The 72,089-nt window shown below is 45.3% G+C and overlaps 1 protein-coding gene across 2 annotated transcripts; it reads right to left on the bottom strand.

Moving 5' to 3' along the window:
• Positions 1-34,251: 34,251 nt before the first annotated feature.
• On the bottom strand, positions 34,252-71,272 carry plpp3 (phospholipid phosphatase 3). Of its 2 annotated transcripts, none has more exons than XM_084328114.1 (6): positions 70,887-71,272; positions 65,569-65,723; positions 60,167-60,447; positions 54,918-54,975; positions 54,361-54,537; positions 34,252-36,819 (listed from the first exon to the last, which is right to left on the bottom strand). In XM_084328114.1, the coding sequence occupies exons 1-6, from the start codon at positions 71,026-71,028 to the stop codon at positions 36,691-36,693; spliced, it is 942 nt and encodes a 313-aa protein (XP_084184240.1). In that variant the 5' UTR covers positions 71,029-71,272; the 3' UTR covers positions 34,252-36,690. The 2 variants fall into 2 exon arrangements, with proteins under 2 accessions (XP_084184240.1, XP_084184241.1); XM_084328115.1 differs by lacking the exon at positions 65,569-65,723 and adding an exon at positions 64,519-64,676.
• Between the last annotated feature and the right edge of the window lie 817 nt (positions 71,273-72,089).

The following is a 72,089-nucleotide window of genomic DNA, read 5'->3' as shown; positions in this document are numbered from 1 at the left end:
AAAAACACCATGAAGTCCAAATTTTTTTTAATAAATAAAATAAATGAATACAACACTCCCAGACATACCCCATGCGAAGGTAAGGAAAAACTCACTAAAACCTAGCAATAGGAAAAAATGCACCACAGGCAATGTGGAGGAGAGAAACCTTAGAAGGGCCGTTCAAGGGGGGATTCCCTTCTTAGATGTCGGTGATAGTATAGTGTTGCAATAAAACAGGCAAAACAGTTGGTAAGCATGCACACATACGTGTAATGAAACACAGATAAGTGCATGCAATAGCAACTGAACATTTTGAAAGATTGAAAATAGAGCTGATGTTCAGAGTTCCCATGTTTGTAGTGGGTGGAGATGGAGCAATAAATACATGTAGTGAGCATATGCATACATGGTGAGAGTAGAATCAAAGTATATAAGAAAATTGTGAAATTGAGTAATAGATAGAACTAAGAACTACTGCAAGCCTAGGCTATGTATACAGGATGAGATACAAGACAATGGCTAAGGGCCATATGCCCCGGGGGGGCAGGAGAAACCACTCAGAATTGGTCAGGGCAGGCCCGGACTGGCCATCGGGAGCACCGGGAGTTTTCCCGGTGGCCTGGCCTGCACAGATAAAAAGAAAAAATTATATAAAAAAAAAAAAAATTATAATTTTTTTTTTATTATAATTTAATTTTTTTGCCAGGCCATTGTTTCTAGTTGTGGCGGCGGCGCGGCGCGATCGTTTTTAGATAACCAAGTTATCAAAAAAATAAGAATCTGATCAGACACAAGGGTTAAGTTGTTGTTCCCTTTCTAATTTCCTCAAAAACATCTAGTCTAGTTAATGTGATCAATATTATTTGACAATTGATGCTTTTTGTTGGAAATTTCAGTCAGTGAGCTCATACTTTGAGCTAATTTTATAGTTAAAATGATTGAGACAACGCAATCTTCTGTCTTCGTCGTGCATGCATGCGTGTGCTCACCACACGTGATACATGTGTCACTATTCTGGCAGTGGCTACTGTTATTATAGTATTGTAATGAAAGGTCTGTTATTTAATGTTTGTGTAAAGGGCTATTTTAACTGTTGGTGGGTAGTGCATCAGTAAAGTGAATATGGTATTGTGCTCTTGCCTTGTTTGAATAGGTGGAGAGAGTGGTTAACTGTATTATAATAGTAAATAGAAAAATATGTTGTGCTCTTGCTTTTTTCTTTTTGAAGGTGGAGAGAGTACCATTGCTAGTGCCACAACAGTTTTATTTGAGGTTCATAACAGTACATTGTACTAAGCAATTGTTGGCTCATTAGTTTGTGATTCACATGCACTAAAATTCACCAGAATGCAGGAAATTAAGTCTTTGTAACTAAAATTAAATAAAAAGACCCCCAGACCCCCCACTTAAAAAGTGGCCTGATTGGGGCTATATTTCGCGCTATATCTCCCGGTATGAATTATTTCCCCAGTCCGGCCCTGGGTCAGGGCATATATTATTGAAATTATTTTTCTCTAACGAACGCATCTATTTCTAATATATTTCCTATCATTTTTCGATCTACTCCAGTGCACTCCGCAGATTCGGCTGTCAGACAGACATGTGCTGCTCGCGCGTAACGGAGGATAGAGAGAGGCGCTTGTAGAGAGAGCTAGTTCACAAGGTTGCATTGGCGACAGACCGCAGGACTGCCTGACGACCGAAAGCTATGTTACCATCACTTGCCACTACATCACAGAGGACTGGCGAGTCACCACTGTGGTGTTGCTAACTAGAAGTTTGACGGGTCAGCATATGGCAGACCACCTCGCCTAACAGTTCTGTATCGTTAGTGGCTTAGCTTGGCATCACTACTGCACTATCTCGCGTACGTGCACGCGTACTGAATAAACCACAAATGTACCTCTAATACCAGTATTAGTCTGACCACACCCCTCATCAGCTTACCTTCATAAGCAGGTGTGTGGTCACCTGCTCTCCTCCTTCTCGCTTTCACCACAAGGAAGAAGTGCCTCGGTAGATCCCCACACTTGACACCATGATGGAAGAAATTGGATTAGGAACAGCTTTGGGAAACAAGGATACGTTGACATCATATCTTTATTTTCTCTCTCACTATTTTCGAGAAAATACGGCGATATTGTCTTCGTACTGGAGTGTCTGGAAGATGATGATCATTCTAAAAACCCTCCACCGGTTTTCGTATTGGGAGCACGCCGCTGCATGCTTCTCAACTGCAGTTCCTTGCTGTGTTTGTTGGGGTGAAACCTGTCAGGCCACAGCTGAACTGTCGGACATGCCGCTGTTGTGAGAAGCGGTGCGTTCCAGGTTGGGTGAGTAGTGTTTGCTGGCGGGCTCCACTTGTCTGTTAGTGCTATGGGGGCTACTTGACAAAGTTTATGGAAACCGGCCCCAGACTAGGGTCCTTTGTTCAGCCACCTAGGCGACAGAAGGCCTTGGTCTGGAGACCATTATAGTTTTAACTAGTGGGCCGCGACCATTGACACTGGTGATCCCTGTGTGTTCTGGACGAGTGGATTCTCTCTGTCACCGTGTTAAGGCCCCATCTTTCATATCCAAATGAGAGTATTCCTTCACGAGGGGATATGTGCATGTAATGTGCGATAGCGGCAGATTCATGTTCAATGTCAGCTACACAGGCCACTTGGTACTGTGCTGATCCGTCGGATGTGGTAATGTCACCGTTGTGAAGCGGTGTGGACATCTTGTTTTCTCTTTTCTCTTAAAAAGTGAGGAGAGGTTCAGAACGGCGGCCTGTCTGGGTGAGTGTTATGTCATTGTTTACATGTTCATAGCTTACGGTTAGCCGGTCAGCTGTTAACTGCTGCGTTAGCCTGCTGGATCGCTGCATGGCCTGCTTAAGGCCTACTATTAGCCAGTCAGCTGTTAGCTGCGGGGCTAGCATGTCGTGGTCGCTAGGTGACGTTAGCTTGCTGCTATGGCCATGGCCTGGCGCGGGGTAGCTTAGCTTCTCGCGCGCCGCCGGGAGCTCGCTTCTGATCGCGTGCGTCGTTAGATTGGCGTCTCGCGAGCAGAAGCAATAGCACCCGAACGGTTGGAGCAGCCGTTAGCTTGATGCTATTCTGTTGAACGTGCTTTGATTTTAACATGTTTTACACTCTTGACCACGACGTCATCCTTGACAGGGGATGTTCGTCGACCCTGCCCTGAGCCTGGACGGGGATTGCGTCAACAAAGAGGACTGTAGCGACTGGTTGGAGCGGCGACGCTGCCCGGATCGAACAACACAGGGCGGCTGTGTTCTACGGTGTCTTGTGACTGCACTTCGCTGATCTGCGTTCCGGGTAGGTACGGGGTTGGCCAGACCTCATAACACGTCTTCTGGTTTTACTTTGCTAAATGTATTGTGAATAACGGTGTTTTTCCCAAAACGTGTGTTGCACAATGCATTTAGGATACGTTGCGGGTTATGTGTGAGCTGTTTTTGTCACTGGCAGTTAGCTTCTCCGTGCAAACGGGATGTAATGATCTGGTTGTTGTGTGAGTAACACGGCGTGTACTCACAACTAAGGTAACTAACCTATGAAGCTATGCTTGGTGACAAGTGAGTAAAAGAATATTCTTTCTCAGACTGTAATGACAATGAACAGTGTGTTCACACATTAACAGGTTTTCCTGTTTTAACTGGCCGTATTGAGGGTAAAATAGGAGGATTGTGTTTTTTCCCCCCCGGTTCCCTGGGGACTTTATCACCTCCTATCAGACATGTTGTGCATTAATTGTGTCTTTTGTGTGGTAGGGATACGATGTAACTCTTAGCTTGATTGCTGAGGTTGTGCTAAATCTGCTGGAGAAACTTATTTCCTAAAGGGAAATTGGTTTGGTTGCTGTCATGTGTGCTTAGCAAGGCCTGTGGTCGATACTAATCAAGAATGATGTATTCTCTCATTGTGAAAAAAACGGCGTTCCTCTGTTGAGTGTTTTTGCCATTTTTTGTAGGTGATGATGGGTTGTGTGTGTCATGTGACCTACAACTGGGTTGTACTGGCCACAGAAGCACATGTGTATGTTGGACCGGGGTTCTTAGAGCCCTCTCTATTCTGTGTTTTTCCTTAGTAAAAATCAGATGGCAGGTTAGCTCATGCGCTGTGTGGAGCTGTGAAACGCTTCATAGAGCTGACTATGACTGTGTCATATTCTCTTTTTGTCGTTACGTCGTATCATGGGTGTGGGGTCGTAAAGGGGTGAACTGGTAACCTTTCCTCTCCCCATTGTTCTGTCGGTCAGGGGTACACCCCCTGTCCTTCAAGGTTCCCGTCACGTGGCGGTTCGGCACGTTACGGGGGGGGGGGGGGGGGGGGGGGGGGAGTTCCTGGTCCCACGGCCTGGTATATTGGGCGTGTGCACCGCAGGAATTCCCCCGCCATAGAGTACGTCACAGTGCGCGTCTCTGTTGGTAGGACTTCCGTGTGCTGTTCAGGTCCATGTGATGGATCTGTTTTCAGGGGGGGTGGTCAGGGCTCCTCCTCACCAAGCGCCTATTCAGGCCTTCTGTGAGTTCGGACTCCTTCTTCCATGTGAGGAAGCCTCCATCAGAGTACAGAGCCTTCCTCCTCAGATTGTCAAAGTGAGTGGACCCTCTAGAAGGGTCCTTTTCTATTGTATGTATATTCGATTCAATTCGTTTATTGAGTGTGTATGGGTTCAGTGCCTCTTCCCCGGAGGCCCTAAAACCAGTTTTTTACATGGCTCAAGGTGCAATATATTCTTTTCAATCTGTACAGCTCGCGTGGGAAGTCTCTCTGGGGATCCCCGTCTCTTTCCTATGGGAGGGTGGTGGGATGTAAAAATGTCGACATTTTTTACCCCGGCTGTGTAGACTGGGATACATACTGTTGATGCTTCCTTCTTTCTATTCCAGAAGTGTTGGAGTTAGGGAGTGTCACACCCCTCTTGTCGTTCCCCTGGGCGCCTTGGGGATTCAATGACAGGTCTAAATAGCCTGTTCATTGATGGGGGTGTGTCCCGACGCACGTATAGTGCTAGCTCGCTGTAAACAGGCGATTGACTGGCACGCCTTGGTTGCTTGTGGTTGAAACGGCGTTTTTATAAAGCAACTGAGATGGGGGTTTTTCCTCTTCCGACGACCACATCCCATGACCTGGGTGGGTTGTCGACGGATTCTCGTTCATGTCTGGGGGATGATGACGGGATGGATCTGAACATATGTAGTGGGGTCTCACGCCCTTGGGGTGGGCCACCAGGCGCGGTTCGTCCGAACGTCTGGGTGGCGCCTTCTTTTCATGTTAAGATCAACACGCATATCTGCCCTTCTCCTGGAGTAGGCATGTCGGCGTGGTTAGGGCACGGGACTGGTTCTGGTCACGCTGGTCCAGATCAGTTGAACCCGTTGTCCGCCGGGGATGCAGATCTGCTGTTCTGGTACCCTGAGGGACTTGGGCTTTTTTCAGGGGGAAAAATGCCGGGTCGGTCTGGGTGTCACAGGGTTAAGCGCTATGGAGACCCTGGTTGGGTATGTTTTTACTCAGCACTGTCGTAATGGCTTACAGCCATGCCGTTCTGTACGCGCTCGATCTCGTCGGATCTCGGCCGCTACACAGGTTGGTCCTGGTTAGTACTTGGTTGGGAGACCGCCGGGGGAAACCAGGTACGGTGTGCTTAGGGGCTGGTTCTCCATTATTTTTCGCTCCTCTCTCACGCATGGCGAAGAGGGGCCTGTGGGGGTGGTTTTTTGACCTCCTCTGGTGACCCTGTGCTTCCCGTACCGCCAGGCCCGGTCCGAAGTGATGTTTGCGACCCGTAGGCCTGGGTTAACCCTTTTTGGAAACTGAAACACTTGTACTGCGGTATAGCCGGTGTATGCCCGCAGGTGTGTTTTGGAGTTTTTTCTTGAGGGGTTATAGGAACAACCACCGCATTGGGTAACACCGAGGTGGTTGATTCCCTGGTGTGTTGGAGCAGTGTCAACTCCCGGGTTCACCGTTTGAGGGTGCCCCTGCACGTTCATGACGTCTGCCAATCGTGTCAGCCTTCTCTGCCTCGACCCCTCTGGGTGGGGGTTTTTAAATGGAGGCTTGGTCATGCAACACCGCCAGCTTACGCTCCTTCCGCCGGCGCGGCTGTGTTCAGCTGTCCCCTCTGGCGCCTGTCTCGTCCGCAGTCTCCAGGCTAGGGTTAACAGCCTGTTGCCTGGTTTTTCCCCGGTGCGCTGCCTGCTTCCGTTGGTTAACCTTTTTGTGTGCTTACGGCCATGCTGACTGCCTGTTCTGCAGGGTCAGTGTGCCAGGCGGTGTACTATTGGGGGGACGGGGCCCGCTCGGCTTACGGCCATACCAACCTGAACACGCCCGATCTCGTCCGATCTCGGAAGCTAAGCAGGTTCTGGCCTGGTTAGTACTTGGATGGGATTCCGCCTGGGAATACCAGGTGCAGTAACTGAGGGGCCTTTGTCCGAATACGCTGGCGATGTGGGGGGCGGGGCACTACGTGCCCACCTGGTGGGGTCTTGATGCTGGCATCATGGACTTCTCCGGGCCCCCATTCCAGGGAGTCCAGTCCTTTTGGTGGGTCTGGGTCTTCCTTCGCGCTCCGCTGCTACGGCCTTGCCACGGGGTTGGGTTTGCCCTTGGCCCCGTGATTCTGGGGGCAGTAACGAGGTTGTTCCTCCGTTCGTTCCCGGGTGGCATGCGGGTTGTGCGTGTGTGTAGTCGTGGGGTCAGGCCACGGTCTGCTCACCCTGTGCGTTAAGTTGCTTGAGTGCCTCTTCGCACGGTCGGGTCCGTCGCCTTCCCGTGAAGCCTCTAATAGGGGGGATACCCTCCATTAGGGGGGGTCGGGGGGGCTCGGCCCTCCCTGTTCTGATGGTTTTGGGGGGCTGTCAGCGGGGTGTATTTGTCAGCCAAGTGGCTCCGCTTGGCCTCCCTTGTGCAGTAGTGATGCCAAGCTAAGCCACTAACGATACAGAACGATAGGTTATGACTATAACCAAGTTCTGTTAGTTAGGGGCGATGCTTGGCATCAGACGGCCGCTGCAGCCCTTGTCCTCACCTTGTGGTGAAAGCTTGGGAAGGAGGAGAGCAGGTGACCACACACCTGCTTATGAAGGTAAGCTGATGAGGGGTGTGGTCAGACTAATACTGGTATTAGAGGTACATTTGTGGTTTATTCAGTACGCGTGCACGTACGCGAGATAGTGCAGTAGTGATGCCAAGCATCGCCCCTAACTAACAGAACTTGGTTATAGTCATAACCTATCGTTAACCTCTTAACATTCCGACGGGCCGCCTGCACGTCGCAGCACATTTGCCCTCATCTATCTCCGTCACGCTGTGTTATTGTCCATCAACCAACACATCAGTTGAAAGCTAAAATGGACGCAGTTTGATTTACACCCTACTTGGCCTATTACATGCTTCCAATTTCGGGTTATAAGACCAAACAGCCAATGAGCGTCAGTTTTCGAAAAAGTTACCTCTCCGGTTTCGCCTCACGGTGACCGGACCAGTCACCTCTGACGGTGAAAATGATTGAAATTAAATTCTGTAAATGACAATATATGACGTGAGGGATATTTCCGAGGATATATATGTTTTTTTCTCTGGCCAAAGACAAATACTCGAGAAGACTCATGCGTGCAAAAGCATTGGTGCCAATGGCCATTTTGGATAAACATACCGGTACATACCATTAGAAAAACATTCACTAATTCTCTGTGGTATTGTTATAAATTTTGGACCTGTACTAGATAAGACTTCAGGCTATGGACCCATTGTGTTTTCCAGCTCATACCTCTCAGCTGGAACTCTTTTGCAGGCATCTGTTTGCAAAATAATTCGGACATAAGTAAACAAACTTTTATTTCAGTGTGTTAAAACCTCTGTAACTCTATTACAGTAGCACTCAGAGTGTTTCCTTTCAAAAAGAGGCCAGACTCATGTGTTACATGGTTCAAGAATAACTTTGGGTTTGCAAACAACAGGCGTTTTATGCTAAATTTGCAGGACTGCTAAGAGTTGTGGGAATGTATTCGCAGTGTCAGGAATATTGTGTATGTTACTAGGCTTGAGTAAATTGTAATGAACCAAAAGAAAAATGTAATGTTTCTTTGATGGTGAATTACACCATGCTAACATTGACCAGACGTGAAAAATTCATTCAACTCATTCAGCACCTTCTTGAGATCAAGTGTACAAAAAAATCTAATGAAATGAATAAAGGGCAGATGATTTACAGGGTTTTTTGTAGATACAGTACTTAATTTAGCCATGCGGGCACATGCAATTTGAAATATGAATATAGAATATATAATATCAGGCCTATAAATGACCTTATTATGGCCAAGTCACACATCTATGGATTGGGCCAAATCTCCTCTTTCCAATGGCAGAGTTCAATCTGGATTTAGTACCAACAGGCGCCCCTGAGAGGGCAGCAAAAACCGTGAATGAAATAAGTAAGTACAGTTACTTTTTTGTAATGTAAACAGCTCCACCATTTTTCATCTGATTGAGCCGCGTTTCTTCCGCAGACGTTCACAGAATGGTAAAGAAACTAACTACGTTATATTTTATGGCAATAACGTTCAGGTTTGTTCGACCCGTGAGATATGATCCCGAAAATAACATTGAAAAATAATTTCACGTCAGACGGTAGTGTCGTTTTTCGAAATTCAAAAGCCCATCGAAAGCCCTGGGTCTCTTCTTTCAAAAGACTACACTCACTTTTGGCTGCGCCACTTCATTGCGCCAATGCGCTGAGATTTCTATAAACTCATATTTCACTAATAACACTTGAAATCATTGGTAAACAAACGTAGTGCTGAATATATACACTTTGACTGCTGTTTTGACAGGGTTAGGGTCTTTACTCTTGGCTACATTTGAAAAAGAAACAACATTAATTAATACATTCTGTATTGATCGATTTATGGTGTGATATGAATCTCGGCCCTGTACCGGTCCCACCAGGCTTAAGGGTTATAAACCATGTTTAGATAATTTTTTGTTACAGTTTGTTAAATACAGGCTTTTGATTTTTTTAAGTGGCAAGTGACGTTTGTTGTTTGCTCATTTCTCGCCACATATCAAGCATACAGGTAAGCCTGCATCGTTAGTAGTGAAAGCAAATTAGGCCACATCCACACAGAGACGGAACTGATATTTTTTGTTTTCATTTTAACACTTTGAGCGCCACGCCGGGTTTTCCTTTTTACCGGCTGAATGCCACCATCGGCGCCAATGTTAACGTTAATATCGCCTAATCTATGTTTTAAATTATGGCTATGTGTCTAATCTGCCCATCGCATTATCAAAGACTATTTTCCAGTCAGTGCTGTCAAGGCAGATTGTTTTTTTATCGCTGCATTTCCGTTTCAGAGCATTTAGAAAAGCACCCGTTTTCAGATAAAAACCAGCCCATTCTGGAGCATTCTATGAAAATCGCCTTTTACTGGAATATTCCACAACGTTGATATTCGTCGGCCTTTTTATGAATCGTTTTCAAATAAACGCTAGATGATCAATATTATACGTGCACGCAAGCACATTCGAGCCGCGCACGGATAATCGCCCCGTTGATTTCCTCATGAGTTGTAGAAAAACTTGTTACTCAAGATTTTCTGTAGTAGTTAGTAGTCCAGAGGTAGTATTTCCCCGGAAGGTGGTATGGCTTACAAATCCATACGGACCCATAGCCTGAAGCCTTATGTAGTACATGTCCCCATTTCATAAAGATCTGTTCGGAAATGAGTGATTAGGAGTGATTTTGGTAAACTGTGTACAAAAGAAAAACTGAGTTTTCTCATAGACTTCAATTCGTTCGGCTGTTTTTCTCTTCCTGTTTTTGCTCGTTATTTTTTATTTTTGTTTTAGATTCATACATCCCCACGTGGTGTTTCATTGGTAAGCCACACTCATTGGCTACAACGATCCACAATCATTTTCGAGATCGGATCTAGATTGACGGAGCTACTGCGCCATGAGTCGGGAGTGGTATTTTGCGCAATACCGTGTACTTTGCACAAGCCTCAAATACCGGCATGTAACTCAAGAACCGCTGAACGGATTTTGTCGGATTTTGACGCTATCGACAGGCAACAAATAAGCCTTCAATTCAATATATATATTGTATTCAGAATATGCACACCCAAGCCACTAGGGGTCGCCAAAGTGCCGGTGGGCAAATCGTCCTAAAAACGTCCCATATGCGGGTCGGCGCATTCTAAGAAACCACTGAAAATGCTGTAACGCTGCCACAAACTACACTAAAAACAGAGAAGAAGAATGGAGCATGCACAAAACCTGTGCGATGAACAAACACACGAAGAAGAAGAATGGCAGAAGATACAAACAAACAATGCTAAATGCTTAGTTTGTTGTTTTAATGTACAAAATAAACGTCTTCCAATAGCTTCAGTGTTTTAGACTTCGCTCTTTTATTTTGAAACCCCCCGACCGGAAGTATTATTAATAATAATAATAATAATACATTTATTTTATATAGCGCCTTACATAAGCACTTAATTGTTGTTTATTGTTGTTATCGCTAGTGGAACAACTTGTGTCGTCCGGTTCTGTGCTTTTGTGCTAACGCTAGTTAAGCTAGCTCATATTTGTCTTCCTTTGACTTGTTGAAAATGTCTAGAATACAAATGTTGAGATTGTTGGTGAACAAGCGACTAACTGCAGCTATCAATCAATCAATCAATCAGATTTATTTATATAGCACATTTAACATGACACGTGTCTATGTTGTATGATGTTTCTTTTTTGTTGTGCATGCGGGTTAAGGGAGAGGTGGGCTATTGTGTCATCGGTTCAGGAAAGATGCGTACTGGCTTGTAAAGAAGGAAACTCAAGGGTGGCGTCTTCAGATTTGTTCACTCTGGGACCCGTTTTCAGATAATAGCGTATTCAGGCTCCCAGAACGCGGTTCCGTGTGGACGAAACGTGCATACGATAAAATACTTTGGCGGATACACCCAAACTCGTCTCCATGTGGACATGACCTTAATCTGTCCACGCTGAATAAAACCCTCTACTTTTCTCTTTTCTTCCACTTCGGAAACACAAGATTAGCCACCTGCAGACGGCAGGGAGAGGCGCGGGGTGTGATGTATATTTTAGTTGATGAAATATTAAACACTTTTTTATTTCAGTGTCACAGTATCACCTTGATCTCCAAAATAAGAGGTGTTCCTTTTTAAATGAAAAAAAGTATGTTATTTATTTCCATATTATTTTATTTTTTTCAAAGCTACAAGGAGCCACTGCAGAGGGGCTGAAGAGCTGCAGGTTGCCAACACCTGTACTAACAGAACAAGTCTGAGGGATGACCTTCATTCCATGTTTTTTTTGGCAATGTGTTCCAGAATGACAGTGCCCCCTATCTACAAGGCACAAGCGGGACACCTGGTGGTTTGAATTGCGTGATAATAGCCATATGGCACTGCTCCCCCTACCATCAAATACCATACTGACCGAGCATTTACAGGAGATTTGGCATGGCATTTGATATGACATTTTCCACTATCATAGAGTATGATGGTTCACGTCGTCAGTCAGCATTACCGCATGTGTTTGCAAGTGACTCCAGCCACCCGAACAACTGCCTCTTTGAACTGCTGCGGTCAGGCAAGCGATACCGGAGTCTCAAGGCGAGCACAGAAAGACTCAGAAGAAGCTTATATCCCCAGGCCATCAGGCTGCTCAACGAACAATAAACACTATACAACAACCACCAAATGCACACAGCACACACATCCACACGCACACACTCACTTTAAACAAACAACACAATGCAGCACCCACTCTCCACACTTTAGATCACCTAAACACACTTTATATTTATTGATAAAGGATTTGCACTACAACTCGTACACCTTACTGTAAATTGTACCTAAATTGTACCTTATCTCATTTCTGCTTTGCACTATATAGTATTGTATATTAGTACACTGCATAGTATATTGTATATTATATGGTAACTCAGTTATGTCTATTCCGCATCGAACATTGTACATATGTCTATACTGAACACTGTGACCTAATTTTTTTACTTCTAATTTACATGCTATACTATGTTATTTCATACTTATCTTGTCTAGCACAGTCTCTGGAGCGTAACAGTAAGAAGCATTTTGTATAAAAGTATTCTGTACTTCTGTATGACAACTATTAAAGAAACTTGAAACTTGAAACTTGAGTTGTAATCAGTGCTGACCTTGTCACCAAAAAGATGAGTCGAAGTCTTCCAAGCTACTTTAATTGAGGATACATTTTCATGTAGATGATTCCACTGTATTGACAATATCTCTCTCTCACACACATACACATACCCACACATGTACGCATATGCATTACGCACGCACGCACGCGCGCGCGCACGCATGCATGCGCACACACACGCACACACACACGCACACACACACACACACACACACACACACACACACACACACACACACACACACACACACACACACACACACACACACACACACACACACACACACACACACACACACACACACACACACACACACACACATTTGGCTGCTGAATACATGCTTAACAAAAGTCAAGTACAAAATTCACCCACCACCACCACCGTGTTATCAGTTTTATATTAGGTCCAGGTAGTGATGCACGATATATCGGCCGCCGATATAATATCGGCCGATATGGCCGTTTTTTTACACATCGGTATCGGACCGATATCAAGATAGGGCCGATATTATATAAAAAAATTAAAAAAATTAAAATACATTTTTTTTTTTTTTTTTTTTAAATCTTTTTCTTTTTCTTTTTACATGTTTTGGCCTTAAATAGTTTCAAAATATCAGTCATTTCTGAAAATAAGTTACAAAAGTAAAAAAAATTATGAGTTTTGGAAAATAGCTCTTTATTTAATTATCATAAAAAAGTGTTTTCTATACAGAGATATCGACATCGGTAAATATCGGTATCGGCCAGAACAGCAATATTAATATCAGTTATCGGTATCGGCCACAATTTTCACATCGGTGCATCACTAGGTCCAGGTCACGCCATTCTGCAATAACATTTTAAAAGAAAATAAATTAAAAAAAAATTGAAATCAACTATGATTGCTATCCAAGCTGAGCTCATAAGAATGCTCTCTGTTCAGCATGAAATCAAATGAAACAGCTGGTAAGAGGGTGAGGGTCCAAATGGAATGTTATACAATAACACTGTGCAATTCAATAGCTGTGTTTTTGCATTTTTCAGAAGGGATGTTATTGCCAAATGGTTGACCTCTCTCTCTCTCTCTCTCTCTCTCTCTCTCTCTCTCTCTCTCTCTCTCTCTCTCTCTCTCTCTCTCTCTCTCTCTCTCTCTCTCTCTGCGTGTTGCTCTGCTGGTGATGCCTGGGGAGGGGGCAGGAGTCTGTTGGATCAGATTGTGGTCTGTTATCGTGCAGCTTGCTGCTCCCTAGATAGGAGCCAAGTCCACCCTTCCCTCCCTCGGTGAATCAGACATTCTTAATGTTGGAGGTCAGCATTGAGGGAAGACTGATGGTTGTGTATGAAATATGGCTGGACACGATTGGGTGATTTCTTCCCCCTCTCATGCCTCGTGAAGGATTTTCTGTAATTGATCATCCTCCAGAGAGGCACGTCGCTTGAAAGGTCACCACGGAATGCCTGCAGAATGACACCAGAGAGAAAGCAAATGAGGTCAAATGGCGGCTCTGGCCGATCTCCAAAATAAATACAGGTTTCAGTAAGAAGAGTGAGACTTGGTACTGGAGGCTTGAAGTAAATCAAACAACAGGGAACGTTCTGGCCTCTTTTCCTCCTCTCTTTCTTTCCCTTTCCATTCCATCCGTCTGCTCTGTCTCTCCCCTCTCTCTCTGCTTTCTGGCTGGAAACACAGGGGGCCCTGTAGGAGGGCAATGGATCTCGCTCGCCGCCAGTACATCACATACAAATAGGGATGTCCCGATCGCCTTTTTTTGCTTCCGATCCGATCCCGATCATGTGATTTTAAATATCTATCGATCCGATCGTTTCCGATCCGATCTTTCACATTAGTAATCAATTTTGACGAATTTTTGTCAGAAACTGGCGGAGCAAGAAGCCCCTCTGTTGCCTATAGTCCGGGGCGCGAGAGCGGAGGCTTTTGTTATTACATTCACCCTGAGAAATGTGCTTCTGCTTCATATGAGAAATATTAAAAGTTTCAATATATGTTTGCACATTAGTATACATTCAGTGTTCGACTTACGTAATGGTCCATTCTGGTCTGAAACGCCGACGATAATCCTCAGTCACGTTATCCTCCAGGTGAAAAGTTAGTCTGAAAACTTCGCCTCCAGCCTGTCCTCCTTGCAAACATTGCAACTGGCTTGACTTTCTATTTTAAAATGCTTAGTTCCAAACCTCTGACATTAAGTCTAGCTGCTCAAGTCAGTGGATATTAACCGTGTTTCGGGAGCGACGTGTTGTACTGTTGTTGTGATGTGGAGCGTGTAGCGTGTAGCCGGTCTAAATTAAAGGGAATGTTTGTTGCAACGGTGAAAATTAAAGGGGAATGTGTTTGTTGTGGACAATTATTCTGCTCTGTGTGACAATAAATACATTAATGATGATATATTATATGTAATTTAAAACCAAAACTAAGGCCTCGTATGAGTTTAAGATGTGGACATGGTCATGTTTGTTGAATACAATTTTTCTTTTTTTGACTGCCGATTTTTATTATTATTTTTTCCCTATCCCCGATCCTCTGAAAAGCACGTGATCGACGCCGATTCCGATCACGTGATCGGATCGGGACATCCCTACATACAAACACATGCTTGTATACGCTTGTCAGATGCAGCGCATTGCTTTCTATTTTGGTTAACATTATCATCCCAAAACAGAAAGGACCCCCCCCCTGTATATTACTGTGACACACTAAGTTGAGCTGGTGGTGACGGCACCCCCAGCCCTGCAGCCACCCATCTCTTCATCTGCCATGCGATCCAACATGTGTGTCGGGAAGATAAAAAGCCCACTGGAGGGATGTAGCCACGCTGTCAGCAAAATGGCTGCCAGTGCCAGGTGACCATATGGAGAGCATCAGAGCAACGCTGCCTGCCTACCATGTTTGATGAAGTCAGTGTTTGTGTGCAGTCAGCAGTATATTCTTCTTGGCCCCTTCCCACGGGGCTGCTTCAGACACATATGGAGGTAATTTGTTCAAATTCTTCGGCTAAGAAAGAAAGGGGGGGGGGTGGGCCTTGGGATTTTGGGGTTGGAAGGCGGTTTGAGAGGTTTAGGCAGGGTGGGGGTGTTTTGTGTCTTCAGGGTGGGGGGAGGGGGGTGGCGGGGTGTAGTGTGAGAAATGGTTTCAAAGAGCTTTGAGTCAGAAATGTTATGGTATGCCGCACTCTAATACTTTATAAGTTGTTATTAGGTAATGTTACTTTATAGAGGTTTGTGAATGACGACCATCCAATTTAAAAGAGCACAACACGCACGCACGCACACACACACACACACACACACACACACACACACACACACACACACACACACACACACACACACACACACACACACACACACACACACACACACACACACACACACACACACACACACACACACACACACACACACACACACACACACACACACACACACACACACACACACACACACACACACACACACACACACACACACACACACACACACACACACACACCAAAACACGGGGCAGGGGGTATGAAGAAACAGCATCAATGGTTTATGATCCTGGACCCAAAATGGACTGCAGGCCTGTGGCAGGTACCACATGACAAGCTGTAATAGTCACCTTGTTGTCATTAGCTGTAATAGTTCATATTGTAACGCTGTATGTTTTCATTGGCTTGGGTCCCAAGATCAGGCTACATTTCTCATCTGCTGACAAAGTTTAAGACATCCTTATTTCAGCCACTGTTCAGGGTCGTGATTACGCACACGCACACACACACACAAACGCACCCACCCACACAAACGCACCCACACACACGTGCATGCACACACACACAAATGCACACACACACAAACTCATGCACACAAACATACACACAAACGCGCACACACACACACACACACACACACACACACACACACACACACACACACACACACACACACACACACACACACACACACACACACACACACACACACACACACACACACACACACACACACACACACACACACACACACACACACACCATAATTATGCATCTGTAACCAAGCTGCAACATGTGGTTGCAGTCCAGTTGGTTTTAGGCACTGCAGTCCCAGTTTCAAGTGACAACCGGCATGGAGGCAGATGGCAGAGAGGTTTACATTAAGGACATCTCACTTACAGACCTCCAGGGAAACTAACCAGTGTTTAACAAACTGTTACCATCAAACTAATCACACTCAGTGTACATTTAGCTCGTTTAGAACCTTCTCACATATGAAAAGGAACAATAGTAAAAAAAAAAAAAAGTAGATTTACCACATAAATACTGTAGTGATGTATATTATTCCCGTAGGTTTTTACATACACACTACAGATTTACCACAGAACCACTACATACTGCAGTGATTCACCATAGGCATGGAATATTACAGAAATGTATGGTGAATCGTTATGGTGTTCCCGTGGTTTTACCATAGAAATTACATTTCTATAATGATTCTAAACTTTTTTTTTCTTCTTTTTTTTAACACAGGAATACCATATCGTTTTACTATAGTTTATTTCCGCATGGGTTGATTGGGTTGATCAACTGGAGGGAATGTAACTCTATAGTGATGGGAGAGAGTTGGTCCCCCCCCCCCACCCGCCTCAGTGTTTACATTCTCCAGTGACGAGGGAGAGAGGAGACGGAGAATGACTTACAGCTGCTGCCGCTCAGCATTCTGGATGATTGAGGGGGTTTTAAGCAAAAGATATATATGTAGTAAGTTAAGACTGTATGGATTTCACCAGATTTTTAAGGGACCTCATGTGAATAAGCGTGTAGCATATGAGGGTGAGTTGGGGCCATCTAGGGTGTTTGCATGCATAGTGTTTGGACGAGTGAGTGAGGGAGAGAGGGAGAGAGGGAAAGAGAGAGCAGAGAGAGAAAGAGAGAGATCAGAGAGAGAGAGCAGAGAGAGAGAGCAGAGAGAGCAGAGAGACATAGGTACAACGTTGATGGCTCACTTTCTTCACCGTGCTTTTGTTAAAGGCCTTTCTAATAAAACATTTGCGTGGAACACATATCCTCACTTGCACACTTCAGACGCTTTCATCTAGGCATCAGTTATCAGTTAGACCTGATGGCTGTCTGACGACGATGCAGAAACGCTGGGCTGGTGAGCAAACCATTTCAAACAAGCGATTCAAACAATTCACACTGAGTGACTGCATTTAACTAACAAATAATGGCACCAAAGAAAGTCCAGCAGAACGAGATGGAGGAGATTAGAACAAGAGTAGTGTTGAGGAGTGAAAGCTGTGTGTGTGTATGTGTGTTTGTGTGTGCGTATATTTGAGCATAGGTGCATGGATGTTTGTGTGTGCACCCATACTGTACACGTGTGTGCATCTCTCTGTGTGAGTGTGTGCGCGTGCGTGCATTTGTGTGTGTGTCCAGGTCAGTTGGATGACAGCTGATGCCTGTGGAGACCTCTGGTTATGTGCCAGGAAGAGTAAAAGAAAAGGTCTCTGAAAAAGTCAACGAACTTGGCACAGCTCACAATCAGCGGTCTCCAGGGCTTCCAGCTGTCATCGGGGTGCTGTTTGGGTAAGAAAAACATGTCCAGTAAGAATCCAGTAACAAGGTGGGTTATCAGCCGGGCCGGGGGCATGTGTGGGTGTGGCCCCCGCCCCACTTCCTCCCCACGTCTGTCCATCTGTCACGGAGAGGCAGAATGAGCTCTGCATCAACTGCTAGTAATGTCATTGCGGAGTCACACTTTATATAGAGACGTTGAGAGAGGAGAGATGGGATGTTAGTTTGACTTTAGTTGGACACGATTAACCCTTTCACTACCACACTACAGAATGGTTAACCCTTTCACTGTGACGCTACAGAAGGTTAATCCTTTCACTGCCACAGGGCAAAGGGTTAACCCTTTCACTACCACACTACAGAAGGTTAACCCGTTCACTACCACACTACAGACGGTTAGTGTGGTAGTGAAAGGGTTAACCTTCTGTAGTGTGATAGTGAAAGGGTTAACCACGTTCATGGCTGCCGTGTGAATATGGTCCATGTGCGATACGTTCCACATCTTCTCTTCTTTACTTTACCCCCACCTACCCAACCTCCTCCAGTTTCTTCGTCAAATGTATATACTCTTTAGACTCTTTTTGTATCACAAACAGTACTGTATTTGTAAATCTGGTATGTCATAAATGTCTAGATGTAGCAGTACTGTCTATCTGTATGTCATGTATGTCATATATGTTAAGATTAATTGAAAATGGGGGACCCTGATGTAAAAACAAGACGAAAGTCTTTCTCTGGTCTGCATCCCCTTAACAATTGTGTGTATTGAGCTGTACTGTATTGTACCCATTCTGCAATCTGTTTTTCAATTTTCAATCAATCAATCAATCAAACATCTTCTTTGTTCTCACTCTTTTCTCCCTCCTTTCTTCTTCTTCTTCCTCCTCTTCTTCTTCATCTTTTTTTGTCTTCTTCGTCTTCGTTTTTGTTCAACCCCCCACCAACCTTCAACTCAAAGTTAGTTAGTTACTCACAAACATCACGTGTGTCTTCTAATAGCTTTGTTATGCTTGACATTCCTAATTCAAGATGACTCACATCAAAACTGCCAAAATAAATAAAAAGAAGGGAAAAAAAGGAAAAAGTGAGTCAGATAATGTTTCATACCCACACAGTAAGCAGTATAATTTGTTTGTGTGATGAGGGAACACACCAGTTTAGTCAGTTAATTCATGACAGTTGTGCCTCGTTTAGCCTTCCGTGGCGGGAGGTAGTTGAAACAAAGCAAGAAAACAAGAAAACCGACCTTCAAATTCGGTTCAGAGTGGCCACAACAAGCTTAAGTACATGTGAAGAATGCCTGCAACGCACAGGGCAAGAATTCAACACACACATAATAAGGGTTAAATTGCTGTGGGAAAACACACAACAACATCCCCCTTCAAACCACATGAAAAGGATTCCATTATTAGAACGCTAAGCACTGGTGATCACAGAAAGCCTCTTTTACTCTCAAAGGGAATAATGCCTTCAAGTGCAAAGACGTGAAAATCTGTAGGTCTCAGGCCATTTGTTGGTCTGGTGAATACCACAAATACATGTGCATCCACCATCGCTTTCAGTCACGGTGTGAGAGATCTTCTAGGAGATCTTGTGCCATTGAAGTGGAATGGAGCGGGTCAGGAGGGCTTCAATGAGGTAAACATGATGTCAAGGCTTTGGCAGTGGACACAGACATTAGTTTGACAGAGAAAGTAACTGGTCACCTTCGTTCATTTCATCACTTCTTAGATCAAAGGCCCTTTTGTTTGGGGGAGAGAGAGAGAGAGAGAGAGAGAGAGAGAGAGAGAGAGAGAGAGAGAGAGAGAGAGAGAGAGAGAGAGAGAGAGAGAGAGAGAGAGAGAGAGAGAGAGAGAGAGAGAGAGAGCACTAATAATAGAATAGATCTACCTTCTAGCGTGTACAAAGCCGAGACCGGCAGCACTTCAGCGTGACACTCGCCTTCGCTGCTCTGGCCTCAAATGGTCTGCGGAGACACGCTACCAGAAGTATCAGCCCCGAACCCATGAGACGCAAGAGTTTCGTCCCGCATGGAGTATTTTTGGCAACAATGGAAAACAAATATGCAGCCACCTCGACCACCAACAAACCAAGAGTTTGCTCTGCATGTAAAAAAATAAAGCACACTGAGGCAACAGAGCAAAGAGGCTCATGGCACATTGCATTCATTTATTTGCATTTATTTTTAATTTGTTGGACCTTATGGTGTTCTTGTTTTGTTCTTGACTTATTGTTATGTTTCTTCTTGACTTGTTTAAAGAAGACGTGTCCGGCCCATGGGGACATTAACGTGTGTTGTCGGGCCTTACAAATACATTTGATTTGATTTGATTTATGGGAAATGTACTGAAAACACAGAGACAGTACCGCTTGTGGTCAGGCAATGTGGTCTCATCAGAAAATTTAAATAAAGTATACTAATCGACCACAGGAAGAAATTCAGGGTACTATATGCTTGCACCTCATGGTACCAAAGCACCTCAAAGGCACTAAAAACAAGATTACAAACATCACAAAACAAACTGGTCAGACTACTGCTTGACCTTACTCCTAAAACCCACCTCACCCCTGCCCACTTTGACAACCTAGGATGGCTTAGAGTAGACGACAGAGTACAGCAACTTGCAATGGGCCTGGTCTACAAGATACACTACACCACTAAGATACCCATGTGCATGTCGAAATACTTCCCAAAGGTCAGTGAATACCACGACCACAACACCAGAGGGAGTTCCACAAATCATGTTCAACCCAGATAAAATAATTTAAAAAGTAAAAAAAAAAAAAAAAAAAAAATTATAACCTTTTTTTTTAATAAAAGAAAAATCGTCATAACTTAGAAATTAGATTGCATAGGTCTATGAATCGATATCGCTATTCTGTTTCGATTAATTGCCCAGCCCTACAGTGTGTACAGTAAGTTAGCTTGGTGATCATCATTGTGATGTAGGCTAAGCTGGCTAGCTACTGTTAGCATACAAGCTTTTACAAACACTGTAGCCTACTTACTTTTTCATCCACAACTTTTTTTCTGATCCAGATGCATAAGTCCACTACTCCACTTCTTCATGTTGCTCAGTTGCTGGTTTATACTTCGGTCCTAATGTTGGCGCAAAGTTTAATTTAGCCTGTGTTGTTATAGCTGTACACAGCTTACTAAACTACTAGCTTGTTATGTTTCACACAGTCAAAACGGGTCCAGCTGCAGGTTCGGAGGTTAGGTTTAGCTCGGGCCTAGGGTTGCCACCTTTGACTAAGAGAAATAAGGGACACAGATAAAAAGAAATTGCCGGTTTTGGGCCGTTTTTTGGGCGAAAATGGCCGGATTTTGTCACTATTTATTTTTTTTACTTTATTTCGGTTTTAGGGTTAGGGTTAGGGTTAGGGTTATGTTATTTAATTATTTTGGGGAGCCAGCCCCCCAAAATCCTGAAATGCATAGAAATATATGAAATCTAAATAAAACAATCTATGACATTTATATTAAAAAGAGCTAGCCGCCCAAACCCTTAAAATACATAGAAATCTATGCATTTTGGAACAGTTACTAATATATAGTCAAGAAAGCATTTAGTCATACTTAAAGTTTAAAGTGCTTTATTTGCATTTAACATTGTTTAAATAAATTGGCTGAACTATAGCCTCAACTTGAGCATAATACTGTATGCATATAAAGTGCTGTAAAAACAAAGCCTGGGAACACTTTTACTGAAAGAGGACAATAATACAATGAAACACTTGTGTGACCCAAATTAAAAGATTAATAAAAAATAAAGTGCAAAGAAATCCTCCTTCCCTCAACCCTCTTAGCCAAAAAGTCATGGGTCCATCAGAAAGTGTTAGGTGAATGGTCTGGGGTGTATTAGGTGAATGGTCTGGGTGTATTAGGTGAATGGTCCAGGTGTATTAGGTGAATGGTCCAGGTGTATTAGGTGAATGGTCTGGGTGTATTAGGTGAATGGCCCAGGTGTATTAGGTGAATAGTCCAGGTGTATTAGGTGAATGGTCTGGGTGTATTAGGTGAATGGTCCAGGTGTATTAGGTGAATGGTCCAAGTGTATTAGGTGAATGGTCTGGGTGTATTAGGTGAATGGTCCAGGTGTATTAGGTAAATGGTCCAGGTGTATTAGGTGAATGGTCTGGGTGTATTAGGCGCCGAGGTGAGTGGCAGCCTTTCATAGCAGCTCCCACCCCCCTATACTTCTTATCCCGTTTTACTACTTTTTACTTATTTCTTTTTGTGATTCTACTTAATAGGTGTCTAAGTGACTGTGCGTTGCTTTACACCAAGTTAAGGCAATTGTTAACAACTTCTGTGACGTTAGCTGAGTTAGGCAAGTTTGGTCGAGCACAGCTGAACAATGGACTACAACGACAACAACAACACTGGCGGGCTGCAGTACTCTCGGGAGACTCTCCTCTGCTTTCGAGGCAGAGTTGTAGCGCCACAGAGGAATCTACCAGCCGACATAAGGATACGCAGACGGGCGAATCGAGCTGGCACGATCGTGAAGGACAGGAGAAAGGATAGCAGGAGGAGATTCAAGCATTACCTGCCCTCTGTCGTTATGGGGAACGTGTGGCCGATCGCTGGCCAACAAGACGGACACGGTGGAGTGTCTGCTGTAGACATTTTCAAAGCGAGCGTGCAGACAGAGGTTTGGTTGGCACAGCTGCGGCACAGAACTCTTCCTAGCAACGTGAAAGCGCTAATTATCATTGGTCGGTGAGCTGCTGAGCGCACGCCCACCATACCAGAGTTGCCATGTCTGTTTATTTCCCCCGACTTTGACACATTTAGCTTGTTTTTGTAGCTCGGCTGGCTCATTTCTCTCACTAAACTGGCAACCTTAAAATACGGGACATAGGGCGTCCCGTATCAGTTCAATACGGAACGCGTCTTTTAGTTTACAATTACGGGACGATTCGGTATTTTAAGGGACGGGTGGCAACCCTACTCGGGCCAATCTCAAGTTTCTCAAGTTTCTTTATTAGTTGTCATACAGAAGTACAGAATACTTTTATACAAAATGCTTCTTTCTGTTACATTTTGTATAAAAGTATTCTGTACTTCTGTATGACAACTAATAAAGAAACTTGAGATTGGCCCGAGCTAAACCTAACCTCCGAACCTGCAGCTGGACCCGTTTTGACTGTGCGATGCAGCAATCTCTGATTGGATTTGCAAGGCTGCCAATCATTCAACCTCTGTGTATTATTGGATTGTCAAGGCTGTCAATCATTCAATCCCCATTCAAAAAAAATATATATATATATATGTATATGTAAATTAATAATAATTATGAATTATGAGTGAATTTGTGTTTCACGTGTTGTCATAGAGAAACCTCCACTGACACACACACACACAAACTCATGCACACAAAAATACACACAAACTCATGCACACACACACACACACACACACACACACACACACACACACACACACACACACACACACACACACACACACACACACACACACACACACACACACACACTTTGAGTCAGAAACAAACATAGTATCAATGAGAGTATCAATAATACACCTGAGTGAAGTCTAGTAAAAAAGAATATATATATGATAAGATATTCTTTTTCTTTTTCTAAAACAGTAATCATGTGTTAACTTTGACAGCCTTAAAACCAGATGGGACCGGTACCAGTCCCGAAATGACATCTGGTCATAAATCGTTAGGTTATGACTATAACCAAGTTCTGTTAGTATAGCGACGCTCGGCGTCACTCTCTGCACTGTCCTCGCACACGTGCACGCGCACTGAATAAAGACCACAATGTACCTTTAATCCCAATATTTGTCTGACCACACCCCTATCAGCTTACCCATATAAGCAGGGGTGGGGCCACCCACTCGCCTCCTTCCCAAGCTTTCACCACAAGGCGAGATCAAGGGCTGCAGCGGCGTCGGACGCCGAGCGTCGCTATACTAACAGAACTTGGTTATAGTCATAACCTAACGTTCTGTATCGTATAGCTCTCGCTCGGCGTCACTCTCTGCACAAGGGAGGCCGAGCGAGAGCCATCGGCCGACAAATACACCCCGCTGAAAGCCCCCCACAACCATCAGAACAGGGAGGGCCGAGCCCCCCCGACCCACCCTAATGGAGGGCACCCCCCCTATTGGGGGCTTCACGGGAGAGCGACGGACCCGACCGTGCGAAGAGGCACTCAAGCAACTCAACGCACAGGGTGAGCAGCCGTGGCTTGACCCCACGACTACACACACGCACAACCCGCATGCCACCCGGGAACGAACGGAGGAAACAACCTCGTTACTGCCCCCAGAATCACGGGGTCAAGGGCAAACCCAACCTCGTGGCAAGGCCGTAGCAGCGGAGCGTGAAGGAAGACCCAGACCCACCAAAGGGACTGGACCCCCTGGAACGGGGGCCCGGAGTAGTCCATGATGCCAGCATCAAGACCCCACCAGGTGGGCACTTAGTGACCCCGCCCCCCAAATCGCCAGCGTATTCGGACAAAGGCCCCTCAGCCGAGCGGGCCCTGTCCCCCCAATAGTACACCGCCTGGCACACTGACCCTGCAGAACAGGCAGTAAGCATGGCCGTAAGCACACAAAAAAGGTTAACCAACGGAAGCAGGCAGCGCACCGGGGAAAAAACCAGGCAACAGGCTATTAACCCTAGCCTGGAGACTGCAGACGAGACAGGCGCCAGAGGAGACAGCTGAACACAGCCGCGCCGGCGGAAGGAGCGTAAGCTGGCGGTGTTGCATGACCAAGCCTCCATTTAAAAAAAACCCACCCAGAGGGGTTGAGGCAGAGAAGGCTGACACGATTGGCAGACGTCATGAACGTGCAGGGGCACCCTCAAACGGTGAACCCGGGAGTTGACACTGCTCCAACACACCAGGGAATCAACCACCTTGGTGTTACCCAATGCGGTGGTTGTTCCTATAACCCCTCAAGAAAAAACTCCAAAACACACCTGCGGGTATACACCGGCTATACCGCAGTACAAGTGTTTCAGTTTTTCAAAAAAGGGTTAACCCAGGCCTACGGGTCGACGAAACATTACTTCGGACCGGGCCCGGCGATACGGGAAGCACAGGGTCACCAGAGGAGGTCAAAGACCACCCCAACAGGCCCCTCTTCGCCATGCGTGAGAGAGGAGCGAAAAAGAATGGAGAACCAGCCCCTAAGCACACCGTACTTGGTATTCCCAGGCGGTCTCCCAACCAAGTACTAACCAGGACCAACCTGTGTAGCGGCCGAGATCTGACGAGATCGAGCGTGTACAGGTTGGCATAGCCGTAAGCCATTACGACAGTGCTGAGAAAAAAACGTACCCAACCAGGGTCTCCATAGTGCTTAACCCTGTGACACCCGGACCAACCTGGCATTTTTCCCCCTGAAAAAAGCCCAAGTCCCTCAGGGTACCAGAACAGCAGATCTGCATCCCCGGCGGACAACGGGTTCAACTGATCCGGACCAGCGTGACCAGAACCAGTCCCGTGCCCTAACCACGCCGACATGCCTACTCCAGGAGAAGGGGCAGATATGCGTGTTGATCTCAAACATGAAAAGAAGGCGCCACCCAGACGTTCGGGCGAACCGCGCCCGGTGGCCCACCCCCAGGGCGTGAGACCCCTCTACATATGTTCAGATCCATTCCGTCATCATCCCCCAGACATGAACGAGAATCCGTCGATGACAAAAAACCAGGTCGTTGGATTTGGTCGTCGGAAGAGGAAAAACCTCCATCCCAGTTGCTTTATAAAAACGCCGTTTTAACCTCAAGCAACCAAGGCGTGCCAGTCAGTCGCCTGTTTACAGAACACCCCGAGCTAGCACTATACGTGCGTCGGGACACACCCACATCAATGAACAGGCTATTTAGACATGTCATTGAATCCCCAAGGTGCCATGGGGAACGACAAGAGGGATGTGACACTTCCTAACTCCAACTCTTTTTAGTAGAAAAGAAGGAAGCACCAACAGTATGTATCCCAGTCTACACAGCCGGGGGTAAAATTTGTTCACATTTTTACATCCCACCACCCTCCCATAGGAAGGAGACGGGAATCCCCAGAGAGACTTCCCACGCGAGCTGTACAGATTGAAAAGAATATATTGCACCTTGAGCCATGTAAAAAATTGGATTTAGGGCTCTCCGGGGAGGAGGCACTGAACCCATACACACTCAATAATCGATTTGAATCGAATACATACATAATAGAGTAGGACTCCTTCTAGAGGGTCCACTCACCTTGACAATCTGAGGAGGAGGCGCTGTACTCTGAAGGAGGCTCCCTCACATGGAAGGAGGAGTCCCGACTCACAGAAGGCCCGAATAGGAGCTTGGTGAGGAGGAGCCCTGACCACCCCCCGAAACAGATCCATCACATGGACCTGAACAGCACACGGAAGTCCTACCAACAGAGACGCGCACAGTGACGTACTCTATGGTGGGGGAATTTCTGCGGTGCACACGCCCAATATTCCAGGCCGTGGGACCATGAAACTCCCCCCCCCCCCCCTCACCCCATAACGTGCGGGACCGCAACGTGACAGGAACCTTGAAGCACAGGGGGTGTACCCCTGACCAACAGAAAAAAGGGGGAGAGGAAAGGTTACCAGTTCACCCCTTTACGACCCCACACCCATGATACGATGTAATGACAAAAAGAGAGTATGACACACTGTCATAGTCAGCTCTATGAAGCGTCTGACAGCTTCACACAGCGCATGAGCTAACCTGCTATCTGATTTTTACTAAGGAAAAAAACACAGAATAGAGAGGGCTCTCTAAGAGCCCCGGTCCAAACTTACACATGTGCTTCTGTGGCCAGTCCAACCCAGTTGTAGGTCACATGACACACACAACCCATCATCACCTATAAAAAATGGCAAAAACACTCTACAGAGGAACGCCGTTTTTCATAATGAGAGAATACATAATTCTCGATTAGTATCGGCCACAGGCCTTGCTAAGCACACACGAAAGCGACCAAACAATCTTTTCTTTTAGGAAAATAAAGTTTCTCCAGCAGTCTTAGCACAACCTCAGCAATCAAGCTAAGGGTTACATCGCATCCCTACCACACAAAGACACAATGTAGTGCAACAACATGTCTGATAGGAGGATGAAGAAGTCCCCAGGGAACCGGGGGGAAACACAATCCTCCTACTTTACCCTTAATACGGCCAGTTAAAACAGGAAAACCTGTTAATATGTGAACACACTGTTCATTGTCATTACAGGCTGAGAATAGAATATTCTTTACTCATTTGTCACTAAGCATAGCTTTATAGGTTAGTTAACCCCCTTAGTTGTGAGTACACGGTACATATAAACACACATGATGTTTCTCAACACAACAAACCAGATCATTTTCACATCTGAAACAACAACCCGATTTGCACGGAGAAGCTAAATACCTAGTGACAAGACAATTCACACACAACTCGCGTCGTATCCTAAATGTAGTGCAGTAACACTCGTTTTGGAAAACATCGTTATTTACAAAACATTTAGAAGGGAAAGCCAGAAGAAGTGTACAAGGTCTGGTCAGACCTGGTGTGACGTACGTGGGTTGGTCATTATCATTATTACTGTATTTGGAAGACCATGTGAACATTAGATTAGTATCGTTTGTATGTGTGTGTGTGTGTGTGAACATGAGAGCTAATGATATCTCTTCTTCTCTTCCTGTCAGGTGCTGCCCGTCCCTATACTGAAGGGTGCTGATTGCCTAATGAAGGACAGCTGATGGCAATCACATCAAGAGGGGCGGGTGCACAAGTAGCTGACAGCACACACACACGGGAGTCTCGTTGCTGGAGTCACTTGCCTTATGGTAGAGTGGGGAGGCTGCTGTCTCGCCTATCTATGGCCTAAGCACAACACTGTGTGGCACGGTGCCATCTTATTTGCATGGAGTGTGGGTTAGACTCCACAGCTGTGGTGGCCTGGGATGGGCCCAAGGTAGTATCGTGACTACTAAGTGTTTGTGTGAGTTGTCTTATATGTATGTCTTGTTTGTCCTCCCATACCTTTTCCCTTTGTGTGTGTTGTGGGTTGAAATCCCCACTGACAACATCCCTTTTCCCTTTGGGAAAAGGCCGTGGGTTGGAAGCCCCACATTACAATAAACATAATTTACCATTTGAAAAACGTCTTTGTTTACTATCTGCCTAACCGGGACTGTTTGAAAAGCATTTTTCTACTGAGGGGGTTGTTTCTGCTCATGTACCACCTGCCCAGTTACTATCTTGTATGGTCGATAGACCTCTGTACATGACACCTGGCCTACCCGGAGCGTAGATCAACGAAGTGCAGTCTCAAGACACCGTAGAAAACACAGCCGCCCTGTGTTGTTCGATCTGGGCAGCGTCGCCGCTCCAACCCGTCGCTACGGTCCCCTTTGTTGACGCAGGCTTTGCCGTCCTGGCCCAGGGCAGGTTCGACGAACATGCTCTGTCAAAGATGACGTCGTAGTCAAGAGTGTTTAAAACATGTTATAATCAAAGCACGTTCAACAGAGTAGCATTAAGCTAACGGCCACTCTCCAACCGTCGGTCGCTACTGCCCCTGCCCGCGAGACGCAGAGCGAACGGCGCACGCGACCAGAGGGGAGCTCGCGGCGGCGCGCGAGGAGCCGGAGCTACCCCGCGCTGGGCCTTGGCCGATAGCAGCAAGCTAACGTTTCCTAGTGATCACAGCAGGCTAGCGCCGCAGCTAACAGCTGACTGGCTAACAGTAGGCCCAACTTATGTAGGCCACGCAGTGATCACAGCAGGCTAACGCCGCAGCTAACAGCTGACTGGCTAACCGTAAGCTAAGCAGCTATCACCTGAACTTGTACAAAATGATATAACACTCACCCAGACAGGCCGCCGTTCTGAAACCCTCCTCACTTTTAAGAGAAAAGAGAAACAAGATGTTAACACAGTTTTACAACGGTGATTTTACCAACACCCGACGGAGCCAGCACAATACCCAACTGGCCTGTGTAGCTGACTTGAACACAGATCTTCCGCTATCGAACATCTATGCCCATATCTCCTCGTGAGGGAATACTCTCATTTGGATATGAAAGATGGGGCCTTAACACGGTGACAGAGAGATATCCACTCATCCAGAAAACACAGGGATCACCAGTGTTTAATGGTCGTGGCCCACTAGTTAAAACTATAATGGGCTTCAGACCAAGGTCTTCTGTCGCCTAAGAGGCTGAACAAAGGACCCTAGCCTGGGGCCGGTTTTTATAAACATTGTCAATTAGCCCCCATAGCACTAACAGACAAGTGGAGCCTGCCAGCAAAACATAACTCACCAAACCTGGAACCCACCGCTTCTCACAACAGCGGCGCGTCCTACAGCCCAGCTGTGCCTTTACCGCAACCAGCACACAGCAAGGACTGCAGTTGGAAAAGCATGTAGCGGCGCGAACTCCCAATACGAAAACCGGTGGAGGATTTTTAGAATGATCATCATCTTCCAGACACTCCAGTACGAAGACAATATCGCCGTATTTTCTCGAAAATAGTGAGAGAGAAAATAAAGATATGATGTCAACGTATCCTTGCTTTCCAACTCTTCTCCTACCATCACATCACTTCAAGTGTGGGGATCTACCGAGGCACTTCCTTGTGGTGAAAGCGAGAAGGAGGCGAGTGGGTGGCCCCACCCCTGCTTATATGGGTAAGCTGATAGGGGTGTGGTCAGACAAATATTGGGATTAAAGGTACATTGTGGTCTTTATTCAGTGCGTGTGCACGTGTGCGAGGACAGTGCAGAGAGTGACGCCGAGCGAGAGCTATACGATACAGAACAATATTTTCCAGACTAGTAGCAATTTTTATTTCAAACGTATTCAAGTATAAACATCATAAACATGTCACAACAGCATTTAGAATGTATATTATCATCAATATGTTAGTTTAGTAATAGGTTAAAGTGTTATTAGATAGATTTTACTTTTCGATTTGGTCAAGTCTATTTCGCAAGAGGCAACCATTTTGGATATTTTGAACCATGGGAATTGTAGTTTTTTTGCTGCCATTTTGTAGCGGTCTTCTAGAGGTCTGGTTCTGTGTTGGAATTTCTTTTTAAACTACACTTCCCTTAAAGTTCTTTGGGGTTCAAGGTTCAGAGTTCTGTATGAATTATTTCAATAACTGTTATTATTCGGGATAATTCTACCACAAAGGGTAAAGTTTTTGACAAATATTGAAACACAGTTATTTTCTCTTCCCTATTGTTAACATGTAGGAACAATTAGATCTGAAATTAGTTTCAAAACGGTTGCACTGTGGGGAAAATAAAAAAGTACAGTAGATTACATTATCTGTTCTTATGCACGCCTGGTGATACTAAATCCAAATTGAACTCGGGCATTTGAAAGATAATATATGTATATAAATGTGCGAATTGGCTATAATAAGGTAATTTATAAGCCTGCTATTCTATATTTTATAATAATATTTCAAATTGCATTGGTCCGGATGGGAGAATTCAGTACTGTATCTACAGAACCTTCTGTTTAATCATCTTCCCTTTATTCATTTCCTTAGATTTTTTTGTACACATGATCTCAAGAGGTACTGAACGAGATCAGTGGCAGTTTTTAATGTTTGGTCATTATTAGCATGGTGTTATTCACTGTCAAAGATGCAAAGAAAAATCATAATTCATATTCTCCTTTGTTTCATCACAATTTAAGCAAGCCTAGTAATAGACACAATATTTCTGACACTGGGAATACATTCACTGCGGTACCAAGAATATGCAAAATTCTACTCAAGTAAAAGTGGAGACATTTATGTACTTAAAGGATAACTTTGCTATTTTGGACCTTAAACCCTGTCTACCATGTACCTGAAACATAGAGACCATCATTTCACTGGTCGGTCCAGTATCGAGCAAATTCCCTGCAGGCTCTCATTGGGCTACAATAGCAGACAATGGGAAATCGTAAATCCTTTGGAAAAAACAACAATAAATGTGCTTTTCTGAGACGGGAAGCTCAGGGTGTATTCTTACCTGTTTCAGTATGGTCTCCTGTGAAATGTATCGCAATCTGAATTTTTTTGCATACTTGGCTTGGACATAAGCATTCCCCTGGCACTTGTTTTCGCTACTCCCGTGGAGTACTGTGTCGGGGGTCGGGGAACGAGATAGGTGTAAGAAGGTGTGCCTGTCGTTTAGAAAACCTTCCAATACATTTCACAGGAGAGCATACTGAGTGAGATTGGGAAGAATACACCCTGAGCTTCCCATCTTGGAAAAGCACATTTGATCATTTTGTTTCATCATATCGTTGTTTTTGCAAAGGATTTACAATTGCCCATTGTCTGCTATTGTAGCCCAGTGAGAGCCTGCAGGGAAATTGTAACTAGCTCAATACTGGACTGATCAATGAAATGATGGTCTATGTTTTAGGTACATGGGAGACAAATCGCAAATAGGGTCTAAGGTCCAAAATAGCAAAGTTATCCTTTATGTATCAAAGGTAAAAGTATGTATTCTACATGATGTTTGTGTATTCCAGTGCTTGGGCGCGTTCAACCCTCAAACCATGGACCTCTAAAGTCCTGTTATGCTGCTCTGAGGACGTCCTCTTGAAGTTGGCAGGCTTCCAATTTGAGAGTACATAATCTTCATCAATGTTTGCCATGTTTTCTATGCAAAATATCTTTCTTCAAAGTAACTGATGGGTTCAGATAAATGTAGTGGAGTAAAAAGTACAATGTCTCCTTTGAAATGTAATGGAGGAAGACAAGTACAAGTACCTCAAAAGAGTACTTTTTACTTTCCACTATAGGGAATGCATATGATAATGTGGAGAACGTGATTAATTTAGTTCTGTAAGGCTACGCTGACCAACAGCTTACCAACTGTTTTGCCTGTTTTATAGCAACACTACTATCACCGACATCTGCGGCATGGTCATGCTAGACATACAAAAGGCCTTCGACACTGTCAATCACACCATTCTGATTGACAAGCTAAAAGCAATTGGTTTTGATAGTTTATCAGTGAGCTGGATACAATCCTACCTGGAGGGGAGAGAACAGATGGTGGAGGTAAACGGTACCCTATCCCCCCCCCCTCACAGTGAACTGTGGTGTTCCACAAGGAAGCATACTAGGACCACTACTGTTCCTAATTTATGCAAATGACATGTCGTCAGCTTGTGACTGCAACTTGTTCCTGTTTGCGGACGACTCAGCCCTGCTGGTCTCTGACAAGAACAAGTTACAGGTTGAAAAAACCCTCAGCTCGGAACTATGCAAAATCTGCATATGGCTCGCCGACAACAAACTATCATTACACATGGGCAAAACAGAGTCCATTCTCTTCGGTTCAAATAACAAACTCAGCAAGACCGACGGCTTCTCAGTTACAGTGGGTGACAATATTGTCACAAGGAAAGAAGATATTACCTACCTGGGTTCCATCCTAGAGGCAAATCTTTCCTGTGACAAAATGGCATCCAATGTAATAAAAAAAGTCAATCAACAAACTCGATTCTTGTACCGGATCTCCTCCCTGGTAAACAAGAATACCCTGAAGACTCTGGCAGGAGCACTCATTCAAGGGTACTACGACTATGCTTGCACCACCTCAAAGGCACTAAAAACCAAATTACAAACATCTCAAAACAAACTAGTCAGACTACTGCTGGACCTGACTCCTAGAACCCACCTCACCCCTGCACACTTTGCCAACCTAGGATGGCTTAGAGTAGACGACAGAGTACAGCAACTTGCAATGGGCCTGGTCTACAAGATACACTACACGACCAAGGTACCCATGTACATGTCAAAATACTTCCCAAAGGTCAGTGAATACCACGATCACAACACCAGAGGGAGCTCCACAAATCATGTAAAACCCAGATTCGGCTCAAACAAGGGACTAAACACGTTTCGCAATTATGCCACAACAATGTGGAACGCCCTACCCAAAGCTGTAAAGGAATGTGAATCACTACCCACCTTCAAAAACACTCTCAAAGAACACCTACGGGAGACTGCAATTCAAAACTGGCCCCTACAAATGTCCTAACCCAGTTGTACAATAAAGACCAAGCATGGCTTTGTCAGTATTCCAATGTACCTAACCCCCCCCCCCCACCTCCAATGTACAGCCCCACCCAACCCCACCTACCCAACCTCCTCCAATGTACAGTTTCTATGTCAAATGTAGGTCAGTATTCCAATGTACAGTGTGTCCCCCCCCCCCCCACCTCCAATGTACATCCCCACCCCACCTACCCAACCTCCCCCAATGCACAGTTTCTATGTCAAATGTATATACACTCTTTTTCTGGATTTTTTTAGTATCACAAACAGTACTGTATTTGAAAATCTGGTATGTCATAAATGTATAGATGTAGCAGTACTGTCTATCTGTATGTCGTGTGTGTCATATGATGAATTGAAAATGGAGGACCCTGATGGAAACAAGACGAAAGTCTTTCTCAGGTCTGCATCCTCTTAACAATTGTATGTATTGAGCTGTACTGTACCCATTCTGCAATCTGTTAATACACTTTTCAATCAATCAATCAATCTAAGAAGGGCGATCCCCCCCTTGAACGACCCTTCTAAGGTTTCTTCCCTCCACATTGCCTGTGGTGATTTTTTCCTATTGCTAGGTTTTTAGTGAGTTTTTCCCTTACCTTCACGTGGGGTATGTCTGGGAGGGTTGCATTCGTTTATTTACTTTACATTTTATTTAGGATTTTATGGTGTTTTTGATTTATTGTGATGTTTCTTCTTGACTTGTTTAAAGAAGAAGTGTCTGGCCCATGGGGACATTAACGTGTGTTGTCGGGCCTTACAAATAAATTAGATTTTTAGTGTGGTCATAATAACATAATAAAGCACGTTTTGCCGCTTATTGACCTAATCGACTTGAGTGAAATTAAATCAGTCAGCTTAAAGGTCGCCCTAGTGGTTTAATAAAAGAACAAGTGCACTTTCCTTGGGAATGCATTCATACACTGTGAATTAATGGGCCCCAAACTGAACTAGTAGAGTGATTGTCACATGCCACTGTTTCCTCTACCGTCTAAAGTTAACAAAAGATTCCTTAAAAAAACAAGAAAAGTTATCGGTCAGCTGCTTATGAAGAGACGGATTGGACGCTATATGGAACTAACTGCTGAGGATTCATATATTGCATGTAAATTTAAGATAAGACACACAATGCTGAAAGCACACTGCACTGTATTTTCACATGCAAATGTACTTTGCCTCATGGTGTACTCCGTGAGGCTAGTCTGTATTATTCCAGTGTGCCATTGGGGACAGGGGTTAAAACCTGGAATGCGCACTATTTCCCCACAGGAAACTCAAGCGTATAGCCCCACGCCCAGGTCTCCACCATCGGACGCAGAGTTGGGGGAGCTACTGAAATTATACTATAAAAAGTCTGAAATTCTTCTTTGTCATATACCGTACGAGCATGGCCACCGTTGAAGAAAGAGACCGCACAAAATGTTCAAACGGCTCACCATATACATTCATCTTGACCGTTTTGTTTATTATTAAAAGACACACTTCAGCTTTGATACATATGGCTTACATTTTTGTCGTACAAAATTCAAACAGGATGATATAAAAATATTAAAACGGGATTTTTCTCCCCAATATAAATGTACTTGTTTTGAGAACGTTTTTTTTCTTTATAAAACTTTTAATATTCACAAGTTGCCATTTCACCGCATGGCATCTGTCAACCAATGCCTCTTTAAGCAGCACGTTTTGACATGTACACAGGTCTCAACACATTAAAAACATAGTGGACACTTGAAGGGTACATATAGGGGATACATTGTTGGTAGATGCCAATACAGAATTCTTTTGATATAGGAATTGTAAAGACTTGGGGAAGAGTTTCATTCCACGTTTGCTTATCCATTTTCGGAAAAGGCATTGGGCTACTAACTGAAAATAGACTAAAGACATTTCTGTCACAGAGGTGATTCCACCCTCTAAAACGTCACTTTTTATGAGAAAATTATTCAGGTAACTAAAGACTTTAGTATTCCATGATGCTTCAATGCAATCAGAATAGATATAAAGTTGTTAACCTTTGTCTATACAAACAGAGGCTTGTAGGCTTGGTTTTCCCAAAAGCACCTCCCCTGGTCAACCTCAAAGGGTTACTAAGCAAAAACTATAATCTTTGTTCCAACTAGTTATCATTTAATAAAGATGATTTTTGGTAATAAGATGCTTTAAGGTGGTGTTTTTCAGCCAGTGTAGCCAGGCACACTCGTGTACGATGATGTGACATAAGATGTGCCTTAAGATTTAGTTGAAACGGTACAACATTTACCGAGTTTCTAATCATTTTCAGTCAATTCGGGTAACGTCCAGAACTATTTATGCTAGTCCTTTTGTAAGACCATACAAGGTTTTCAATTATATTTAAATCACAATTATATTATATTGATGCCAAATTTAATGTTGGGCTTTTTTTTCTTCCTTCATCCTAATTGTGTTAAAAAAGCTAGAAAACCCAGAGGCCTCGTCGTTAATGAACATGGGTGAAAGGGCCGTGCGGAATATACTCTGTGTCGCAGGGATCTCACAGTGATGAGAATCATAGTTATATTTAGTCACAACAAAATATGGCGTTATATTTTCCACAGTTTTCCTGTCGCAAGTTATCTGTGTGTGTTGGAGGCAGGTGCGTGCACCCTGTCCTAACCCTAAAGCGTTTCCGAAGAGAGACACAGTCGTTTGGCTATAAACACTCAAATATAGACATGACATTTAGACAGACAAGCATATACACATTGACACACCTACACACACAGAGGCAGTCACTCGTGACCTAACACACACACACACACACACACAAACACAGGTAGTCACTTTGACCTAACACACGTACACACACTCACTCACACAAGCAGTCACTCTGACCTAACACTTGTGAGCACCCGTCTGGCACACATAACAGACAGTCATTTCATTACAAGTCTCAGTGGGGGCTCGTCCTAGCCTGCAGAAAGAGGCCCACATTCAACACATGCGCCCTCACTGTACCCTCCACAACCACTCTCTACTGTAACTTCTCTATACAAAACTACACTGCAGCAATACCGAATAAAAAGAAGCTCGCTTACGAAGCTTTCCAAAAGCTTCACTTAAGTTCATTCAAGTGGTGACGAAATCAATACTGAGTTTGGATACAATTAGTGCTATAACTCGAGAAAAAAAACAAAAACACAACGGTTAACTCATTACAATTTTCTTTAAACAAAATAATAAAATAAAACATCCTTCCTGTAATCAAGGAATTTGTTTTTTTTTGCTGGTGAGATTTATGTGTCAGGAAAAACGCACAGGGAGTGAGCGCTGGTAACATTAGCACACAAGTCCCCAATGGTGGCCACAGCTGGAGAAGGAGTTCTGGTCACGCACAGTGCTCTCTGCGCCGCAGCTGTCATCTCCCGCCACCTCACCTAATTTCAGGGTTTGGTCCATTTGAATGACCCTCGATTGAAAACCTAGGACAGAGAGGAAAACCTACAAGGCTCACCTGTCTTGTGATGATTAAACGAGAAAGAAGAAAAGCATGTCCCAGAAGTTTAAAAAGAGAGAGATGAGCCCCCTGCCACGCCCCTTGCTCTTGGACATTCAAATGTCTTGACAAAATTGAGAACACAGGATTTTACTGTTGAAAAGGCAACAACTTGTGTGTGTCTTGTCTTCATATGTTCACTGGAACTCTCCTCCTCTTCAATGTGAGAAGTCCGCAGCTCGTTAAGTGTCTCTGTGTGTTCCAGATTCTTTGCACTTCAGCCCTTGTACTTCTCGACCGAAGAGTTCATCCAGTCTTAGCCAGTGGGGTGAGTGTAGTAGTGATTTAAATGGCACAGGTCAGTATGTACACAAGTATGTATTTAAGGTCCAGTCATCTCTATGCCATAGTGAGATGGTTGCTCCTGTCTCTGATGTCTGCTGGAGGCATAAGCTCTTTCTTTACTGGGGCCGGTGGAGAGGCGGAACCTCTGCCTTTGGGTTTGAAAAGGTCCGATACAAAGTAGACCTAAGGGAAGGAGAAAGAACCCAATGAACATCTCCATCATTCCTTATGAATTTATAATCACTTAGGTTGGATAAGTATAAGCTTTATAGATTAGTGTTATGGCTTTCCTTCCACTTAACACCCATGCAAAAAAAAGATATAACCCTCCCAGGTGAGATACCTAGGGTAAAACATTTTAGATGCTTGGGTGTGGAAATATTTCCCACCATAAGACAAACGGTGAAGCACAATTACACAAAAATACAGAACAAAATCAAAGACGACCTGGACAGGTGGGCAAAACTTAAAAACTCAGTACAGGCAAGGGTATCAATAGTTAAGATGGATGTACTACCTAGAATCAACTTCATCAGTTCAATGCTACCGTTACCCCCTCCAGAGGGTTACTGGAAAAGATTACACTCCTCCACATACAAATTTATTTGGAATAACAAACCACCTCGCATAAAAAGATCCACCGCACAGAGAAATAAAGCAGACGGTGGCATGGCAGTTCCAGATTTTTTCCAATATTTTAAAGCATACACATTAAGACCATTGACAATATGGTTTGATCCCCAGGCATTGGTATCCTGGAGAAAATTGGAAGAAAACATAGTAGCCCCACATAGACTGAAGGACATAGCACACACTAAACTACCAATCAAGCACTGTGAGCGGAAATTTGGCCCCATAATTACCCATGCAATCCGGATATGGCGTGAAACACAAAAAAAAATATCCTAACCCACAAAAATGGCATAATCACACTCCCTTATTCAATAACAATGCACTCTTAATTGAAAAACGTCCTATAAGATTCCCTATATGGGAAGAGCAAGGCATACACTCATTAGGGGATATTTTCAACAACCAGGGTTTTTGTAGTTATGGAGAAATATGCACAAAGTTTAACCTCACCGGGTCCACATGGCTTTTTTACATACAGTTACAGCTATGTTTGAAGTCTCACGGTGTTCCATTAGACATACCAGTTGAACACCACAGATACCACAAATTCTTCTATGAAAGAGAGACATCGAGAGGTTTTGTATCAGGTTATTATTATCAATTACTAACGTCCTCGTATGAAACCCTCCAACTAGACTCTGTCTGGAGGAGGGATATACCAGACCTGGAAAGTGACTTTGATTGGCAAGGAGCATGGGCAAATGTCCATCTTACATCAAGGAACCCGGACCATCAACAAATCAATCTTAACTATATTCACAGGACATACTTGACTCCTATAAACAAGACTCAAAATGCTCCCAATGTACAAATGGAGACGAAGGGACATTTATGCACATGTATTGGGACTGTCCACCAGTTAAGGCATTCTGGAAAGATGTGACCCATCAATTATCAAAACTCGTATCTTGGAATATACCAGTACACCCCTCTGTATTACTATTGAATGATGTTTTTGAGTTTGCAGTAAATCCACAACTAAAGAGATTGGTTTTATCGGGTATCACAGTAGCTAAAAAACTGAAAACTATCAAGAAATATCTACAGCAAGAATTCTGGGTCTCAACGAATCCAAAATGTCAATGTGGTTAGAAGTGGTGGAGAGAATAAAAGCTAGCTTATAATGGTAGTGTCTGGTTAGGAGTGAGGGATAATGGAGGTACTATCCAAGGAGGGGTCCGGGAGGGGGGGGTTCGAGCTGGAGCATATGTGTGTAGGGTTTTAGATAATAGGTATTAGGGGTATATCCTGTATAAGGCATTGGTATAATTGGTAATTTCGTTGGATATACACTGTATACGGTAAAATATTATTATAGACTTTTTTTTGTTTTCTGTTTCTGTACTTGCATGTCATTTTAGCCACCTTAATTGTTAAGTTTCATTATGCATTGTGTGTTGAGTACTGACTTTTAATAATTTTTGTTTTGCAATAATAAAAAAAAAAAAAAAAAAAAAAATAGTGTTATGGCTCATATTGTGTAAATAGTGAGTTTAGTTTCAATATTAGATCAAGAGATTAAAAATAACTTTACACCTAGTCTCAGAAAATGGCATTAAACTAAAGACTACGTGTTAGGTTTCAAAGGTATAGTTAAACATTTTGGAACCATAATCCCTTGTTGATCGGTAGAGTCCTTTCTCAGCACAGTTCATGCTGTTCCTCACACTAGCTCCAGCTAGTTAGCCACAGTCCATGCTGTTCCTCACACTAGCTCCAGCTAGTTAGCCACAGTCCATGCTGTTCCTCACACTAGCTCCAGCTAGTTAGCCACAGTCCATGCTGTTCCTCACACTAGCTCCAGCTAGTTAGCCACAGTCCATGCTGTTCCTCACACTAGCTCCAGCTAGTTAGCCACAGTCCATGCTGTTCCTCACACTAGCTCCAGCTAGTTAGCCACAGTCCATGCTGTTCCTCACACTAGCTCTAGCTAGTTAGCCACAGTCCATGCTGTTCCTCACACTAGCTCCAGCTAGTTAGCCACAGTCCATGCTGTTCCTCACTCTAGCTCCAGCTAGTTAGCCACAGTCCATGCTGTTCCTCACTCTAGCTCCAGCTAGTTAGCCACAGTCCATGCTGTTCCTCACACTAGCTCCAGCTAGTTAGCCACAGTCCATGCTGTTCCTCACACTAGCTCTAGCTAGTTAGCCACAGTCCATGCTGTTCCTCACACTAGCTCTAGCTAGTTAGCCACAGTCCATGCTGTTCCTCACACTAGCTCTAGCTAGTTAGCCACAGTCCATGCTGTTCCTCACACTAGCTCTAGCTAGTTAGCCACAGTCCATGCTGTTCCTCACACTAGCTCCAGCTAGTTAGCCACAGTCCATGCTGTTCCTCACACTAGCTCCAGCTAGTTAGCCACAGTCCATGCTGTTCCTCACACTAGCTCCAGCTAGTTAGCCACAGTCCATGCTGTTCCTCACACTAGCTCCAGCTAGTTAGCCACAGTCCATGCTGTTCCTCACACTAGCTCCAGCTAGTTAGCCACAGTCCATGCTGTTCCTCACACTAGCTCCAGCTAGTTAGCCACAGTCCATGCTGTTCCTCACACTAGCTCCAGCTAGTTAGCCACAAACCAATGCAAAGTCAATGGGGTCAAGCATGGACTGTGCTGAGAAAGGACTCGATTTAAAGAAGACCTGTACGGCCCATGGGGACATTAACACTTTGGCTGCCTTGGGTTAAATTCATGATATACCATAGGTTGCCGGCTCTATTTGTCTATGGAGAAAGTACCCTTCTTTGCAGGGCTATAACTTTTTAAATTCGATTGCTACATTGCCATTATTAGGGCCCATTCAAAGTCCTATATGTATTGTTCATTGTGTAGCAACGTTAAACTTTTTCATTCACATATTCATAGTAAAGTATGGTCTAATGTATAAGTATGTTTTCATCTCTTTCTGCAGCTTTCTCCAGAACGTGATATATAGCCCCAAATGCATTATATTGATGATGAAATACAGTTTGATGGCAATCAGCGCAATATAAAAAATTCCAACTAGACTTTTTCAGACCCCGCTTCTCTTCGTGCATGAGGACACATATACTATCGATAATCTAGCGTTTATTTGAAAACGTTTATCATAAATCAAGCGACAAATGGCACGAGTTTATTGAGATGAGACAGAACTTCTAGAAGTTACTACACGTAATCTGATGTTGACCGGATGGGCTAGGGGGCGTTTATAATTCCGTGGGCAGCGTTATACCAATCATCTAATGTGGGTCAGATTGATTGAAAAGTTTATTAACAGATTGCAGAATGGGTACAGTACAGTACAGCTCAATACATACAATTGTTAAGGGGATGCAGACCAGAGAAAGACTTTCGTCTTGTTTACATCAGGGTCCCCCATTTTCAATTCATCATAACATATATGACATACATGACATACAGATAGACAGTACTGCTACATCTATACATTTATGACATATCAGATTTACAAATACAGTACTGTTTGTGATACAAAAGTGTCCAGAAAAGGAGTGTATATACATTTGGCATAGAAACTGTACATTGGAGGAGGTTGGTTGGGTGGGGTGGGGTTGGGTGGGTTGGGTGAGGGCTGTACATTGGAGGTGGGGGGGGGGGGGGGTTGGGAAGGGGACACACACACATTTTACACTGTACATTGGAATATTGACAAAGCCTTACTTGGTCATTTACTGTACAACTAGGTTAGGACATTTGTAGGGGCCAGTTTCGAATTGCAGTCTCACGTAGGTGTTTTTTGAGAGTGTCTTTGAAGGTGGGTAGTGATTCACATTCCTTTACAGCTTTAGGTAGGGCGTTCCACATTGATGTGGCATAATTGCGAAACGTGTTTAGTCCCTTGTTTGAGCCGAATCTGGGTTTTACATGATTTGTGGAGCTCCCTCTGGTGTTGTGATCGTGGTATTCACTGACCTTTGGGAAGTATTTTGACATGTACATGGGTACCTTGGTCGCGTAGTGTATCTTGTAGACCAGGCCCATTGCAAGTTGCTGTACTCTGTCGTCTACTCTAAGCCATCCTAGGTTGTCAAAGTGGGCAGGGGTGAGGTGGGTTCTAGGAGTCAGGTCAAGTAGTAGTCTGACTAGCTTGTTTTGAGATGTTTGTAATTTGTTTTTTAGTGCCTTTGAGGTGCTTTGGTACCATGAGGTGCAAGCATAGTCGTAGTACCCTTGAATGAGTGCTCCTGCTAGAGTCTTCAGGGTATTCTTGTTCACCAGAGAGGAGATCCGGTACAAGAATCGCGTTCGTTGGTTGACTTTTTTTATTACATTGGATGCCATTTTGTCACAGGAAAGATTAGCCTCTAGGATGGAACCCAGGTAGGTAATTTCATCTTTCCTTGTGATAATATTGTCACCCACTGTAACCGAGAAGCCGTCGGTCTTGCTGAGTTTGTTATTTGAACCGAAGAGAATGGACTCTGTTTTGCCCATGTGTAATGATAGTTTGTTGTCGGCGAGCCATATGCAGATTTTGCCTAGTTCCGAGCTGAGGGCTTTTTCAACCTGTAACTTGTTCTTGTCAGAGACCAGCAGGGCTGAGTCGTCCGCAAACAGGAACAAGTTGCAGTCACAAGCTGACGACATGTCATTTGCATAAATTAGGAATAGTAGCGGTCCTAGTATGCTTCCTTGTGGAACACCACAGCTCACTGTGAGGGGGGGGGATAGGGTACCGTTTACTTCCACCATCTGTTCCCTCCCCTCCAGGTAGGATTGTATCCAGCTCACTGATAAACTATCAAAACCAATTGTGATTGACAGTGTCGAAGGCCTTTTGTAGGTCCAGCATGACCATGCCGCAGTATTTGCCCGCGTCCACCTCTTGTTTGATGTGGTCGTTCAAGTAGAGAAGGCATGTGTCAGTGGAGTGGGATGTTCTGAAGCCAGATTGGAATTCGTAGATTAGATTTTTTTCCGCGAGGTACTTTTCGATCTGTTCGTATACTATTTTTTCCATGACTTTCGAGATGGATGTAAGGATAGAAACAGGGCGGTAGTTACCCGGGTCTAATTTGCTGCCCTTTTTGTGCAGGGGTGTTACTCTCGCAATTTTGAAGTCCTTGGGGACGTGTCCCTGTTTTATGGAGAGGTTTATTATGTGTGTGATGACTGGGGTGATGGCTGCTGCTGAGTCTCTGAGGAATTTGGAGGGGATGTTGTCATGGCCAGTGGCCTTGTTTGGTTGGAGGGCGCTCAGTTTTTTGAGTACCTCATCTGTAGTTACTATTTCCAGTTTGAAGTCGTCTTTGTGGACGCCTAGGTTCTTGTAGTATGCTACTATGTGTTCTACCCCATACTGCCCTGAGTGGGAGGGTAGTTTGTTTACCAGTGTTGTGGCTATGTTTGTGAAGAAAGTGTTTAAGTAATTGGCTACATCCAGCTTGTCTGTGATGAGCGTGTTGTCCGTCTATATGTTTATGTTTGAGAACCTGGTTTTGAGTTTTTTACTGCAGCCTAGTTGATTGTTGAGTAATTTCCAAAGTTCACGTGGTTTATTTTTGTTTTCCTCGGTTTTGTCATTGATGAAATTTTTTTTAGCAGTTTTGATCATGGAGTTTACGTCATTTCTTAGTCTGTTTCTTTCTAGTTTGAGTTCAGTCACGTGGTCTTGGAGTTCACTGCTCGTGCTTTTGGTAAGCTTTGACTGACCTTTACGAAACTCAGAGCATTTTTTGTCTCTGGCTTTCATAGCGGTCAGTATTTCAGTGTGCATCCATGGCTCAGCGCGATTTTTTACCCTGGTGGTTCTTAGGGGGGCCATGTTGTTTAGTATTGATGAAAATTTGGTTTTGAAGCCAAGCCAAGTTTCTTCAACCAGTGTACCATTGAGTTCATCTGACCAGTCCAGACTCTCCAGTTCAAGGTTAAAGGCCTCGCTAGAGTAGGTTTTGAGGTCTCTAGATGTGACTGTTTTGTGACAGCCAGCCTTTAGTTTTAGCTTTTTGCGGGTACAGAATATCATATAATGATCACTTAACCCGCATGCTATAACCCCTTTGTTGGAGATCTTGGACTTGTCAGAGGTCAGTATGAGGTCAATGGTAGTCTGAGTTGATTCACATATCCTTGTGGGTTGGGTGATTAGTTGGCTGAGGCCGTGCAGATCACAAAACCTATTGAAGGATTTGAAGACGGGTGCATCTTTTCGTTGCATATCCGTGTTCCAATCCCCAATAAGAATTTTTTCCGCATCCTCAGCTCCAGCTAAGCACACATCCAGAGTATCATAAAAGCCAGTTTGATCTGGCGGTCTGTATATTGTGCCGACTAGAACAGATTTTGCCCTTTCAAATAAAATTTCCACCCATACGGTTTCAATTGTCTCATGATGAAGGTCAGTGTAACGTCAAATGTTGATAATAGCAGTTAGTATCGAAGACGGTAACGTTACACGCTGAAACTCACCCCAGTCTCCGCGCGCCGTTGGGCGATCATCGTAGAGTAGAAATCTTATCATTATGGGATATATTTTTACCCGGTCCATCTCCAGCTTGTATAATGGTATATACGTCCAAATCATGTTGTTTATCGAGTTATTGCCAATCGATCACTGTGTAGCGTGACGATCCAGAGTCCCATGACCTATAGCGAGCGCCCGGAAGTACTACGGACGTCTAGCACAACCTCTATGGCACATCCTGTTTGGCGATTGCGCCGATCGGCCACCAGATGGCGCTCCTGAACCGCCAGAGAGCTCAGTGGGTCCTGCTGGTGGATCTCAGGCCAGCGGAGGGGACATATGAATCAGATCGCAGATTTTTGAAATATTGATATAAGGACGCTGTACAGCGTCCTCCGGCAACTTGAGCATGGCCCGCAATGACGTCAAAAGACGTTTCATGGCAGTCAAAGTGTTAACGTGTGTGGTTGGGCCTTATAAATAAATTTGATTTTATTTTGATTTGATCAACATCATTGGCAAGTAACAAATAGGGCTACGGTTCCAAAAATCACAACTACCCCTTTAACACTTTGTCTGCCAGGCATTGTACCCATCCTTATGCCCAGTCTGCCAGTGCTGTAACCCTATGGAGATGTTTACCTTCTTTGCAGGGCTATAACTTTTTAAATATTATAGCTATATCGACATTACTGTGCGGGAGCTTAGAGGACTGTATATAATTATCACCTTAGGGGGTGTGGTAGGATGCCTTAACTCTTAAACTAATTGTACCAAATACACAACTGAGTGAATAACTTAAAATGGAGTCACCTAAACTAGAAAGAGCGAGGAAACTGTTTGAAACATAATGCTTTTATATAAGCAAAAAAGGGAAAAAAGATACATACAAAATATTGTTATCACATTACACAAAGCCTGATTAAATACTATTACTAAATTTAGATGGGCGCCCAAATAGTTATAATAAAGTGTTCTGGCCAAACGTTGCCGCGGTTACCACTGTGACAGAGGAACAATTCCCTCTGCAGGATGAGAGAGATGGAGGTGATGAGGAGTAGTAGACCGCTGCGTGTTGATGAGGGCGGGAAGACGCTGCCCGGTCCAATAGGCGCCACTAGTCTGCTCCTGCAGACCAGATGCTCCGCTGTGGTGGTCCGAGTGTCTCGCTCCGCTCCGTGGTGCTGCACGGCGCACGCCGACAGCTGCTGCAGACACGCTGGTCCCCTCTGTACCACAGGTTACTGCTATGGCTACTTCGTAGGACTAGTTGTGTCCCTTTACAGCGACACAGACCTTATCTAAATGTTCTCTGGTCTGTGTTATATATCGACTGATATGTCCAGTACAGAGCAGCTATCGAAGCATGAGCCGAAGCTACTTTAGGTATTAGAGCCGAGCTAGCTAGCTTCGGCTAACTGGTAACGATAGATGGGGAATACTATAGTCTGCTGTAATATGCTAATCCCAGACGTTTACTAAACATCAAATTAGCTGGGTACTAAAACTCACTCTCTCTTGGTGGTATAATGTCCGCTTGGTAAGCCACTTTACATACTTGGTCACCGTCAAACTATAACGTTAACGAGAGCAACGCCTTGTGCACGTCCGCTCTCTTCCGTTGGTCCGGTCAAGTTCAACGTCAATAAGCTCATAGAGAGGAAGTGACGCAGATACGAGGGGACACTAAACCACCTCTGGCCCACTAGATGGCAGCACCGTCATATAACCTGAGATGCAATCAATAGGCAGCAGTGTAACATTATGTGGTAAATAATAACTTAACTCCCACATATTAACTTAAAGGGGGATTATTTTAGGTCTAATTTTACCTAATTGCAGACCCTTCAGCACAGCCGCCCCCTGATTTGCGGCGCTAATCAGTACTGAGGTCTGCTGAATGTCTAGTAGTCACTCAGGCTGGTCAGAGTCAGAGTACGGGGGTAGTCGGATCAGTCGAGCCACTGGTCTGTGGTATGTTCTTCCTCCGACCTCCACGATAGCAGAGCGGACTCTTCCGTCTTGCCCTTTTACCACACTCTTCACCCCTCCGGTGAGCCAGCGGGCTCGGGGAAGCGCCTGATCCACGATCATGACTGGGGTTCCTGGTTCTAGGTTGCCTCTTTCAGTGATCCACTTGCGGCGGCCTTGCAGCGATGGGAGATATTCGGTGGTGAACCTCTTCCAGAATTGGTCGGCTAAAGCCTGACTATACCTCCATTGTCTTCTGCCGATGATCTCGGTGGAGGCGTAGACCGCAAAGGGAAGGGCCGCGTCTCGCCGCCCCATCAAAAGGCTGTTGGGTGTTATGGGGTCGAGATCGGCCGCGTCGCTACTGACGTACCCCAGTGGCTTGGAATTCAGAATGGCTTCAATCTCCACCAGCACGGTGTTGAAGACCTCTGCCTTCGGAACCTGTCCTCTGAGCGCGGCTGCTAGAGCAGCCTTTACTGACTTGACCTCTCTCTCCCACGTTCCACCGAAGTGGGGTGCATTTGGAGGGTTGTAGGAGAAGGTGACCTGTTGGGAGGCCAGCTCGTCCCTCAACTCCTCACTCATCTGGTGGTAACTCTTGATGAGTTCAGCTTCTCCTCCCTTGAAATTCGTCCCGTGATCAGACCATAAGGTATGGGGTCGCCCTCTCCTTCCAGTAAATCGACGGAATGACTGGAGGAAGCTGTCTGTTGTCATTTCAGCCAGCACCTCGAGATGGACGGCTCTCGTGGTGAGGCACTTGAAGATGATTCCCCATCTCTTAGCAGTTGCTCTCCCGATCTCCGCCTTGATGGTGAAGGGCCCGAAGCAGTCCATGCCCGTGTTGTGGAAGGGCGCTTCTTGGAGACGGAGGCGGCAGGATGGGAGGTCAGCCATTCGTGGCATGATGGGTTGGGCTCTGAGCTTCTGGCAGTCTGTGCATGACCGTTGGTAACGCCGCACAGCCTCCCGGCCGCGAAGTATCCAGAACCTTCTCCTGAGCTCCGCGAAGAGCCGCTCCGCTCCAGGGTGATACAATTTGGTGTCATAGTGACGAATCACCAAGTTAGTCACCGGATGCTTCGAGGGGAGTAGGATGGGGTGTTTGCTGTCCTCAGTGAGGCCCTGAGCCCGTCGTAGGCGGCCTCCGACACGTATGAGGTCTTTCTCGTCCAGTTCGGGGGCCAGTAGCCTCAGCTTGCTGTCTCTTGGTAGCTCCATCTTCCGTCCCAAGCACGCCATCTCGATCTGGAAGACCTCCCGCTGCACCCTCTGCAGCAACATGATCTCAGCTGCGGCGTAGTCGTCGGCGCTGAGAGGGGTCGGGTCTCCGGGACCGGGGTTCCGGTGGTGGAAGGTACGTACTTGGAGCTCTTCTAGGGTCTGGCAATCCTCAACCTTGGGACCGTCAGTATTTGAAGGGTCTTGGAGTCCAGTGAGGCCGCAGAAGATGGACTTCTTAAGTTCCACCTCCACCTCTGCGTTCTCCAAGTTCGGAGGAGAAGGCCAGTCTTCTTCTGGCTTGCGTAGGTAGTCGGGTCCACGGTGGTAGAGGTTGGGGCGTGCCAATTCCTCGAGGGTCGCACCTCTGGTGATCACGTCCGCCGGGTTAACATCTGTCGAAACGTATCGCCAGCAGCTGATCCCCACAAGCTCTTGGATCTCTGTCACCCTTGTTCCTACGAATACTTTATATCTGCACGAAGTCGACTGGATCCACTGGATGACTGTTGTGGAGTCAGACCACATCGACACCGCGTGAAGGGGGAGGTGCAGCTCTTCCTTCAGCATCTTTCCCAACTGGGCTCCACTTAGAGCTGCGCAGAGCTCCAGCCGGGGAATGGATTGCTGCTTCTTGGGTGCAACTCTTGAGCGTGCAAGAATGAAGGAGACGTGGACTGTGTCGTCGGGCTCCACCGCGCGCAGGTACGCTACTGCACCATATGCCTTCTCAGACGCGTCACAGAATACATGAAGGGAGAGCTGGCTGCCGGTCAGACTGACGCTCGAGGGAAAGTAGCTCCTGGGAAACTCGATCTGTTGGAGGGTGGGGAGCTCTTCTTCCCACTTCTTCCACTTCGCCCCGAGTGTCTCTGGTAGGGGGTCATCCCATCCCTTCGCCTCAGTCCACAGCTCGCTGACCAGAGCCTTGGCACGAGTCGTGTAGGGGTTGATGTAACCCAACGGGTCATATTGACTCGCCAGAGTACTGTAGATCGACCTCCTGGTTACGTAATGGCGAGTCTCGATTTTCTTTTGCCGGTAACACAGGGTGTCAGACTTGAAACGCCAGAGGAGACCCAGAGTCATTTCATGGGCGTCCTCACTTGACTGGGAGAGCCAGGTCTCGCTGCTGTCAGCCTTCGCTTCGTCTGGGAGGTCTCGGACGACCTCAGGGTTGTTGGTGGCCCACTGGCGGACCTCAAAGCCAGCGGTGGCCAGGAAGGTGCGTATGTCATGCACCAGCTTGTAGGCCTCTTCCGCGGTCTCCACGCTGTGGAGGCAGTTGTCCACATAGAAACTGTGGTGGACAGCATCGGAGACTCCGGGGGGTGCGGCGCCGTCGTCGACATGAAGCTGCAGGGCGTAGGTGGCGCAACACGGGCTGCAGGTCGTCCCGAAGGGCAGCACCTCCCACTGATAGATGGACGGTTCCGGGTCGTCTGGGTTTTCTCTCCACAAGAACCTCATGAGTGGCTTATCTTCGTCGAGCAAACACACCTGATGGAACATGCGTTTGATGTCGCCACTGATGGCGGTCTTCTGTCGTCGGAAGCGCACCATGACTCCGAGGAGAGGAGGGGTCAGAGTCGGACCGGGCAGGAGATAGCGGTTGAGGTTCTGCTGGCGCACTTGAAAGCTGCAATTAAAGACCACTCTGTTCTTTCCGTTGTGTTTAACGTTATGGTGTGGAAGGTACCATGACTCGGTACTCCTTTCCGCCTCCTCAGGCTTCAGCCTCCTGACTAGTCCAGACTCTATGAGCTTGCTCATTTCTGTGGCGTAGGCGGCAGCCGTCTCGGGGTCTCTGCTGAGTCTTCTTTCAGTGCTAAGCAGACACGGCTTCGCTACTCCTGGGGGAACCTTGAAGGTCGGCATGGGCTCTCTTCTCAAGAGCGGTGTGGCGTATCTGAGGACACCGCGCACGCAGACACGCTTGGTCTTGGCTTGGAGAAGATCCATCGCCGCCTTATCTTCTTTGGAGCGAGTGTGTATCTTCTCATTTTTGTATGGAGCAATGTCCAGCTGCCATAACCTCTGAACATTCTCCAGCAATGCCTCGTCTTCATGCCCCGCTCCAATGAAGAGGCAGTGGGTCTGACGGGCGTTCAGATTTCTTAGACTGATGGGGCCCTGCAGGGTCCAGCCTAGCGGAGTCTCCAGGGCGACGGGACATCCGGGTGGACCCGGGATGATGTGCTTGGGTAAAGTGAGGTTCACATTATCGGAGCCGAGCAGGAGGGTGGGCTTCACCTCCATTGCAGCGTTGATCCCCAGATTACGGAGATGTGGGTACCTCTTCATGAGGGACTCCATCGGGTAGCCGTAACTGGAGAGGCACAACCCGGCAGCTGTGAATACGCGGCTCACTTTGAAGACTTCCTTCGGCCGTCCGGCCGGTGTGAGGGTGAGGGCCACACTTTCTCCTCGAATAGTGGTGCGCCCTGGTTGGATGGTGAGGAGATCCAGCTCCTCTGCGTCGCCCACGAGTCCAAGGGCGATGGCAGCCTCACGCATCAGCAGCGTGCGCTCCGAGCCATCGTCAATAACCGCGTAGGTCTCCAGAGTCTTGTCGCGGTTCCGCAGGACCACCGGCACAATCTTCAACAGCACGCGGGGAGTGCTGCCTCTCACGGGGCCCACGTAGTAGTTGCGTAGCTCTCTAGAGGGCTCATCACGGACTTCCGCCACATAAGGCTTAGCCTTGTCGTCTCTATTGTTGAGGTCGTGGAGGGCCGTGAGGTGGATCTTCCCGCACCCGCTCTGTCTGCAGGGTCCCTTGAGGGTGCAGTCCTTTGCTCGGTGCTCACGGGCGCACTTCCAGCACCGCTTATTCTCTATTATCCACTGTTTCTTTTCCTCTGTAGTCTTCTCCTTGAACACGGGACAGTTGTCTAGCCAGTGGACCTCTGTGCAGCACTGGCATGGCGGCGGAGTCTTCTTCTCTCCTTTCTTCTGGGAGGAGAAGCCTCGTTGGCCTTTCGGGGGCCCTTGGTGCTCCTTTGATGTGGTTTCATGTACGGTGGTCAGCACCCTAACGGGCCGCCCTGTTCGGTCTGACTTGTCTCGTCCACTGCGTCCATTGCCTCTCGGCTCTTCCCGCTTGGGGAGGCGGATGTGCCTCATCTCCGACTTCAGGAACTCTGAGAGCTCCATCAGGGTAGACAGTGGCTGTTGGGGGTGGAGACGCTCGTGTTCCCGTCGGAACCTCTCTTCCCTTTCCTTTGGAAGCTTCCTGACGAAGCGTTCTACGTTGGAGCCTGCATAGAGCTCAGTGCGGCCGGCGGCTCCTTGGAACGTCAGGAGGCTCACCAGAGCCTGTACCTTCAAGGAGTATGCGTCCAGGGCGTGGTCGTCCTTTATGTCTGCCATTTCTCCCAGCTCGTGGATCTCCTCCACTATGTGGTCCCACGGGCGTCCCCAGCGCTCGTCCAGGGCCTGGAGAGACGAAGTATAGGGGGTGGGGGAGTATGCGTTGGCAGTGCATATGAGCTTGGCCGCAGGCAGCGTACAGTGCATAGACAGCTCGAGGAACTTCTGTTGCTCGCTGTGGTTGGCGGCGCCCAGGAGGAACTCCAGACACATCCTCATGTCATGGTACTGACTTCTAGAATTGTCTTTGAAGAATGGGATGGCGCTCCCTGGTGGGCGCTGTGGGAGCGGGTCGTACCTAGGGGCCGGTGCAGTTACGGGCCAATGTTGATGGGATCTGGAGGTTGCTCTGTGTGTGGCGGGTAGCCGCTCACATTGAGAGCGGGGTGGCACCTCTCCTGGTGCCGTATATTCCTCCTGCAGACGAGCCAGTCGCCTTTCCAGGTCTTCGGAGTCGGCCTTGTCCCTTCTTCGGGGTCGGGGATACGTAGCCGGGTGCTCCTCCCTTTCAGGCTGGCGGCGCTGGGGTGAGTTATTCCTAGTGGATGCTCTTGATGATTGCCTGGAGGCAGAGGCCGATTGCAGTTGGGCGGTAGCGAGCCGGGTGTACTCCAAGGCCTGGGCTGCCGCTCTATCGCGCTCCCGCTCCAGTGCTTCCGCGGCTCTTCTCTCTCTGTCGAGCGCATCTTGGCGTCGTTGAGCCTCTCTTGCGAGCGCATCTTCGCGTTGTTGTTGCATGCATTGGAACATGAATTCTGTTTGGCTTGTAACGCTCCCTCTGCTTTGTGCTCTGCTGGGGGGCCTACTAGTTCTGCGAGTGTCTAGGAAGAACTCTCCCGGTTGGAAGTGATTGAAGTCCTGCCTGCCGCGTAGCTCCACTCTGTCTGGGGGATTGATATCCTCTCCAGGTTGCGAGTCGTTTTCAGCTGAGTCACTCTCCTCTTCTTCTTCAGACTCATCTTGCTCATCATACTCATCTTGGTTGGCGGTATCCAGTGGCGAGAAGGTAGTTATGTCTTTACTACGCGAGACTGCCACCTGGTGTCTCTTCTTCTCTTCAGGCCGCTGGGGGGTGTCAGTCGGGTCTGACTCTGTTCTCAGAGTCTGATCTAACTGCGGTGTGGCAGCAGCACCCTCTACTAGCTGGGGTGTGCCTGCCGTCTGATCTAACTGTGGTGTGGCAGCAGCACCCTCTACTAACTGGGGTGTGCCTGCCGTCTGGGTTGTAAAGTCCCCTACTGTCCGGTCAGCTGATGTGTTTAGCATATGCTGATTGCTCTCCGAACTAGGGCTACTGGGTGTACCCAGGACACAGTCATCTAGTCGGGAGGGTAATCTACGCTCCCTAGGAGCACGTGTCTTCCCTTCAGGGAAGGGGGGGGGGGGGCCCTTTGAACCTACCTCGCTCTTTTGTGACATCCTATCTGGTTTAAATCCGGCTCGAAGGACCAAATTGTGCGGGAGCTTAGAGGACTGTATATAATTATCACCTTAGGGGGTGTGGTAGGATGCCTTAACTCTTAAACTAATTGTACCAAATACACAACTGAGTGAATAACTTAAAATGGAGTCACCTAAACTAGAAAGAGCGAGGAAACTGTTTGAAACATAATGCTTTTATATAAGCAAAAAAGGGAAAAAAGATACATACAAAATATTGTTATCACATTACACAAAGCCTGATTAAATACTATTACTAAATTTAGATGGGCGCCCAAATAGTTATAATAAAGTGTTCTGGCCAAACGTTGCCGCGGTTACCACTGTGACAGAGGAACAATTCCCTCTGCAGGATGAGAGAGATGGAGGTGATGAGGAGTAGTAGACCGCTGCGTGTTGATGAGGGCGGGAAGACGCTGCCCGGTCCAATAGGCGCCACTAGTCTGCTCCTGCAGACCAGATGCTCCGCTGTGGTGGTCCGAGTGTCTCGCTCCGCTCCGTGGTGCTGCACGGCGCACGCCGACAGCTGCTGCAGACACGCTGGTCCCCTCTGTACCACAGGTTACTGCTATGGCTACTTCGTAGGACTAGTTGTGTCCCTTTACAGCGACACAGACCTTATCTAAATGTTCTCTGGTCTGTGTTATATATCGACTGATATGTCCAGTACAGAGCAGCTATCGAAGCATGAGCCGAAGCTACTTTAGGTATTAGAGCCGAGCTAGCTAGCTTCGGCTAACTGGTAACGATAGATGGGGAATACTATAGTCTGCTGTAATATGCTAATCCCAGACGTTTACTAAACATCAAATTAGCTGGGTACTAAAACTCACTCTCTCTTGGTGGTATAATGTCCGCTTGGTAAGCCACTTTACATACTTGGTCACCGTCAAACTATAACGTTAACGAGAGCAACGCCTTGTGCACGTCCGCTCTCTTCCGTTGGTCCGGTCAAGTTCAACGTCAATAAGCTCATAGAGAGGAAGTGACGCAGATACGAGGGGACACTAAACCACCTCTGGCCCACTAGATGGCAGCACCGTCATATAACCTGAGATGCAATCAATAGGCAGCAGTGTAACATTATGTGGTAAATAATAACTTAACTCCCACATATTAACTTAAAGGGGGATTATTTTAGGTCTAATTTTACCTAATTGCAGACCCTTCAGCACAATTACTATGGCCCATTCAACATCGGGTATCTATCGTTCCGGATGTGGGAACGTTATATTTTATCATTGATACATTGTCGTGTTAGTACCGTCGAGAATATAAGTATGTTTAAGGTTTTCTGCAGTAATTCCTAAAACGCGAATTATAGGCCCTGACGCATATGATAGATTATCGATTGGCGCGTCTTTCCTATACACGCTATATTAAAAAATTCAAATGTATATGATCGGTATACATTATGCTTCATCATGCGTGAAGGAAAGGGGGGGGGGGGTCGTTTATAATTACTTGATCGTCAGTAACGGCTTTATTTAGTATGGGTTGATATGTTGATCAGATGGATTGCCGTGAAATGAATAAACAATCGGGCTGAAAATAACGTTATATTCCTCTTACCGTTCGCCGATGAGACTGGAGGAAAAATATTCCAATTATTTGCTAGATCCATTTCCCGTTTATATGACGCAATAAACGCCGAAATCATATTGATTATTGCGTTTAGAAAGCGATCCCATGTGTATCTAGACCCACGTTACAAGATATTACTGCCGGAGGAATTTCCTCGATGCACCGAGCGCCACATCCGGTTTGGCTTGGAGTGTAACTCGCCCGACATCCACCAGGCGGCGGTATTGAGGCGTTGCAATATCAGACAGGGTGCAGCTGCAGTCCCGGGGGGAGGCTGGATGAATTTTGAATGCCATGGCAAAAAAAATTTATATTAATACCAAAAACTTGTTTATTTGTTGTTGGCGCACAACGCATGGCGGGCAATAACGAATGATCACGTTTTTGGCACACAATGTGTTAAGCCAGTGGTTCTCAACTGGTGAGTCGTGGGACGCGTAAAAAAATAAAAATAAAAGCATATATGCTTGTAATTCAAGATAAATCTGCCTTCTGTAGTTCTCTGTAGCTCACTTGGTAAAGCATGGCACTAAGAATGCTGAGGTTGTGGGTTCAATCCCATGGGGCTACATATATACTGAAAATCTATGCACTCATGTACTGTACGTTGCTATGGATAAAAGCGTCTGCTAAGAAGCATTTATATTTATTTAATTTCATTGGGTTTTTAGCCCTAGTTGCACTTTTTTTTGTTTATTTCATGTTTTTAACAATGCATGAAGGATTGTGTATTACTGCACAATTCTTTTGTGAAATAAATCAAAGTGGTTAAAAATGTTGGTTCGCGACTTAATGACTAAGGAAAAATGTGGGTCCTGAGGCTAGACCAGTTGCTAGGATTGTCTAAAACATTTTAGAGGGTATAATCCTATATTTATATTGAGTGCTAATGAGGTACCATTTAATGAAGCATTGAACAAAACCATGCCTTTGAACAAAACCATGCCTGCACAAATAATCTCCCAAGAAATTTGCTCTCCTTTACCCCAAGAACAGATTTTCTCTGGGTATCCAAGATCAATTTATAACCAAGGTCATTAAAATGTGTAATCTGATCGAGTCTAATCCGATGTACGACTACAATAGTAAAACGACTCACTATGCAGTATGCCACCAGGGCCCCCTGTGTGAAGCCTGCCAGGACGTCGGTGGGGTGGTGCTTGTGGTCGGAGACCCGGGACAAGCCGGTGTAGAAAGACATCATGATGAGAGTGAACTGTGTCAGGGGACGCAGCAGGCGGGCGCCGTGCCACGTGAAACGGGACTGCAGGTAAAACTGACCACACAGGACAATATTTTATAATATTTACTATGACGATATACTATGTAAACAGAATGCATATTGCCATCGCCTAACATTGAAAACAACATTGCAGTGAAAGAAAAATAAACACTTTTTCTTCATTTATAATGTAGTGAGTGTAACAACAACTGATAAATGTCATATCTAGGCTTTGTATTTTAATTTACAAAAAAATCAGTTGTTTGAATTGCTAAAAATACCAAAATACCCATTAATTCTGACTAGCACCTTCTCCCTCTAGGGACATTCTGTTTACATAGAAAGAAACATAAGAATGAAATAGGGCACAATAAGGATATTTTGTGTGTGTGTGTCATAGATGTGTTTACATAGGGGAAAAAACTGTAACTCACCACCAGATAAAGCATGGTGTACATGGAGAATGACGCATGTCCAGAGAAGAAAGACTTCCTGAGGAGAAAGGAAGAAGAGGGACCATCAAAACCACATGAAACCACAGTTGATGAATTTGCACAGCCAATTAGTAATGGCCATTTTCAGTGATTTCTGAAGCTGGAGTCGCCATTTTCCAAACGTTATGTTTACCTTTTTTTTTTATTACCAATAAATACAAATCAGTGGAAAGATTTTGTGGAAAAGTGGCACTAATGTGAGTATTTTTCAGATCCCCTCTACACGTGTTTTTAACACTTTAGAAAAGTTGTATATTAACTCTTTCACGGCCAACACCGTTTATATACGTTATTGGGCGCCAGCGGTTAACCCATTCATTGCCAACCACGAGTATAGTCGGGTTAACTCGCCATCGCTTCCATTTAGTCATTTAGCTGACGCTTTTATCCAAAGCGACTTACAAGTTCTGTACGACAAGTCATCAGGAAGTGTACAACTCTATCAGCTGAGTAACAATGTTCATCAAAGTGTTGCGTGTTACAGTGTAGGTTAGTTTATTAAGACAAGTGCATGACAGTAAGGTTAGTTAGGGTTAGAGTTTATTTTTATATTATTATTTCAGATAATGGTTGAAGAAGTGCATCTTAAGTCGACGGCGGAAGATTGGACGGGTTTCGGCTGTCCTAACTGGGTTGGGTAGTTCATTCCACCATTGTGGGGCAAGGACTGAGAATAGACGACTTCTCTTTGATGACCCTCCCGGGGCTTGGATAGGAGTAGGTCTGAGGCGGCCAGAAGATGCAGAGCGTAGGGGTCTTGAGGGTGTGTAGTTAGAGACCATTGACCATGCTTCCGTGCCAATCACGAGTATAGTCAGGTTTTAATCGTTATTTCTTTTATTAGCGATATCCATTCATTTTCATCCATCCAACCTGATGTTATCGTTGGGAATGGGCCCGAGCTTGCAAAAGGGCAAATACTGCCGCCTATCGTCTCCCGGATGGTATTGCACATCATTGGATTGGCTGGGTATGTGCATCAGAAAAAAAACTCCGGTCCGGGTCTCCCATCTCGGGCATGCAGCTGGATACTATTGCAGCTTGGTCGAGTCAGGGGGGCAGCTTGGATTATGTGTTTTGGACTATAACGTTGGATCAATGGACGCGATCGATATTTGGAATGGCGATCAGGAATTGGATTAATCTTTTTGCATGACATCAGATGTGAGGTAAGGCCTTTATGTTACGAATCTTGGGGTAATCAGATGTTCCTTTCTCCGCCATCGGAGCGTGTAACGTTGGATCAATGGACGCGATCGATATTTGGAATGGCGATCAGGAATTGGATTCATCTTTTTGCATGACATCAGATGTGAGGTAAGGCCTTTATGTTACGAATCTTGGGGTAATCAGATGTTCCTTTCTCCGCCATCGGAGCGTGTAACGTTGGATCAATGGACGCGATCGATATTTGGAATGGCGATCAGGAATTGGATTCATCTTTTTGCATGACATCAGATGTGAGGTAAGGCCTTTATGTTACGAATCTTGGGGTAATCAGATGTTCCTTTCTCCGCCATCGGAGCGTGTGTGTGTGTGTCTGTGTGTGAGGTTCGCGCCGACCAAAGTACGGAGAAGCGATTTTTCAGACCCCGCTTCTCTTCGTGCATGAGGACACATATACTATCGACAATCTAGCGTTTATTTGAAAACGTTTATCATAAATCAAGCGACAAATGGCACGAGTTTATTGAGATGAGACAGAACGCCCTAATAAAATATTGATATTCATCACGGTATAAAATGGAAATGTATGTATGAAAAAATTATCTGTTTCGTGCATGTTGACTGGAAGCAACTCATTGACGATCACCGTGTTATTTAGATCTATTGCCATTATATTTTATATGTTTTATGCACTCGCAAATAAGTCCTATTCTCCATTGGATAAAGCATTGGCACGGAAAGGGCCATCAGCAGAGGGCGCTGTTGGCCCGGAATGAGTTAAGGGCCATAAACGTATATATATACGTTTTTAGATCGTTTTTGCTTTTTTCGATTTTAATATTCTATTCAATGTCACAGACCCGTATGTTGCCGTTAAAAGGCATACTGGGACACCGAGGGTGCAGCACCGGCCAGATCCTGCTAGTAGGCAGTATCGAGAGTGCAGTAAACCCTGTTCCAGACCGGGTGTTACGTTTAAACCGCTCCAGGCACAGTTTCTAGTACAGGGAAGCCTAGGGCTTCACTCGATCGCATTGAATCGTTTTCGCTTTTCGGGACAATCGATGGATATGTTGTGCTGGATTATGTCATGGACCAGATGGATATCAGATGGACCAGATGGCGATCAAACAATTGGAATATTATTTTTGGAATACCCCTGACCACAGGTAAGGACTATGTGACGTAAATTTCAGCTTGATCCAACAATGTTATCATACCGATCCAGCTAATCGGCATGTGTTATGGTAATAACGAATGCCGTTACTGGAAATCAAAGCATCAGAAACGACCCCGCCCCCCCTTTCATGCATTCATGATGAAACATAATACCTATTATATACATTTAATTTGGAAATAGTAGCGTGTCCAGGGACGAAACGCCAATGCGTTTAGTAGAATTCACGTTGCGCCCTATAACCAGCCTCCCGGGAATTAGCCCAGATCATTCAGAAATTATGCTTATATTCACCACGGCAGAACGCGCAAACATATTCATGAAAACATTTATTCTTTTTTGCATCTTGGACAAAAGATAGTTACTGTCAAATGACCATATAGATATAGCTCTACAAACAAGGTGACGCACAGCGGAAATATGTAATGGAAACCTGGCCTGGCTAGAACAGGATGGGGAAAGGCCCTGAATGAGTTAAATAACTATTTGTTTGGTATGGTTTTTCCAACACAAATTATCAATCAAATGAAACTGAAATAAAAAGAATAAAGAAGCCCCCCCCCCCCCCCCCCCCGCTCCAGTGGAAGAATGTAAAAAGGACATTAGGGCTGGGTTAAAAAAATCGATTTCCCGATCCTGAACAGATCTTCATTTGAATGAGCAATTATCGATTACATTTTTTTATTATAATAATATTCATCCCCCAAATTTACAAATTCCCTTCCTGGTTGTTGCACGCATTGCCCCACTGTCGGTCTGGGGAGGGTGTAGACCAGGGGTCGGCAATTAAGTTTGGCCTCGGGTAGGTATTTTCCATTGGTTCTCCCAGCCCATGTGACCATTTCTAGCATTTCCATTGGCTAGTGACAGACATGATTGTGGAAATACAACAAATCTACGAAACCACTTACTGAGACATCACCCAGACGTGACATATGCAAAAGCCAATGTTCCAATAAAAAGTACATTCATAAAATTAAATAAATTCTTAAAAAGGTCCTGTGTCTTATAAATGGCCTTTTCCAGTGTTTAGCATTGTTTCCTAGCAATGGGGGTTTATATCAATGGGGTCTGTGTCTCTAATTCTCATTTTGGCTCATCAGTCTAGTCTCAAGTTCATGAGATCCTCCCTCACTCAACTAAGCCATTCTGATTTGACTGTTTTGCTGACGTGAGTAAGGCACTGGTTGTAGTCACCGCCCACAATCAACAATTCGCTCAACAACAGCGCGAGTGGAATTACTTCCTCAAACGGGTTGATGTGCGCGGGTGCGACAGAGACAGCGGAGAACGAGCGAACAAGAGAGATAGAGAGGGGGAGAGAGAGATAGAGAGGGACACGAGCATTTACACACAACCCCGCGGGAGTCGCGGGAGTTCGTGTGTAAATGTGTGTGCGCGCGGCGCGGGGATGGAGCTTCTCTACTCGCATATCACTGTCAAAATATCGTTGCGCGCGCCCGTATTCCGATCCATGCAATAATATTCACAGGGGTATATATTGTCATTTGAAACAAGTTACCAATGCATTGTCCTGTAGGATTATGCCCCCCCGCGGCAAAATTAATTAGTATCCCCCTCCTCTATCTCTGTCTGCCAGTCGCAGACTGTGGGTGACTGTCACTCAAAGCAGCTTGAAATCTTGAAGTGGAAAAATGCTGCTTTAGAGTAATTGATTAGAAATACAAAACAATCATCCCGATAGAGGATGCAGCACATACCTGCTCGAAGGTAGTTCGGTCTACATGCAAAGTATATATATCAGGGATGTATATGCATAATGTATAGTATAGTATAGTATGTTTCTTTTTTCGTAAGTCTTTTTTTATTTTCCATGTCAGTTGTTAATGTATTTGTATGAGTCCTTTACATGTTTTGTATGTTCTTACAAAAAAGAAAAAGGCAAATCCTGGAAATTGCATATGATGATGTGGAAAGAGATGTTTTGAATATTGGAGAGATTTGTGCAAAAAATAATAAAAAAAAAAAAAAAAAAACAATGAATCTTTTTGAAAAACACTTTACAGATGTCTTCCATACACTCACAGGAATTGTGTAAAGTTGCCCAAATAGTGAAAGGAATAGCAAAACATGTCCCCTTTAATGTAAACATTGATATTTTTAACAATGCAACATGTTGGGCGGCTAGGTGGTGTAGTGGGCAAGATGCTCGCCACCAATGCAGGAGACGCTGGGTTCAAGCCCAGCTCTCCACATTGCTATCAGCTTGGCTGGTCGTTCATACTAACATAATTGGCAGTGTTAGGGGGTGGGAAAGCTGATGGGTGGGTCCTGGTCGTTGTAAACAGCAACTCCTACAGTTCGGTCGGGGCGCCTGCTCAATGAGGATAGGATCTAAGGGGGGTAGTGTGATCCTTCCACACGTTACACCCTCTCAGTGAGAGTCCGCGCTGCCAGGTGAAAAGAAGCAGTTGATTGGCTACACGTGTGTCGGAGGAAGCACGTGATAGCCTCCACTCTCCCAGACCGACTGTGGGGGGTAGGTGCGCAGCGACCAGGAAGGGGATTGGGAATTGGCATAACGACTAACATTGGGATGGGAGAAAAACGGAGGAAAAAGGAGGGGGAAAAAGAATAAAAAATAAAAATAAAAAACAATGCAACATGTTAGAGGGTTCCTTGAACCATTGAATCGAATAGAGACCTTGTGAATCGGAATCAAATTGTTTTGGGAAATCAGTGGCCATACCCAGTCCGAAAGGACATGTACAGGTTTTACAAGCCTTCTTCAAATTTGAGACACATTGAACAGGTTCTACAAGCCTTCTTCATATTTGAGACACATTGAACAGGTTCCACCTCTCTTGGCCCTTCAGTACAATACCTGGCCTCTTGAACTTTGCTCTCCGACCCCTGACACTGGTAGTTCGTTATGTAGCCCAGGGAGCAGTTGATGGTGGAGAAGTCCGGTTTGCACACATCCAGGAAGTGTGGCCTCATGCGGCCAACCGATACCTTAGCGATGTCGGTGAAGGACTGGCTGACCGCACAGCCGAAGATGAACACCCCCACCTGCTTGTAGAGGGCAGAGATGTAGGGGTTTCCCACGAACGACTTGGACCCCTCGTTCAGATAGTGGATCCTGTAGCTCTCCCCGATGACAATCTGAAGGGACAATGTAAATTACATGACTTTTTGATTTGCTATATGGACCTCCATAAAAAACTATATCAAACCAATAGGCAAATATAACTCCTGTAATAAACAAGACTGGGATTCAATGGCCATAATTCTGAGCCAAATAATGGTGTGCAACTGTTGAGCCGTATCTAAAGTGTGCATACTATTTCCAGCTAGTATATTTAGATAATTCTGGAAACTCTGCTCTGTGAGGTTACTCGCTTTAACTTTTTTTTGTGTTCCTGCCATTCAGCTAGTTCTGAAAATCAGAAACAGAAACACAGCAAAGCGGAGCAACGTGGGGGTGATTGCAAATGCAAGCACCATGCAAAGTTTTCAATAAGTGGGTAAATAAACCACTGTCTCAGACTGACGAGTGACGCGCAGGGTACACTCAGGGGGATGTGGACAAGCAATAACTCATTACAGCTGCTAACGCTCAGAACGCCTCTCCAGAACCCCCCCTCTAGCCTCCAAGCCACTGACAAATGGGAGCAAGGGAGAAAGCAGGGAGGAGTGGTGGGGGTGTAGGGGGGGGGGGGGGCATTGAAGGGAATGAAGAAAGAGCGTAAGGGAGAGAAGGAGAGGTGGAATCAGTGAAAAAGCAGAGGAGAGGGCGGGGGTAGTGAAAGAAGAGGAGAGGGGAGAGTGGGAGAGTGGAAGTGAAGGAAGGAAGGGAGGGAGAGGTGTAGGTGAGAGGGAGTGCGTGAGGGAGGGAGGGGGGAAGAGGAGAGAGAGGGAGGGCGAGGTGGGGGGGCACTTCTGGTTCTAATCAGCAGAAATGCTGAGCTAGGCGACGTGTCTGATTTTGGTGGCCAGACTCCGCCAGGCATACAGCGGGGGCACGTTTGTTTTTCACCGCGCTCTGAAAAGGGCTCCAATTTCACAAGGGATGTCAGCGTGTTTTCATGTTAGTATCTCGGTTTCATCAGACATTCTTTCGAGGGGCGCAGAAATGAGTCTCATTCGGAGAAACACATTTTCAGGAGGGGGAAAGTCCTATAGTAGATTGTTACAAGCTGATAAAAGCGTGGTTTTTCCACCGGCCAGGCCTTTAGAGCCAGTTCTGATCCAGCCCAGCTGCTTTCACAGGAGAGAGACACATCTGGATGTGGTTGGGTGAAGAGATAAACTGCGACTGAATGAAATGGCATTGTAGGACATGTACTGTAACTGTTACACAGTGTGACCTCAGGAATATATTCACGGGAGAAGAGGTCGTCTTGTGGCTCGTCTCATAAAAAAAACAGTCTCCAAAAATTATAACATGGACACTTTCAGAGAGGGTGTTCCCTTCTTCCTTCCTTCCAAACATTCAGAGCGATGGCAATTATAAAAAGGACCTGGCCTGTTGTGGCAGTTTCTTATTTAAAAAAAATGTCAATCATGCAACACGCTGCGTCGCGGCACGGCCAACCCGGGTTCGATTCCCGGACCCGGCGTCATTTGACGAATGTCTTCCCCCCCCACTCTGTCTCCCGCTCTTCCTCTCTCTCTCTCTCTCTACTGGTCTGCCCAGTAGAAAAAAGCGATAAACGCTAAAAAATAAATCTAAAAAAAAATAAAAAATTAAGTCAGTGGGAAGTGATGGACTTTGTGACCTAACGCTGGGGGGCGGAGGGGGGGGGGGGGGGCAACGCTTCACGTTTAGCAGAAGAAGAAAAAAATGAGGGACCTGGCATGGCCTTCCTGTTTTGAGCCTTCACCACAATTCCACACCATCAATTATAGAATGTGACCGAACACCATTGCGTCAACCATAATTGCACATGGCCAGGGAGACGCTTCTCACCATGAAAACCCTACTGGTCCTAAACCGCTGGTAGTAGTCTGCTTTCCAGGAGGGGCATTGGTAGCTACAGGAGAGCCAGTGTGTGATCCCATCAAATTTGCCCTCGAGCAAGGCACTTAAAAGGTCACATATTATGCTCCTTTTCGAGAAGTCTTGAGGTCCCCCCTGTAGCTGGTTCCCGGGTGTATGTACTGCTAACGCTTTGCTCACTTCATATCACAGCAGAGCAAATGAGCATAGATAGACAGAAATTAACCTTTGATCTCCAGGGGCGACGGTATGTCATCTTTTTTTTTCACTCCAAGTCACATTCGATTCATCATGGCAGTGCCCAGTAAACAGACTCTTGAGAACTCTTGAGAATCTTGACATGTTGGACCACTTCAACAACTTCAGGGTAAGCGTTTGACAAATAAGTCGCCCAGATTTTATGTTTAGTAATTGAATTCAAATTAAATGACATGACACACTGTCGCACGGGAGATCTAATGTAAATTTCAGTCTATCCAAAGGTAGTATGTATTTGAGATGAAGCATTCTAGCATTCCTCTATATCCCTCTGTTTCTGCCCTGTTCTCGACAGGCTGTGTCTGTATCTTTAAATGCAAATGAGCTGCTCCCGCTCCCCAATGCCACGCACTGGAACTATGCGTGAACTCCAGCGTGGCTGGCTCACGAAATTCAGATCAAACTGTCAAACTAGGCATTGCGGATCAAATATGAGGTCAGATCCAGCAATTGCATTACTTTTCACCTAAAATGTCAGAAAGATATTTTAGACAACCGTTGGTGGAAAATGAGTGTTTATGAGCAAGCCACCATTTTGTACACATGTTTTTCAGATGCACACACGAGGACCAGGAATTGTCTATGATCCCTGATTGACGTGTGACAGAGAGGCAAATCTGAATGGCTTATTGAATCACATGTTTTCGGACCTATAGGCAGTCCAGAACAATCTGACTGGGTTGTCTTATTTCACAGTTTGTGTGTTAGTAGGCCCATCAGAGACCCATGTGCACAAGCACTGAAAAGGTATCTAATATGCGACTTTTAATCCCCGCCATGCTCTCTGGTGCAGATGTTCAGGGATTGAAAATAAGGCACTTAACCCTCTCCATTTAGCCTGCAGCACCAGAGCCGTTTCACAGACAGTATAATGGAGCGAGTCAGCACAGGGCAGATTCTGGCTACAGACCCTCAAGTCTAATTCCGCCCAGCAGATAACTACTCTCAGATCCACTCAACACTTCAGCCCCACCAAAGCACCTTAATCAGCGGAACCATCTTAAACCCCTAATCAAGAGGCCTTCGACAAAGGCAACTAGGGGAATGTTGTTGATTGGCTGTTATCTTGACTACAGAAAGACCATTCAGGGGCTGATAGCATAGGTATGGCTGGTTGTTTGGAGAGGTGTTGTCATGTCAATAGCCCTGTAATTACGTAGGATAATCTGAACCATATACATTGTGATAGTAGTCAGATAAAGTCCTCCAGTAGTCCGTGTGTGTGTGTGTGTGTGTGTGAAGATTAAGAGAAACATGTCCAAATAACGTTGCATTGTAACTCTGGTTTAGATAGCTAATTGGCCTATCTCAAGCCCCACCCTCTTTTCCCTTGATCCTCCAATCACAGCTGTTGCTTATGGGGCAGGTAGAGCAGTCATCCGTTAATCCGGAGGTTCCCGGTTCGATTGCATGTCGAAGTGTCCTTGAGCAAGTCACTTAACCTCTAATTGCTCCTGATGAGCAGGTTGGCACCTTGCATAGTTGCCTCCGCCGTCAATGTGAGTGAATGGGTAAAATGTGAGAACAAATGTGAGAACAAATTGTAAAGCACTTTGGATAAAAGCGCTATATAAAAGCAGCCATTTACCATTTTGCTTAGCTCTGACAAGTTTGTGTGTCAGAGGGAAGCAACAGTTGCGATTGGATGATCAATAAAAGAGGGTGGGGCTTGATAGATCAATTAATAAGACTCTGTACGTTGGTCATGATGACAAGAAAACATTATACCCGTCATCATTAGTAACATAGACATCCAGCATCAGTGGGCTGTTGTGATGGTAGTTGTTGGTGAACAATGACATGTGAAGAGCTGTTGTGATGGTAGTTGTTGGTGAACAATGACATGTGAAGAGCTGTTGTGATGGTAGTTGTTGGTGAACAATGACATGTGAAGAGCTGTTGTGATGGTAGTTATTGAGTGAACAATGACACACGAAAGAAGAGTGATGGTGACATTAGTGAGTGAGGTGACTTACAGACAGGATGGTGATAAGAATGCCAGCAGCGCAAAGCACACCGTCGCTAATGGTGTCTCCGTTTTTGGCCGGATAGTTGATGGACACATCGTCGCAGTAAAACCCGCGATGGTAGGGCTGAACGGCACTGGTCTCAATGACCAGAAAAGGCAGGCCGGCTAGTGTGGAGAAGCAGCGAGGCGAGGACAGAAAGACAAACGGAAGAAGAAGGAAGGGGTGTGGGGGGATTGGAGAGAAGGAGAAACAGGAAGAGGTGGTGTGTTAACGATAGAGAATCACAAGAGGTCACAAGTGGATGGCACAGCAAGGGGCAAGCAGGGGTCACCTGGGACAGACTCGTTCCATTCAATGGCTGTTATCTGGTGCTAATCATCAAGCAGTAGATTTATGCTTCAGTACACGTTTGGGTACATGTTAAGGTGACCGACTTCTACTAGCTATTGCGTCTGCGACTTCATGTAAAAAAAATAAATAAAAAATAGTCAAAGTCACAGACCTGGGGCCTATTCCCAAGCCTCTCAAGAGTATGGCAGTATGGATCTAGAGCAGCGGTTCTCAAACTACGGGTTGTGACCCAAAGTGGGGTCGTGGGTAGGGAATTGCGCATTGGCAAGTAAAAAATAAAAATAAATTAAAATTATTATTATTTTTTGTTTTGTTCTGGCAACATATTTTGGTTAAATATGCCTCGTTTTACAAATGTGTATTGATAACATAGTACTGTAATTACATTTTCTAATAAATATGCATGATCAAGTTCAACAACGTGTGCTTTTATTTTGATAGTCCTTAATTCCAAGTTGAAATTATGCGATACATTAAGTATGGGGTCGCAAAAAATAATTCCTAAATAAAATGGGGTTGTGGTATAAAAAAAGATCGCCTGATCTAGAGTCAGCTATTTGTGCTTTGTGAATTTGGGCGCCCAATGTTAAATTTGGTTTAGTTCATTTAACTTCATTGGGGAGATGAGAGTACAGCCATTCCTTGGAGAGAGGGTGTCCCAACGTGTGCTCCCCACTGCTCCTGCTGCACCATGTGGGGACTTACTGAGGTCACGGGCAAAGTGACCCCCGCGATAGCGAGAACAGCGTTGGATACCGTGCTGCTCTTATACGAGAGGTTGATGCCGTTGTCGTTGCAGAAGAACCCTCTCTGGTACGGTGGGAAGGGAGGCTTGTGCAGGAAGGCAGCGACAAGCAACACTGTATAGTCGGACAGTAAATATACACACACACACACACAAGCTGAGATAAGACAGGTCTTTAATTAGCAGACTTACTTTAAAAAGACAATATATTATATGAACAGCCACATAGGCAAACAGACTAGTGTGCACACACACACAGATTGAGAGAGACAGATATACAGACAAGACAAAAAAAGGCAACACTTTCATTTACATTTATTTTGTCTCTCGCGAAATTAGACACCCCCCTGAGATGAAGGAAAATTTTATTTCAACGTCCAAAGGATATTGTTGGATGTATGATAAGGAAAGCGAGACTGTTCTGGGTGAGCACACTTAAAACAAGCAGATATCACCGCTAATTTGCAAAAAACTGCAGAGACGGCGAGCCTCACGTTGTGCACGCGCTGCCATCATGTGACTAGTTGACACAATGAGAATGTCTACTTATAAAATCAAATAAACAGAATTTCCACTGAAATGACCATTTAAAAAGGGAAGGTTCTGTCATTGTTTGGACTACATCATGCTTAGAATAGCATAAACTGACATCAAACAGGGCGAGTTACCGTAGACCTAAAAGGACTGGATGGAGTCCACGACAGATATAACTAATGTGGGGAGAGAAAGAGTTCATCTTTTTCCTTCCTACGAGGCTTTCAACTGCACTTAAAACTAAAAGGCACACTTTAAGATGCCTGGTGGCTGTTTGCATCTAATCAATTTACCACTTAAAAGAGGCCTTTTTTTTTTTTTTTTTTGCTACGACAACAAAAACGTAATTTATAAATTGTGATCCAAAAGGACCATTTAGAGATACACCAAAGAAAGAGGACTTTAGAAAGTGTCCCACTGAAGTGGTCCCCAAGAGAGAGGGCCTCAGCCAGGCCTCTGACAGAACTTGGAAAACATACTTTCAATCACATCAAAGCAACGTTTTAACTGATGCTGGAGCTTTGAAGTCACTATTCAGAATAATTCTGAGATCTGTGAATACAAAGAAAAACAAACGTCTGCTCTCTCTCCATCTCTCACTCACTCACTCTCCCTCCCTCCCTCCCTCCCTCCCTCCCTCCCTCCCACCCTCTCTCTCTCTCTCACTTTCTCATGGGTAAAAAGAGCATTGGGGTGTGGAGGTCAAACCCTGGTACTACTACTGTGGGGGGGATATGATTTCTCAAACCAAATGTCAACATATACGCCTCAGTTACTGAGCCCCACACACACACACACACACACAGCTGACTGGCCTTTGAAGAACCAGCTGGGAGGAGCTCAGGTTACAGACTGAGCGCTGCAGACTGATGGGAACCCCAGACCGCTGGCCTTCGATCTCTAGATTCAACAGGATTCACATTATTACTGTAACCCCCCCCCCCCCGCCACCCCTCTTCAAACAAATATCTTGACAGAGCCACAATAAACTCCCAGACCACTCTGAAGGGTAGAGAGAACTACTGGCGGGGGGGGGGGGGGGGTTATGTATTAGAATTCTATAACAGTGAAAACGTACTTCTAAAGTAGACTCAAGTCAAGCCTGAATGTCTGATCCGTTCAGTTTGCTAGGTCCCGGCCAGGAAGGTAACCAGGCGGGCCGTTGTTCCTCACACACAGTCAACTCTGAGTTTGCCTGCCTCTCGACTGCTGAGGTAGAGACCGGAGGTGGAAAAAGACTGTGCTGCACTGAGGCTCAAGGCGCAGAATGTGAAAACCGTTAACCCCCGGAGAAGTGACCTCTGTGACCGCCTTGAAACACATCCGCAGCCCAAAGAATGACAGAGGGGCCAGAAGCACGAGGGACGACAACAGAGGGCAGTCACCCCGCAGGACAGGCCTTCTAAACAGCTGATAGGAAGGAAGGAGTGAGTAAACACTTGACAGAGGAGCACAACAACACAGAGACATTGTCAGGTCTTGTTTTCCAGTGATTCAGCCCTAGTCTTATACTCCTACACTTGTGACCCCCCCCCCCATCAGCACAGCTTCAGCACGCGCTACTATGGCATCGTGGGATTTCCTTTCTCCCCCTCATCCTCCCTTCCCGCTTCTGACAGCGCGGGGAAAAAGCGGCGCCCTCTTCTGCCAAAAACAACAGCAGCAGCCAGGAGGCTGTGGGTTATGTCTCTAATGCATTAGCTCGACATTAACCCACAAGGACGACACAGAAACAGTGAACACTCCCCACTCCAAAACGGGCCAGAGCTAGTTTCCTCCTCTTACTGATGTCAATGCCAGGCATTTCAGTCCATTCTGCCCTTAAGCTGTATACTTAACAATCAACTGAGGAGGAACACTGAAGGGTCTTTAGGAGTGGAATGAGCAAACGATGCGCTCTGAACAATCATGACAATGGGCTTGTAAAGTGCCTGGCATGTCTCAAAATATAATGGCAGAAAATACATGACATTATGACGACCTATACATTCGAAACAAAGCTTCCAAAACTTGAGCATTTGCATTTCTTGCAGTTCAGGATGAGAGATTATTACCAATAACTTCCAAGTAACATATGGAAACTAGAATCGGTGTGTGATCCTCACACCGAATTAAATCCCACTATATTTTGAGGGCATTTGTCAAAACACCAAGTACTACTATTAAAATAAACAAGACGCACATTTTCCACTTGCTGGCATTGCTCTCGCTCTCTCTCTCCCTCCTTGGCATATAAATGTATACATGTCTGAGGGAGTTGCGGTGTATACACAGATGCAGTTGTTTTTACTTACACCCTTGTGTGTGTGTGTGTGCAGAACCCCCACACAGACTGCTGTCTGTCTGTCTGGGCCGCTGCCAAACACTGCTCCCAATGCAGAACTTTGCACTGCTGAAGGGAAACCAAGCCTGCCCGTCTGCTCGGGGGAACCAAGTCACATTTGCACTGATTTGCTGGTTGCTAAAGACTATTAGTGAAATTCAAGCCATCTATTAGGTCTATTAATATTCCTCTGCCCCCACCCCTTTTCGGATCAGACTCGTGTGCGTTACGAAATAGTTGTTTTTTCCCTGCTAGTCTAGGTTGACATGGCTGATGCTGAACAGCCCTGCCATAGTGTGACTGATTAAGCCCCCCTGAGCTCCCAGATGAACGGAGTGCAACAGCACATGGAAATGGTAAGACGATTAGCTTGAAAACCCACCTGCAACGACTTACTGATTTAAACGAACCCGCTAACACCTATAGCCCAAGTTCCAGCAACAAACAAAACCAAAGCCCTCGAGTCTAGGTGACCCGGCATCAGCCTAAGCAACACTGTGATTTGGTCTACAGTGAAACTTAGCAAAAATTCTCCATTTGTCCACTAACTAATGGTGTTTTGGTGATGGTCATTTGGGATCAGTCAGTAGGTAAACTATGAGCTCCAGTCAGTGATCACAGACTCGTAATGCCACATAATCACAAATATATAACAGTATTCTTTTCATAATAGTATTTTATTTTGTTTTCTAAAAACTACCAGATGGTTATGTGACTTGCATTAATCTGATTCTACTTACTAAAGACTACACGCTGTGAATTTCTAACATAATGTTTTACATCTGCTTAATAAGGTAGGTAGGTTAACTCCATTTCACAAATGAAGTGGTGGGTAAAACTTGAGTTTAAGTGGGTTTACCCTCTACATTACTGATCACAGTGAGCGGAGGAGATGGATGGAGTGTGTGAGCAGAGGCCTCCTGGGGCCCTTGGATGCTGGAGCCTCAGATCAATGTGAGAATGGAGAGGGGTGGTAATTACCAGTATGTGCCCACCATTTCCTCCTTGTGGTCACTCCCCCCACACCACATCTTTAGGGAGGGAAAACACTGCTGGTTTGTTGACAAGCGTTTTCTGCGGCCAGGTACATGTATACACACACTGTTGCCAGGTACATACTACACACACACACACACACACACACACACAGGGCAAAACATGGGGCTTACCCTCAACACAGAAAGGAAAAAAAGGATACGTAAAGAGACAGTGTTAGGCCACATCAGAATGTGTTTGTTTGTGTATCTTTTATAGTGGCTGTTCAACTTATCTGGAGTGCTGCTTCACAGCAAAACACCCAAGCCTGCAGGGAATGGGATTCTCATGGAAATCCAGTGGGTCTTACTCAAAGACTTTAATTTGCAAAATACTGTTTTCCATCTTCTACTTTATTTCTACGGAAGTCCCTCTTCAGTTGAAGAATTGGTTTAATGAAGTGCTTCTGCCACTTACAGATTTGTCAATTAAATCAACTGACCGTTAGTCAACAAAGTCTATAGGACTAGTAGTAGCCAACTATAAAATGCTGTTTGGGACAGCCCTAATAATTTCATGGCCCGCAATTACTTGTTCCGTCTAGTATACATCATCAAGATTGACTGTAAAGTCACAACACAGAGTTGAGAATGAGACATTATGGTAATATTAGAAAAGGAGTTAGAAGAAGAAGAAGAAGAAAAGTTATGTGAAACTTTGAAAGGTTTAGGACACCTGGTCCATAAGATTTACGACGTGTCCTCAGGTTAGACCTTCAGCGTCTCATTATTTAACAATTCACCACCAGTGTCTGGTTTGCTGTTGAACACCACCATGAAGAATCACTAGTGCCTAATGAACATTTACACACTCACTCAACATATGATATGGCTGACCTCTTCACCACTTTAATGCACAGGCACACAAATATATATTATGCCAGATGTCACTTCAAGAGAATTCCTGGCCAGTGTGTGGTGGAATGCGAGACATTCTGGAAAATATAATGAGTCAAGGGAGAGGTACAGGTGGGTGTGGACCAAGAAATATAGCCCGCTAAGAGCAATATTATTAATGACCATTTCCCCCTTCGCCAGCAGAATTCACTGTGCTTAACGGGGATCATCATCATGAATGTATGCGCCAACGAGAAATACATTATAATTGATGTACAACTCTTAACATTAACACTGACCACATTTTACTAATCTAAATTATTTATAAATTTATAAATAAATATGTAATGATAGTGGAATTACAATGGAAAAGGTAAATAAATAGGCCAATTTAACCCTTGATCAGGCAACATTTTCATCGTCAATGGTTTTCATTTGCCTTAATTGGCAGTACCTAAATCCACATAAAAAAATGTAAATTTATTTAAAAATAAAAATAAAGATCCTCGACTGATGTTTAAAATGCATGCAAGGAGTTAATTGGACTCACCTAAAAACAAGCAGAACAGATCTACTCCGACGAGCAACTTCTTCCTGCTGTTGTCTTTGCAGTTGTTATTGTTATTCAAAGATGTTCCACCGTTTCTCGCCTCTGGTGACATTGTTTTCTCATATATCAAGCAGCGTTGCATTTAAATTTCGTTAGTCAAGTTGTTCCCATGTAAAAGAAAGCCTGGGTAGTATTACATCCGAGATCGGTTGACTCCGAATTTAAGGGTGGGCTTCTGCGTAAATCCTCCTTTGTAGCCCTGCAAGATACGCGCCGTCTATTTATCTTTTCAAATTATACCCATTAGCGGCCCTTCTTTCATTCTCTCCTGTATCATTCCGCTTACTTTCTCAAACTTCTGACCATTCTTCCTTGCGCTTTTCTTGAGGAGCTCAGTGAGTGTAGTTTAGCTCCCACCTCCCGTCGCCGCCTTCTTCCAAAACCACTCCCCTTCTCTCAATTACTGCTCATTTACAAAATATTGGCTGCACGTCCACGCGCCTCATGGACAACTTCACTTCCGCGTTACATGGAGCTCGTGAGGGGAGGGGGCAGGGGGGATAGCCGTAGTTACAACCACTTACGTCAATTGATTGATTGGTAAACAAGAATACCCTGAAGACTCTGGCAGGAGCACTCATTCAAGGGTACTACGACTATGCTTGCACCTCATGGTACCAAAGCACCTCAAAGGCGCTAAAAACAAAATTACAAACATCTCAAAACAAACTGGTCAGACTACTGCTTGACCTTACTCCTAGAACCCACCTCACCCCTGCCCACTTTGACAACCTAGGATGGCTTAGAGTAGACGACAGAGTACAGCAACTTGCAATGGGCCTGGTCTACAAGATACACTACACGACCAAGGTACCCATGTACATGTCAAAATACTTCCCAAGGGTCAGTGAATACCACGATCACAACACCAGAGGGAGCTCCACAAATCATGTTAAACCCAGATTCGGCTCAAACAAGGGACTAAACACGTTTCGCAATTATGCCACATCAATGTGGAAAGCCCTACCTAAAGCTGTAAAGGAATGTGAATCACTACCCACTTTCAAAACCACTCTCAAAGAACACCTACGGGAGACTGCAATTCGAAACTGGCCCCTGTAAATGTCCTAACCCAACCCCCTCCAATGTACAGTAATTTACCTAGTATGGTTGTCAATATTCCAATGTACAGTTATGCTTGTT

This window comes from Notolepis coatsorum (genome assembly GCF_963971535.1).
Source record: "Notolepis coatsorum genome assembly, chromosome: 13".
In the NCBI taxonomy this organism is placed as follows: Eukaryota; Metazoa; Chordata; class Actinopteri; order Aulopiformes; family Paralepididae; genus Notolepis; species Notolepis coatsorum.
The sequence above is the reverse complement of the archived record's forward strand: the minus strand, read 5'-3'. Positions and strand labels throughout refer to the sequence as shown.

Coding starts and splice junctions, on each gene's coding strand:
- plpp3 (XM_084328115.1), bottom strand. CDS start 71,028: ATGCAACGCTGCTTGATATATGAGAAAACAATGTCACCAGAGGCGAGA. Junction 64,677..70,886: donor TCTGTTCTGCTTGTTTTTAG/GTGAGTCCAATT, acceptor TCTCCACACTAG/CCGGCCTGCCTTTTCTGGTC. Junction 36,820..54,360: donor CCCTGGTGGCATACTGCATA/GTGAGTCGTTTT, acceptor TCCTTCCCTTAG/GTCTACTTTGTATCGGACCT.